The following is a 72,089-nucleotide window of genomic DNA, read 5'->3' as shown; positions in this document are numbered from 1 at the left end:
TCAAATGATTGGACTACAAATCCAAAAGCTTCACATTTCTTATGTGAAGTCACTAGTCTTCGATTGCACCCTTTAATTTTTGGCCAATCATTTCCTTTATCTGTATCATGACAGATTTAAACCAAGATTATCATCATAATATCGAGCGCTATATCATATACGTCGTCGACGATCTTTTGGATCAGTTCCATAGACATAATTTGTTATATCCCGTATTTTGTACGCCGACAATCCGGAAGCAACCACGCATAAGTTACATGCATTATTCCAGTGAATCAAGTTTTGTAAGTTCAACTGTCGATGGGTAAAGTCAAGTTACGTTAATTAGGCAAAAAGTAGAAGTGGATGAAAATTCAGAAATCATACTTGAACTTAACTCATTACATTTAACATATACGTAGATTTAGAACACTACCAGAGCATAACAGCTGAAGGAATGGCATGCCTCATATATGTCCATTTATCACGGAATGCCTCTTTCGAAAATCCAGTCCAAGTGCTTTTGCAGGAAGGCGATATTCTGACATATGTAGCTAGCAACAAGAGATTAATCCAGTAGGATATTGCATTAGCCAGAGCAGCACCTTTGTTGCCTAAACCAGATTTAAAGACGAGAATGCAGCAAGTGAATATATGCAGCAAAGTAGTGATTCCGGCGCTGAACATCATGGGGACCACATTGTTTTGGGCTTGTAGAAATCTAATATGACACTGGAGAAGCGCATAGGCGAAAATAGTCGGAATCATATAGCGAGAATAACTTCCTGCTTCGGCTGCTATTTCCGGATCTTGTCCCAATAATATAAGACTATGTCCTGCATTAGCCCAAATGCAGGCCAAAGGAACACTGGATAGTAGAAGAACAAGCATTGCCCTTTGCATATGGATACCGAGCATATGAAATTGCTTTGCTCCATATGATTGCCCACATAAAGTGTCCAATGCACTTCCCATTCCCATCTGCTCTAGCAAGATGCAGTTTGAAATTCAGAGAAAATAACTATAAGGGTAAATTTCTATGAACATTATAAGCCAGACAATAACCCATCCAAACTGAACTTGGTTCCATATGTATCAATTACAGATGCTGGTAAAGTATCTAGTAAATGAAAACCTATCTTACATGTCCTCGAGTGGATGGTTGAGGCATAGGAGTAACAACCTGAGTATTTTAGGTTCGAATCTTAGTACTCCAACCTTGATGGTAGGATTACCCGACAAGTGTCTATGGACTGTAACACGCGGTTCGATTGATTGGTCGAGGTACGCACGGGTTCAGCCAATGTTGTCAAAGGCAAAGAGCGTTAAAAAACACTCCAGGACAGCCAGAGAGCTTTAAGCGCAAAAAACAATAAAAGTGTGGGCTTTAGTAAAAAAAGAAAAAAAAAAGGCTCAACGAAGAAACAAATAAGAATCTTTATATATGTGTGTAATGCAAGATAAAAGTAACAACTTCATTCATAATGATTTCCTCAACAATTAATATTTACTTGGCACATTTATTGTTTAATTCTGTTCTATTCAAGATAGAACTTATGGCCAATGAGACGCACTGCCTACACTGAAGCGCAGCCTAAGTGCCGCAAATTGCCAACCCTAAGCTTCTCTGAGCTTCAGCGCGCCTCGTATGAGCCTTTGGCAACACTAACCAGGCAACAGCCGTCAATAAGCAAAAAAGGGGCATCTTTTACTTGCACCTCCTAGCATTTTGATCTACATCAAATGCTCGGTCACCATTTTTGACATGGTAAAAGTCCATTTAACGTTTATCAATACAACAAATCACATTTAGTAACATGAGCTATAGATAGTAGAACAAACAATTATTCAAGCACCAGCAGTGCATTTTCCCTCTAACAAGCACGGGAAAACAAACATTTTGACCATTTCTTGACCTTTGTTTTTTCTTTTCCTAATACAACACAATACAATACGATACATGCATTATGAAACAATATGTAACAGCCATCCAAACAAGCTATAAAGGGGGGAAAGAAAGGAACTAACCAACAAGCTGAGACCAGTTACAGAGGCAAAGGAAGTAGCCATAGAAGCACCAGAAAGAGATAACTCTCCAAGATGACCAACAAACATTATAGATATCACCTGTAAGCAATAAAGTAAAAAATTAACTGACATAAGAGGCCCTGCTAATATCAATAGCCTCTTTGCTTCTCCAAAAATCTCATTTTTCTTGTTCTTAGAGTCTTTTTCAGTTTCTCCAATCAATGGACACTCAAGATCTTGATTACTCTCTTGTACATCCATTTTCCTCTAAATAGTATAAAGCTTTAAACAAATATTGAAGTTCATATAGGGGATAAAGAATAGGCAGAGTGTAATGGTACCCCAGTTCCAAGAAACTAAATAAATATATCTATATGGGTGTCTTGGAACATAAAATATTTAAAGGCTTAATGCATATGCAACCCTCTAAATTTTTTTTTTTTTTTTTTTTTTTTTCCCATTTTGACACCTTAATCTATTAGACCCTCTAAATCTGATTTTTATTAGAAGCAAAAATTAAATTGTGGTAATGAAGATGAAGTAATATTTTAGAAGTGTGGTAAGCTATTCTTTAGGTCATGGATGTATCGGTTTCTGCTGGCTCTGCTCTTCCACTGTCAGCGTAATTAAGAGCTTGCTTTTTTTCTTTCCCTCTCAATTGTTGCTAATCCTAGCTAAAAGATGACATAATTAAATTAGAATATATATTATCATGTTGTTACATTGAAGATAGAATACTATGTAAGTTAAATTATGTTTGATAGGAGTTAAATTGTGTTTGATAGACACACTTGAGGATGAGTTCAGAGGTTCAATTGGAACAACACTTAATTAAGCTGTCAAAATAAAAAAAAAAAAACAGGACAAGTTCAGGGGGCTGCATACGCATTAAGACATATTTAAATGAAACAACCCAACTAAGTTATCTTTGTGTGACCTATAAGTCGAATTCGAGTCGTGAAATAAATCAGGATTATCACTGAAGGGTTCGAAAAATAAAAATGTAGTGTCTAGAATTTGAATTTGGAACTTCATGATGAATTTTGAACCCCTAAACCAACATCTTCTCTTGTGTTCGGGGTATTCAAAATTTATATATGTAAATAAAAAAAATAAAAAAATATCTTATGGTATAATTTTTTGCCAAGGATGTTAGGGTGAACACCCTTCTCGGGCCCTAGATCCGCCCCTGACATCACATTCCCTTGGGATATTGCCCTTACCTGGACCTGCGTAAACGGAGGATGTTCTATATATGCACAGGCTTGCCTTTTTTTAACTTACATACACTAACTCAAGGATAATTTTAGTGTAATTTAACTTGTTGTATCATGTTATTTGTCTTATTTTTCTAGGTAAATAGTTATCTTCTAGGTGGCTAGATTCTGAAAATGTTCCTCTAAACTGTCAGTGTGTTGAAGTTAAACAAATTTTTTCGTTGGTACTATTTGTTCGAGTTTAACTTCTCTTTCACTGACAAATGTAAATAAACTTTTAAACTATCAGATCACCTGAACACTAGTATAAGTATGATCTGAACACTAGTATAAGTAAAGTAACTGCCATATGAACCCCTTCGCCGGAAAATTACACTACATACGTATGGTCAAAATTATTTTTTAAATATATATGAATTAGTAAATCATCATATTATACTAAAAGTAGAAAGGTCCTAAGCGTAAAGTTGAATTACGAAAATGCCCCTGAAAAATTAACAGACCGTTTTGCCCTTCCCTAAACTAGACCGGATACATGGTTAGAGCTTACCATTTCCACCTTTTAATGAGCTTTAATTGTTGGTCCTTTTAGCTTCTACCATTAAAATCATCCGTTCACAACCAAAAAAAAAAAAAAACTTTTTATATACAGTTTGTTCTTCTATATATTGGATGAGAAAATGTCAGTTCACTACTCTTTCATTTCATCTCTTTTCTTTCTTTACGTATTTTTTTATTAATTGGTTCATTCTTGTTTCTAATTAATGTATTGCTTTGTTTAGCTTTTCTCATTAGGTCTGATATAATGGCAGGTATAATTGATGCCAGTTATATTGACACTACATTTTAATACTTTTAATCGCCGTTTGATTTTATATTGAATTGTGCAATATTATATTTTACTAGTATACCTGTCGCGGATTTGAAAATAAATTCAATAGTTAAGCATCAATGTCATAATTTGATTCATCACCAATTTTAATTGTTTCATGATTCGTCTAACATTCTATAAAGTTCTTAGAAAGAATTTGTTAGAAGTATTTCACTTTTGTTAGAAACTTGTCAATTTAATATGAGAGAAGTCATTTAAAACAGAAAGCAAAAAATTAAAAAGAATTATGAAAAAGAAAAAATGTTAAAATTAAATTATGAGGATGCATTTGGTCAGATTTTTCCTTTCCTCTAAAAATATTTTTTAGTATTTTGTTTCTTAAAATGTAAGTTGTTTTATAATTCTGTTTCATAATATTATTAATTTCATTATTTAGAACACTTAAAATGAGCGATATAAATAGAAAAAAGAAATGCAAAGCAAAAAATCGAACTCGTCATTGATGGGATCAAATTCCCTAGTATCTACTACTTGTCTTTTTCTTTTTGTATTTTCCTTAAATTTATTTTCTTTAGTATATATTAATTCTATTTTTCTACTTAAATTTAAAATAATAATGTTTCATTATTATGTCTTACTATCTTCTTTCTTTTCTGCAAATGAATGTTCCAATCCATTAAAGTATACCATGCTAATTTCCTATAAATTGAATATAAACCAGCATCCAACACTAATAGAGTACATGGAGTAATTTTTTTAGCCAATAATCATTGATCTGAAAGTAGTTTTTTTGTTTTTCTTTTAAAACAATGCAAAAGTAGGTTTTGGGAAATTATGTCAACATCTTTTAGTTGGTTAAAAACGTAATTGCTTTGCTCACTCTCCTAATAGTCACCACAAGTTGAACACCACGTATATGTACATTATTATTTTTTATTCATATATAATCGAAGAAAATGTAGTTTGTATTCACTTTTAGGCCGATTAGAAACACCTTTAAGGTGGAGATAAAAATTGACAAAAATAAGACAACGTAACTCACGGGTTGATAAAGGTTGTTCACAAAGATAGCTTTCCTTAGTCTTTTCTGTCTGTTTTGTCTTTCAACTATGTTGAAAGTTTTACTTCATGGATTGTGATTAATGGGAGGAAAAATAGCGAGAAGGGAAAGAGGCGTAACCATAATTTTTTTTCCCACAAAAGAGGTGTGATGTGAGGATTAGTTGTAATAGGGAAGGGTTAAATACAAACTGAAAGAAAATTAAATAGTCATGACTTTTGAGATTTTAATTTTTTTTTTTGTTAAATAAGAGGTTTGTTTAAGATTGTCCGGTTTTGAAGCATGTCACGTCACCGTGATATATATATATAGATTATGTAGAATGGAAGCAAAATTGAATAAAAATCTAAGAGAAAAATAAAGAGGACAAAGACGGTTGAAGCTAAATTTGAAAAATTAAAAAGGAGAAAAAGAATGGAGACAAGTGGCGGACATCATGATGCCTAAATGATAAATTTCTTCACCACAACAGTGAATGCGGGAAGTTACGCACTGAACATATTTCCGACCAGAAAAAAACACTCTACCAATTTTTTTTGGACTCAGTTATTTTGTTTGGGTTTTTTTTCTACACCTATAAATATTCCATAAGCCATACTCTGGACAACTGAATTGGAAATTTTAGACATGAGAGAGCCTTGGTGACATTTAACTTGTTTTGATATTTTTATATGATTAAATTTTTTCTCCATGTCTATGTGGAGCTAACTTATGGGTTTTGGCTCAAACATAAAAGTTGACGTTTGATTATCGTTTATATCTATTGATTTTCCATCTTTGGGTTATTTATTTATTCTTGATCTTAATTGTTTGATTATTTGACAAAATAGTTAGACACTATCTGTGGCGTGTAAATTGAACTAGGGATAGGAAATTTGCATGCGTAATAAGAATAAAGAGAGTTTGTTCAATTAATCGTTATCGTTATAGTAGCCGAACAAATCGAAAATACTCATAAAGATCAAGATAGTAACCCATAGGTAGCCGATTTGAAGACTAATCGATTGTTAGTGGTCATAGCTCCTAGATCTATCTCTTCTCCAAGAAAAATCCGCTCTTTCTGGTTGAAGTTCATTATTTGTTTTATTTTATTTTTAGTTATTTAATAATTATATCTTGAGATTTTACTATTGTGTAGATAATTAGTATCGCTTAATTTAGTAAATAGTTAATCATAGTGGTAGTTTTATATTACTTATACGACCGTAAGTTTATTTTCATGTGCATCGGCTTGCTGTTTCAAAGGTTTCCTCTTTAATTTCATTCTTTAATTCAATTAATTTTACTTTTCTTTTCATAATTTCCTTTTAAGTTTTCACTTCTGATAAATTAATAGAACATGTATTGGAATTGCTGGATGGAGGTTCTTTTTTTGCACTCTCCAATTATTGAGGCATATATATTTTACACCTTAAGTTAAAAATTGATTTATCAAAATATCCTTGTTACCTAATTTGTCCTTGCTGTTAAATGTTTGTTTGACCTGTTGCTGCGTGAACGTGTGGATTAGGATATGAAGTTGGCAATTTAATTTGGATCCATTAAATGATAAATTTTGGCAACCTAAGCCCTTAAACCTGCGTGTGAATTGGAAATGGAGTTGGACAAATTGGTATCATACTAAATGCTAACTTATGGCTAAAGTGAATGTGTGTTTGGTAAACTTTTGATGATTCAGCCGTTTTAAAAATCATCTTATCTGCCGAAGAAAATGATCAAGATTAGCAACAATTCTAATTATTTTGAGCCTATAAAAAGATCTATAAATCAGTAAAATGCATAATCATCACGTTTAGAAGCAACAGTAAAGAAAAGTGGTAGTTTCACCAGGTAAGTTTATTTTTCTTTGTTACGTACTACGAGTATTCATGAAACTAAATCTTGTTTATGCTTAATTTTATGATATGAAGCAAAACTCTCTACCTTATCGGGTTATCGTGTTATATTATTTCGTTATACAATTATACTTATATAGGAGTATATGATTTAACTAATATTCTTTTGCCAAACTTACAAATGGAAGGATTCATATTTTCGGATCAGACAAAAGGTTCCAGGACATGCAACTATGATATCAATAAAAGTTTTGATGTACCTGTAATAATTAAGTATCTCTATCACAAATAACTACTAAATACTTTTTTGTCGCTTTACATCATGAAATTGACAACGATATACTAAACCATCCATAGGAAGACATATGTAGAACACATGCATGTAACACTACTCCCTTTATGAACAAAATCCGGATTTATACTCAATCCATGTTTCAATACGTGTAGATATATGATACTTTGTGTTAAGACTATCACAATTCACAATATGGAATCAATTTCATCTATTAAACTTGTAAATGTTTTCACTAATTCTGAATGTTGTCAATAGCATTCAGAATAATTCAGAACTATGAGCATCTTGCCATATAATTTGGAAGAAAAAAACTGTCTCCTACATTTCAAGTGTCATTCTGCATTTCCTTCTATGCTAGTTAGCTCTGGAGTCACCCTATCAGCTGCCTTCTTTGCCTACAAAATTCGGAAATTCAAATTAAGGAGAAATCAAACACCAGTGATCTATGTTGCGACTTAATAAAATTAAGTAACTAAATGATCAGTTCTCTTTAACAGTTTAAACTTTTAGATGAGTTGGTAACATAGAGTTCAAGTGGAAATTATGAACGGATTAGATTATGACGAGTCATATAAGGGTTAAAAACATGAGCCATTTACCTCTTTTTCCCAATTTGTCTGCAGAGTAACTATTAAAAGAAGTAGTGCTTGTGCAAAGATGGCAAGAGTGATTCCCAACCATAGTACCTGAAAATCATATCATCATAAATTTTTTCCATACTTCCGAAGACGGAAATGCCAAGAAAATGAGAAGCTTGAAGGAGTACGCAAGGGCGGAGCTACCCTTGCCCGAGGGGTGTCAGCGCCCCTTCGCTGGAAAATTACATTGTATAGATAGGTAAAATTTTGGTTCTATAGGTATGTATACCAGTGTTGACACCCCTTGACACAAGTTGAAGACTTAGCGTAGTAGTTAAGGGGTTGCAAAAAGTCCCTAAGGTCACGGGTTCAAACGTAGGTCACGAATGTTATCTATATATTTTGACACTTCTTAATATTAATCCTCACTCCGCCACTGGGAGTACGTACCTTTCCACCAGAATGGTAGACAAAAGCTAATATAACACCTGCAGGTATTCCGAAAAGGTAATAAGCTCCCAAGTGTATGACTGCCCCTATCTTTTGCCAACCACACCCTCTCCCAATGGTTGTGAAATCGCTTGATATAAACAAAAATTCATTTATACCTCATGAAAATGATGGAATATTTTAGTGCACCAGGTGCATGTATATATCTTGCTAATGGTATGATTATGAAATAACTTGTTATATTAATGTATAGGCAAAATATAACTCCTACACAAATAAAATGTGAAGGAAATCAAATATTGATATGAATTTTGTTTATTCTAATAGATATTGTCAAGATTTTGTTGTCTATACAAAATGCAGTGATATTTGTATGATCTACATGAAGTTTGTACGATCTCGATCAATTATTTATTTACAAGTGTATGTCTTCCATATTATGTTATTCGATAAGATAGTTAATAATTACCACTCGGCAAGTCACTCAAAAAATTTTAGTGACTATGGGAAGAGGAGAATGTATGGTTAATATCAATAACTCAACACATTTAGGAAGAAGTGTGGTCTCTTCTTGAAGACAAAGATTCTAACAATATTGAAAGCTAAGGCGGATGGAGACAGAACAAACACATTTCACCAAAATTCTTTTTCACACATGATCTTCAACAAAATGGTGAAATTGATGTTCAACAAATTCGGTGAAAGTGATAATTTGGCGGATTTATTTACTAAGGGGGTTGCCAACATCAATATTCAAGAAATTGATCCGCATGATTGGAATAGGCCCTCACCGAGATACAAAATAATGCTCCTATTAGGAAGAGTAAAATACTTGCTACACTCTATTTTCCTTAACCAAGATTTTGTCCCACTGGGTTTTCCTGATAAGGTTTTTAATGAGGCAGCAAGCAATGCATATTAGGAATAACTTGTATATTTTTTCTTCACTAAAATTTTATCTTGTACATGGACATCTTAGGGGGAGTGTTATGAATAAATTAAGTGGATGACCATGTGGTCCACTACTACTACTGTAGCAAGTTTGCCTTTGCAAGTCACTATATTTTAAGACTTTATATATAGCCATGTATAATTGATGGAATATACACAATTCAGAATAGAAAGAAACGCAGCACTAATACACTTGCTTCTTATGCTCTCTCTCTTCGTTTTGAAACTTCATTTTCATTACTCTCCTTTTGTTTTATAACATAGCTTTATTTCTTGGAAATAGAAATAGCCAATCAACTTCAGCCTTAGCATAACTGATGACATCATCACTAAAGAAAGAGAAGTCCAAGATGCTTTGAGAAGAGTCCGGAACTAAAATGCCCCAAAAAAATTATTTTCTCCAACCAAAATACCCCATAAAAAAAAATATTACAAAACTACCCTTAGTTGCGGATTTTATTTCGCTCTCACCTATAAAAAAATTCCATCTAACAATCATTTTGAACCAAAATACCCGTTAAGTGCTTTAGTGCAATAAAATACGTACGCGCTATGCTTTAGAATATTCTCTCTCATATAAACGATTTTCTTGCGCCTATAGCGCTCCACTTTAAACCCATCGGGTTCCACCACTGGTCCCTCCAGTGGCCAAAAAAAAAAAAAATGAAAACGCCATTGGAGGCGAATCCGAGGTGGTCCCCACATCCAAAAACGTCATTTTCTATTAAATTTCGTCCGGAAAGTTTAGATTCTCGGTATATTCAAGTCAAGGAGCAAGATTCTAAGTTCGAATTTTGGGAAAAAGCGGCGTACAACTCGATTAAAATAACTTTACAAAAAATCTTCGATTAAGGTTTTCTACTATGAACTTTTGTTATTATTTTGTTATATACATTATATTCTAAGCATGCTTAACATTTAATCCTTGCCCTTTTCCAAAAAAAAAAAAAATCATTTTTTTTGTTCTTGTTCGGATCGGTGGCTTTTGCCCTAAGCACGTTCGATTTTTATTTTTGTTTAATTCATTATTTGTTAAATATTTATGAATTGTTAATTTGTTAAATGTTTATGAATTGTTAATTTGTTATATGTTTATGAGTTGTTAATTTGTTAATTATTTATGAATTGTTAATGAATTATTATTTTGTTAATTGATTATTTGTTAAATATTGATTATGAATTTATTAGTTGTTAAATATTGTTTATGAATTGAAAGAAGTTGATTGGTAATGAATTATTATGTTGTTAACACATTGTTTGGATGATTGTTATGTATTATTTTGACATTTATTGTATTGTGTTGTATTGTATAGGACCAAATCAGTGGTTACATAAAATAGGACCTTTCGTCGTTACATAACAATAAAATTAAAGTAACAATCAAAGCAAACATTGTATTTAAACTAACAACATAATATAATACAATAGGTAACAATAACATCCAAACAAGTTACAAATGATTATGAATTGTTAATCTATATAATTTTAAAAGCGTAAATATATATGTTAAATAAAAAAAGATTATCTTAAAAAGAATAGTTAAAGTTCTTCTTTTCATAAATACATAAGCTAACGAAAAAAATGTAAAGTTTGTAGGAAAATATGTGGTTGACGAATATACTCTTTTAGTTTAATTTTATCGTAGTTGTGTTAGCTATTTGGTCAACTAAAAATATATCACATATTCAAAATAGAGTTCTAAACAAATATTACTGCTAAATTTCGATTCCCAAACTAATTAACTTAACAAGTCTTTGCCATCACATAATTCAAATGTAATTAACTTAAAAATCTTTGCCATCGCATATGTGTCCTTACTATCACATATTAAATTTACTGCATATCCCATGTTAATTATTCACAAGATATAATACTACATAATTTACATATTCCCTACAAATTATTAATTAGTTAATATAATTTATCTTTCATTTCAAGAATAATGACTAATTTAGTTTGTACAGACCGGACTCTTTCATGGATCTGAATGTTACCCTTGGGCTCGATGTTCCCCCGGCACCCGATGCTCACCCAGGGCTCGATGATCACCCGGGGCCCGCTGTTCACCCAAGGCCTCGATAGATCGGTATTGTCTTTGCAAGACAATCATAGGTCGAGTTATTATGGGCCAGGAGTACTATAGGGATATCTACTAGGCTCCGTCCCCGCAGGCCGGCAGAGAGCGTGGACTCTTTTACGCGAGCACCCCCACACCTCGTGTGTTGGAGATATTGTTTCGGGCAAAGCATCTACCGTTGCGTGTCCGTTGATCGGGTACAAGATGATTGGGCGCTCATCACGGCCATGGTTGAGCGGTGGAGGCCGGAGACACATACCTTCCATCTTCGCACCGGGTGAGGCCACGATTACCCGGGATGTGAGGTCCTCTTTGGATTGCGGGTAGATGGAGAGCCACTATACACTCGGTACGAGCCTCCTCCTAGTCAGACGTGGGCGACAGAGTTGACTAGGCTCATCCACTTCATGCCTGATGTCGAGGGCTAAATTTCAGGACAGAGTCGGGTTAAGATTAGTGCACTCTGTACTTATTTGGAGGGTCTGAATCCGTTTGATGACGACACCCGCAGACGATGTGGATCGTCATGCCCGTTTGTACCTCGCTTATTATTCGGGGGCATGCTTGTTCCCGAACTCATTGGGTGCCTTTGTCGGCTTACGTTATTTGATTTTCTTGGAGCATCCGGACCGCACGAGGAGACTACGAGTGGGGTAGTCTTTGTTTTGGCGTATCTTTACATATGCCTGTGCCGAACGTCTATTGGTGTTGTCAGAGATGTGTGTGAATTTTTTTCTCTTCTCCAGGTAATATTTTAAGTGTGTCTTCCTTTAATGTAGAAAAACCTCTTGAAATGGCAACTTAAAAATTATATTTTCTAATATCGCTTACGATTATGGGCGTGGGGAGAGGATGTCGCCTTTTCGGCCGTGCCTAGGCATCACCTCGAGATTGACATGCCTTATGCGAGGAGGTGGACAGCGGGTTTTGACCGGGATGTGGATACGCACCATAGTATTCTTCCATTCTGGGACCAGCTTGATCACATAACGGACGATGCGGTAAATCTATTTAAATTTACATTAATAATTTAATTAAACATCTTTTCTACTTGGTGATCAACGATTTGTATTTATATGTTATGCAGCTATTTATATATATGGATGTCGTACGGCTCGCTATATTAGATGGTTTGCGGCCTTCCGTAGGGAGAGGTCGGGGGGGGTTTGGAGGTGGCGGTATCCATTGATACACCCAGGACATCGTAAGGATCACGTGAGCGTGTGCTCGGCGCTTTGGGCATACACGTAGTATACCCCCGACGTCCGTCATGAAGCTTCGACACTTTGCCGGCGGACGATCGGGTGCGTCATCGATGATGATTTTCGCTTTCATGGATGTCCGGCTCCACCGTTGGGAGAACGAGTTTGGGCACTTTAGCGGTGGTCGGCCATTTGACTCCCGTGAGCATTACGTACGGCGGTATCATCGAGATCACACGCCGATTGATCGGCAACCCGGCTTTGCGTCCCCGGGATGTAGGATACTCAGCACTCGCGGGGCAGTACGAGGCATTGGTAAGTTTATCGTATTTAGATTTATTTAATTGCATTAATTGTTATGTTTTAAAAAATAGCTTTTTTTTCTGTTGAACACAAATACAGCTAGTGGTCGTACAGCGTTTACGCATCTTGGGGTTAAAGCATATACCTTACCACGGCTTGCAGGGCTTGCGGTGGAGATGGTATGGATATCGGAGGATGGTATCCGGCAGACAGGCGAGATTAGGGGCAGGGAGGAGCCTTTTTCGGAGGCTGAGTATCAGGCAGCGCTAGGAAGAGGAAGAGATCGTGTTGAGGACGCCGCGCGCGTGAGGCCGCGGTCTTTGCGTGACCAGTGGTGGAGGATACCATCTGGTAGATGAGGACGATCCCATTCCAGAGGGCGTTCACGGTCTAGTCCATCCGCAACCGTTCCAGGCCAGTGGGTCCACAGGAGCAACCCATTCAGGAGCATTCTCATCAGCCTACCAAGGCAGAGGTGTCTTCTCATGAGACTACTGAGGCGCATGTAAGATTTTTACTTGAAATTAATTTTATTCAATATAAGGTAAATATTTATTTAATTTTTATAATCTTTACTTGGACGTCGGACAACATCTCGTCCATGAGACTACCTTATATTCACCACCACACCCATCTGTGAGCCTACCACGCCCGTCGACACACACGTGGTTTGATTAAATAAATAACGTTAATGTATTCAATATAAATAAGAAATGGTACTAATTATTATATACTTTTCGTGTTCATCCTTTCGGCCGAGGGTGGCGACTCCGACGAGGAAGAGGTCGAGTTTCCGCACCTAACTCAAATGAGGTTCCGAGCGTGCTAGCGGGACTAGATCCCAAGAAGAAGCACGTTCTAGTTAAGGGCGGGGGGCTAGGGGAAGAGAGATGATCATGACTTGGAGCGCCCTGCTATTAAGAGAAAAAAGGGCGATGGAGACGATGGCGAGGGCGGTGGGGATAGTATGAGCCTTAGGCCTAGGGATAGTCTCCGCATACTACACGTGGGACCCATCCTCGATAGTGTATATACATTAGTGTTGTACAATTTATTGTAAATATTATATATTTTTTGCATATTTATACATATTATTTTAGTCTTTATTATTGTTTATAGCTTCACATCCTAAATTGATAATTAAAAAAAAAAACGTGACACATTCGAAATAAAGTTAAGCATTAATTTAAAAATAAGACGAAACCCTAAAAGATAAATAACGTAAAGCTAATGATTACAAATCTTGAAATAAAAAAAGGACTTCGAATACTTTTCAAACCACTAAAACGACAATCCAAAGTATTGCGTATTCTTGATGTATTGAGCCTATTTTATTAGTTGTACAAATATAAGTAGGGTTCTATATAAAATATTGAAGTTCTGGAGTCTCAAAGCATGATTAATATACGGCTAAATTACGTAAAAAGGAGTGAAAATGTAATAAGAGGCTGGTTTTGGAAAATAACGGCATAGCGCAAGAAAATAATGCGCTATAGATGAGAGACAAATTCCTATAGCGCAGTATTTTACTGTGCTAAAGCACTCAACGGGCCCATTAGAGTTAAGTGCTAAATACTGCGCTAAAGCACTTAACGGTTCCGTTACGGTTAAGTGTTTTAATGCAGTAAAATACTGCGCTAAAGGTAGTTTTGTAATATTTTTTTTTTGTCGGGGTATTTTGATTCAAAATGATTTTTTTGGGGCATTTTGGTTCCGGACTCCTTTGAAAATGAATTTATAAACAAAATTCATAATTCCTGTCTTCTTAGACCTTGGAGGAAGACTGTTGTGTCACGGATGAAAAATTCGCCAATCCGAACCCCTTCCATCCACTTCGCTCCGCCCCTAGACGAACCCGCGACTTTTGTAGGACAAAAAAAAAAAAGTTGAACCAAATTAATATAAAAAAAAAAAAAACATAAATAGGATTCACGCACTAATTTAGTGCGTGAAAGGACCAAACTGCAAAAATAACAGTTTGGTCTTTCACTCACAAAATTTGTACATGAATGAGGCCTGCATTTTGTCAGACTTCTTTGCTCTCTTTCCTTGCACCATCTTCAACCATTCTCTTCATTTTCTTCTTCTTATTAATTACTTTTCCTCCTCTTTTTTTTTTTTAATTTTTTTTTTTTATGGTGAACAAATAAATGGGTCCTTTTTTTTTTTTTTTAAGTTGAGAATCAAAGAATATTGAGAACACATATAGATTTTTTGACGGTGCATCTTTTATTCTTTTTAATTCTTCTTTTTGTTTTCTCAAGTATTATTTTGCTAGGATCTTGGTCTATCTATCATTTTGATTTATCTTTCTCTGTTTCCTTGTGTATAGTTCATTTTGGGGGTCCTAATCAAAATGACTCAATAAAAATCAAGTGAACTAAAATATCCCAACAAAAAAAAGTTACGGAGACGGAGCCAGTTAAGCTTTAGCGCAAGATTTTACTACGCTAAAGTTTTTTTTTTTTTTGTATAGCGCAATATTTTTCTTGCGCTATAGCTAGTAATCGAAGAAAAAATTTGGTAAACTTTTTTTTTTTTTGAAAAAAACTTAGTGTTTTTTCCATACTTTGACCAACGATTAGTCGTGTGTCAAGACTCCGAAACGTTAATATTTTATATAGAACACGATATTTTTTACGCATACAATAATGTAGGCCCAATACATCAAGGATACATAGACGTTCGGATAGTCATTTTACGGGTTGAAAAGGTGCCCGAAGTAAGTTTTGTTTGAAAAAAACTTAGTGTTTTTTTCATACTTTGACCAACGATTAGTCGTGTGTCAAGACTCAAACGTCAATATTTTATATAGAACTCGATATTTTTTACGCGTACAATAATGTAGGCCCAATACATCAAGGATACATAGACGTTCGGTTAGTCATTTTACGGGTTGAAAAGGTGCCGAAGTAAGTTTTGTTTGAAAAAACTTAGTGTTTTTTCCATACTTTGACCAAGCGCAAAGTTATGACCATCTAAAGTTTGACCACTTTACAACTAGTTTTTCACCTTATATTTTTTAGAATTAGATTTATATTCAAAATAAAGTTATGTCTTGATTAAAAAATAACACGCTTAAATCAAAACCTTAAAAAATAAAATACTTAAACCTTAAACAAAACTTACTTCGGGCACCTTTTCAACCCCTACAATGACTATCCGAACGTCTATGTATCCTTGATGTATTGGGCCTACATTATTGTACGAGAAAAAAATATCAAGTTCTATATAAAATATTGACGTTTTGGAGTCTTGACACACGACTAATCGTTGGTCAAAGTATGGAAAAACACTAAGTTTTTCAACAAAACTTACTTCGGGCACCTTTTCAACCCTAAAATGATCGTCCGAACGTCTATGTATCCTTGATGTATTGGGCCTACATTATTGTACGCGAAAAAATATCGGGTTCTATATAAAATATTGACGTTTCGAGTCTTGATACGAGACTAATTGTTGGTCAAAGTATGAAAAAAACACTAAGTTTTTTCAAATAAAACTTACTTCGGCACCTTTTCAACCCTAAAATGACTATCCGAACGTTTATGTATCCTTGATGTATTGGGCCTACATTATTGTACGCGAAAAAAATATCAGGTTCTATATAAAATATTAACGTTTCGAAGTCTTGACACACGACTAATCATTGGTCAAAGTATGAAAAAAACACTAAGTTTTTTCAAAAAAAAAAAAAGTTTACCAAATTTTTTTCTTCAAAGCTATAGCCTTGAAAAATCTCGCGCTATGCAAAAAAAATTCTTTAGCGTAGTAAAATATCAAGCGCTAAAGCGGATAACGGCTCCATCTCCGTAACTTTTTTTTGTTAGTATTTTAGTTCACTTAATTTTTTATTGAGTCATTTTGGTTCGGACCCCAAAATGAACTATACATAGTGAAACAGAAAGATAAATCAAACGTATTAGATAGACCAAGATCACAGCGGAATAATAACAGAAAACAAAAAGAAGAATTAAAAGGAATAAAAGGTGCACCCGTCAAAAAATCTATATGTGTTCTCAATATTCTTTGATTCTCAACTTAAAAAAAGACCCATTTATTTGTTCACCATAAAAAATAAAAAAAAAATAAAAGAGGAGGAAAAGTAATTAATAAGAAGAAGAAAATGAAGGGAATGGTTGAAGATGGTGCTAAGGAAAGAGAGCAAAGAAGTTTGACAAAATGCAGGCATCATTCACGCACAAATTTTGTGCGTGAAAGGCCAAATTGTTACTTTTGCAGTTTGGTCCTTTCACGCACTAAATTAGTGCGTGAATCCTATTTATGTTATTTACTTTTTTTGTATTAGTTTGGTTCATTTTTTTTTTTGTCCTACAAAAGTCGCGAGTTCCCCCTGGACCCCACGCCTTCTTTTGCGCTACCTACTTCCATCAATCTCCCTCTATATAAAGAACTGAAAAATCCCATTGTAAAATCACCAAAAACCACACTATTCTCTTCTGTTTTTACCACTTTCTTCTGGTTACAATGGTTGGAGGAGCCATAAATATTAAGTTAACTATAGAAGGAAAAGTTCCAGCACAAAAGAAGATCAATGTTTCTATAGGGGTCACTGAGACTTATAAGGCTGGGTTTGTTTTGGGGAGCAGTGGACGTGCAGGTTATAAAGGGGACGCTACTTATAAATCTACTCGCAAAGTGAATGGCAAGGTTCATTCTGGTGAAATACAAAAGAGCTCAAGTACTTATAAGTACTCTGGTGGTTCTTCTAGCAGGGTCACTGAGACTTATGAGGTTAGGTTTGTCGATGGGCGCAGTAGACGTGAAGAGTATAGAGAGGAAACTCATTATAAGTCTACTCACAAAGTGAATGGCAAGGCTCATTCTGGTGACATACAAAAGAGCTCAAGAACTTCTAAATACAAGGCTGTTGATCGGCGCAGCGGACGTGAAGAGTGTAGAGAGGAAGCTAATTATAAGTTTTCTTACAAGGTGAATGGAAAGGGTCATGGTGTTACTACTGAGGTTAAGACTAGTGTCAAGTGCAAGAAGACTACTACTTATGATAATTCCAACAAGTACAAGCGCATTACTAATTATTAGGGTCAGTATTTTATTTTTGATAATTGTGATGTCTGAATCAGCTTGTGTGGACCTCGATTAATGTTTTTTATGTTATTATTGGGTGAATGTTTTTATGTTTATGTTGGTTTTAAGTCTTTGGAGTGATCACTTCGGTATTTCAAGAATATGATTGTGCAATTTGATTTCACTATGGCTTTAATTTTATGATGGTTGGATATGTTATTTTTGGATTTGCTTACCTAAAATTACGAAAAAATTATGATAAAAATGGTCTCTTCTTTTGGAACTCACATTTGGAGGTCCAGTTATTGTTATTATTTTTTTTTTTTGTCTATTTTGGTGTCTGTGTAGATTTTTGAGGTGTAGATATTGCTATTTTTTTGTCTACTTCTAGTGTCTGGTGCAAATTTTAGTGTTGTGATTCCTGGGATGTGATGGGACTTTTTTTTGATGTTTCTGATTAAATCTTTTCATTTTTGGTGTCTGGTACAATTTTTAGTATTATTGCTCCTAAAATTTGGTGGGACTTTTCTGGCGTTTCTGGTTAGATCATCTTCTTCTTTTTTCACAGTTCTTGCTAAATCTAAGAGTGAATGTTTCTATAGTAGAAATATAGACTATGTTTCACCAAAAGAAAATGATTTTGGTCAAATGCAAAAGGAGAAAATAAGATATTTTGGCCTCTTACAATTTGAATAGAAGAAAATAAATTTTTCAGATCTCTTATGTGATTTTTTCAGATTTTTTACATGTAAAAATAAAAATCTCTTATAAAAAGGTGATTAAACTAAAAAAAAAATTGTAATAATGACTTGGTTCTTCTAGCATGATCACTGAGACTTACAAGGCCGGTTGATTTTGTCGTTAGGCGCAGTGGAAGCTAATATAAATCTACTTACAAAATGAATGATAAAGCTCATGGTGTTATTACGGAGTTTGAGACTAGTGTCAAGTGCAAAAATACTACTATGATAATTTTAACAAATCCAACTACAAGAAGGTTAATTATTATTAATTAGTTTTATTTTTTCTATGTTATTGTTAAATATATATTTAAGTAGACTGTGGTTTGAGTTTTTTTTTTTTCTTAGTCTTCCATTTGGTATCTTGAATAATGCTCACATGTACTTTTTATTTTTTTTCACAGATTATTTTTTTACAATGTCTGTGCAAACCTCACTTCTCTCTTAAACACTTCTGTGGTTGGTGTCATTTACAAATGAGCCGAAGTGATCTATTTATAGTAGTTGAATATTACTCCCTCCGTTTTCTTTTACTTGACCCTTATACTAAATCTAATTTTTTTACTTGTTCATTTTAATATATCAAGATAATTTTATTATTTTGTTTTTTTTTACTAACCTTGTCATTAAATAACTACATAAAGTATTAATAGTCAAATTTAAATTTTCAAAACATAATTAATAAGGTTAATTTAGTAAAAATAAACTCCTAATAAATACGTTCTTAAGGAGAATGTCAAGTTAATATGAACCAGGAAAAATGAAACGGAGGGAGTACTATTGATGTCATCATCACTAAAGAAAAAGATGTCCAAGTTGCTAGAATGGACTTATTGGCCGGTTTGCCAATATCTTTGATAAATAAAAGATCTTCGTTTGTTAACTATTTCGTAAACACTTAGGAAAGTTCGTATTTGGAAAAATATTGACTGTAATATACTCCATAATCCATATTCTGTGGAAAAAATGGAAAGAAAAGGCATAAAAGTCAATCTTTGGAAAGTTCGTATTGGGCTCCTCTTCATTTCCACTCTCTTCATTTTTTCTAAGTTCCTATTTGAATGAAAGACACATGTCATAGTTAATAATTAATGGTTGAGATCTAATTGTCTAAATCAAGGCCCTAACCATAATTAGAATAACAAATATTTTTTTTATTTACTCTAAAAAAATTTGACAATCTCAAAATTTTAACTAAAACATTATCTCACCTATAAATTAATCCTATTTTTTTTTTCTTTTCCTATTTATTACGTGCTCTTCCTTCTTCTTCTTTTTTCTCTTTTTTTCCTTCTTTTGAACAATTTTTTTTTTGTACAGTTCTTCTTAATTTTCTCCCCTACGTCCATCTGGATATGTTCCCCTTTTTTTTTTTGGTATACTTCGTGCTTTAATTTTAATTCAAGAAAAGTAAATTTATAAGTCATTTATATGACACGTAATAAATAGGAAAGAAAGAAAATTATAGGATTAATTTATAGGCGAGATAATGTTTTAGCTAAAATTTTGGGATTGTCAAATCTTTTTAGAGTAAATAAAGAAAATATTTGTTATTCTAATTATGGTTAGGACCTTGATTTGGGCAATTAGATCTCAACCATTAATTATTAACTATGATATGTGTCTTTCATTCAAATAGGAATTTGGGGAAATGGAGAGAGTGAAAATGGAGGGGAGCCCCATCCGAAAAAGTTTGCAGTGTCAGCAAGTAGTTCGGACTTGGTCTCCTCCATTTTGGAAACAATCTAACTTTAAACGTTACATTTGCATGACATATTTTTGTAGCCATAGAAATCTCATGGCATGTTTAAGAACACAAATAAGTCTCTTTTTAAAAAATAAACTTTGTGCCCACTGTCACATAAATTGAAATGGACGGAGTAGAATCCTTTTTGAAGGAGTAGAATCCTTTTTGATTTCCTTCACATTTTATTTGTGTAGGAGTTATATTTTGCCTATACATTAATAAAATAAGTTATTTCATAATCATACCATTAGCAAGATATATACATGCACACAGTGCACTAAAATATTCCATCATTTTCATGAGGTATAAATGAATTTTTGTTTATATCAAGCGATTTCACAATCATTGGGGTATTCAATGGAATCATTATTTTCTATGTGTAACTTGACTGATAGACAAATTTTCTATTTGTCAAATGATCAATTTATAGGCCTAGGAAAATTGTCTTTCTGAAGCCATTCATCTTAAATCATTCAGCAGATTATCTACTGTTTTTGGAAACTCTTAAGAGTACCAAATAATATTCCAGTCATACACAATAATTATAGCAACTTTAGATCCATGCCTCTTTATAGAAACATAAGAGCGAATTGGGTCGCTTTTGTACCCTTCTTGCAATACATACTCGCGAAGGCGATTATACCACATGTACCCTGATTTTCTCAATCCTTATAAGAACTTACGAAGCTTTACCAAACTAGTTTTGCGAGAACTATTCTATGCTTCAGGCACTTTGAATTCTTCAGGAATTTTCATAAAGATTTTCTTGTTTAGCTAGCAATGTTAATAGTAACAACAATTCATCATACACATATCGAGTTTTCACGTATTGTCAGACTAATAAAATCTATGAAAGTGATTGCATCCACCATAGGAGAATGTGTCTCCATATAACCAATGCCAGGATTTTGCGAAAAGAAAACCTTAGTGCCATAAGTCGTGATTTATATCTAATGACTTTTTTGTTTTAATCATTTCTTTTTCGCAGCATAGATAATGTACCCCCTGGCTTTTCACTTTCAAATGATTGGACTACAAATCCAAAAGCTTCACATTTCTGATGTGAAGTCACTAATCTTCTATTGCACCCTTTAATTTTTGGCCAATCATTTCCTTTATCTGTATCAAGACAGACTTAAACCAAGATTATCATCATAATATCGAGCGCTATATCATATACGTCATCGACGATCTTTTGGATCAGGTCCATAGACATAATTTATCAAGATCTCTTCATATTCATTAATTTCAGGTACCTGAACTTTTTCCAAGGTTTGATGAAATGTTATGTCTTAGGGCTCTTTTAGAGCTCTTGCCTCCTTATTATGACCACCATAATAATTTGCTCCTCTTTTTTCAAGGCTTTTTATCTTTGGAACCGATCAGTCTACCACGCTTAAGGCGTGCCGTAACCTCTGTCCTTCAGGGACTTTAATTCTAAATGGAGCATTTGTAGCCTGAATATAATATTCTTTGGGTTAGTGAAATGCCTCTGACATTTGACTTGAAGTATCCTTTTGAATGATGATTATGCTAATGATAATTTATTCCACATAATATATCTTACAACTACTTATCATTTCTCCCCCTGATGCTAGTAAGACTAACATATATCCCCAACCTTCTTTGGGGATCCATCTTTGTGCGTTATGGTGGTGCAATTGAATTTATTACCGCACATTCAAAAGTTTCTAGATAGAAATTATTTGGTTCCTGACCCTGAATCAATCGTGACGGGGGATTTTATTATTACTTGTTTGGCTTGGTATACAAGTGCTGCTACACGCTAAATAGCATATCACATACCAAATTGGAAGTTTTATTCTCATACTCAATGGTTCAGCTATCACTGGAGGCATACAATTTCTACTAAACCAACTATGGATATAAACCAGCGTTATTAACATAATTGTATTGTTTGGAACCATGCTCTTAATTTATCAATTTGAACAAACTACCTTGCAAAAACTAAATTGCAAGTAGATACCAAATGCACATGTGATCAAATCATAGATGCATCTATTAAAATCATGGTCAAACCCATCGACAAACACCTGTGCTCGTCCATTTCTTTCACTTGAGCACCTAAAGTGGCCCTTGTTCCATTTAGACACTTCAGGTGGGCCATTCCTATTCACTTACACTTTTGCAATCGGAGCAAAACCAACACCAGTCGTCTCCTACGTGGATTAAGTGGCCAATCAATTTAAATTGTACCAACTCAATTAAATTGTACAACTCATTTTAATTGTAAATTCACTAATTTGTAAATTCGTGGAGTTTTGACCATTAAAAATTGGGGGTTTTGGGTGGTTGGATGTGCAATGAGGTGGCGCCCCTTTGGTGTTGGTTTTGCTCCTATAACGGTGCAAAAAGTGTCTAAGTGAAATAGGAATGACCCACCTGAAGTGTTTAAATGGAACAAGGGTCACTTTAGGTGCTCAAGTGAAAGAAGTGGACGACCACAGGTGTTTGTCGATGGGTTTGGCCTAAAATCATATAATAGTAATTGGTCCACATGGCAGGTGACTGAGCTCATGTATATATATCACCTTTTATACATTCCAAATCTATGGGGATCCTGATCCCAACCTTAGCTGGTCTACTAATAGATTTATGATCATAAGCAGCACACAAGAATTTTTTGAAACAATCTTTTATTTCTTCTATATAGAACCACATGAATTCTCAATTATTTTTGCATTATATTTGAACCGGGATGGCCAACCGGTCATGCCAACTGATGTTTCCTTCAATAAACTTATAGTTTATAATCGTATGTGATTCTATCATCATGCTCATATTTGTGTAGTACAAAGAGGAGGAAAGCAGGATAACCTTTCACATTTATATTTCGTACCTACTATGATTGTAGTAATATGAAGATATTAAATCTTTTCAACATTTATAGTCTCACTATGAATGCCCATTTTAGCGAATACCTTTGAAACTCAATAAGTTTCTTTGAGACTTACTACAGTATAATGGTTTATTGAATCAATGTTATTCCTCCAAAATAGTAATAAATTAGTTCTTTCGGAGCTACCAATTAATTGTGTACTACCACATATTTCATAACACCATTCATATTATGAACCTCCCCTTTAAAGGAGAAAATTATAGCATTTTGGGCATGATCAAAGTTATTATAGGCAAGAACTGTTTCTTGCTTTAACCTTTTCCCTTCAATAATCATCATTAACAAGATGGTCAATGAACACTTATACCACAATAAGGATTTCTCTTAAACCTCCCCTAGAGGTGAGTTGTGGTATTTATCTAACCATAGATGAGCACATTTTTATCCATAACTTTTATCTCGTCTTGACACTTTCACTTTCAAAAATGGGTGGGCATTCACAACGCTTATCATAAGTCACATTCTCTTCAAGGAATGGACTAATCACTGTACGTGTGCTTCATAAATTTTATTATAAACTCATTGTCATGCCTTAACATTTATCATGTTTATATGATCCACCTCAACATCATTTTGAAAGATCAAGTGCGTCTCCACTTTGTATTCCTTTCTTTTGATGGAGGATTAATAAAATTTATTAAATTAGGTCGCAAAACAACCGCTTGCTCAATGACCTTTCATATCACATTGATGACAAAAATTATCTTAATCCATTGAAGGATCATTGTGAAGACACATAGTGTTTTTCCTTTTATAATTACCATAATGATGATCATTATTATTTTGTCCTTTATCGCACCCACGTTCATTCATATAGCCACAACAATTATTTTATCATCTTTCAGACTTATCATACACTGCTACCACATTCACTTTAGAAAATGTAGCAAAATCAGTGGGACGGGCTTCACAATTTTATCAAAAGCATATTATTTTGCTCAGTCATCATCATATCATCAATATAGTGCGTTGAGACTCAAACCAACAGCTTAATACCATGATGCAAAGGGACTCTAACCTGATATCTTACCATTTTGGTGGATGAGATTTGAATCCATCGTTTTACCCTCAACCAATGACATAATAGGCCAAAGTGCAATGAAACTCACCCTTGAGACTTTAAAAATATTCCCACTTTGTGATTGCTTGCATAAGTGAATTAATCTTCAACAGGACATAAACTATAGTCATTTTGTGGTCGAACATTTTTTTTTTTTTTTAACTCTTAAGAGTTCAAGTGGATCATAAATTAGTGTCACAACAATAAAATGCATGTATTAGTATCAAGATCTTGTAGCAAATTAAACTGAATTAAATAGTTCAGCTAAAAATAAATATTTTTTAATATGAATGCCTTTGCTGCGCTACCTGTCAATATAATGCAAGTCCAATAACAATTTAGCCGGACATCAGATATGTTACCAGATGTTATACCAAGGATGTATCAAGGGAACACCCAAAACCCCACTTACCGAACTGTCCCAGTGGCAGTAACGCTGCAACAAACAGGATAAGACTCCCAATATATGTGATGAGGTTAACAGGATAGGTGTCTTCCTCTTAAGAAATGTGGATATATCAATTTTAAATAATCACATATAAAACCCCTATAGCCAAGTCCAAATATAACACAGACAATGCCAAATAATCCGGACCTTGAATGTGAGCAAAGGAGAATTACTTATTCAAACCTTTTCATGAAATAATTTTATGCATAGTATTTTTATTTTTAATCTACGAGTTTCATGCTGATAACGTATTATAAAATAAAAAGAGTGTAATGAAAATAAAGTTTCAAAACGAAGAGAGAGATCATAAGAAGCAAGTGTATTAGTACTGCTTTTCTTTCTATTCGGAATTATGTATATTCCATCAATTATACATGACTATATATAAATAAAGCCTTAAAATATAGTGACTTGCAAAGGCAAGCTTGCTACAGTAATAATGATGGCCGACATGATCATCCACTTTATTCATTCCTAACAAGCTAGAACTACTGCCCACAGCTCTAGATGAGCTGGTAGCATTAAAAAAAACAAAAACTAGAACTACTACCACAATAAGTTTCTTGAAAGTCTTTTAACTTTTTCCCTCACAGTTAAAGGAAACAGTCAGCATTGAAAGCTATGTCTTCTACCATCACAAAGCCTTAATAGAGAAGCAAGCGATACCAGATTTTTTGATATTATGCTATTTTGCAAAAGTTAAAACATCTAGGGTGTGTTGGGTGAAGGAAAACATTTTTTAATGTTCTCATATTTGTTTGGTTAAAAATTTTAAAAAATATTTATTTAAATATAATTTTTTTCATAAAAGTAGAGAAAATAAATCCGTAAATGCATTTCACCAACCACCAAACCCCAATCACTCCCACCACCCCCACCTCACCCCTGCGCCCACCCCAAAAAAATAATTAATTTTATTTTGAAATAAAAGTTTTGATTTTTTTTTATTTTTTGCACCACCACCCCCATCCCGCAACTATCAAACCCCAACCACTTTCGCAACCATGCACCACTCCCCCCATGCCTCACCCTACCCCAACATTTTTATTTTTTTTTTTAAAAAAAATTCTTTTGGGTTTCTACACCACCACATCCCTCCCCCCTCCCCCCTCCACCACCCCCACTCAACCCACCCCCTAACCACTCCCCCCACTCCCCCCCACCCCCCACGCCCACTACCCCCACTCCCAAATTTGTTTTTCTTTTTTCTTAAAAAAAGTTTTAAAAATTTCTTTTTTCATTTTTTCACCCCACCACCCCCTCCAAATTTTTTTAAAAAGTTTTGAAAAGTTTTCTTTTTTTTATTCTCTACACACACCCCCTCATGAATTTTCTACTTCCTATTTAATTTAACCTTTATTAAAAAAAAATCATAAAAATTGAAAGTTTGTGTGGTTATTGGAGGGGGTGGTGTAAAAATCTGAAAAAAATAACTTTTAAAACATTTTTCAAGAATTTTTTTTTGGGGGGGAGCGGGGGGGGAGGGGATGTAGTGATTTAGAAAATCCAGAAAAAAATTAAAAACTTCAAAAAAAAAAAAAAAAAAAAAAAAAAAAATGGGGTGGGGGGGTTGGTGTAGTATGGGTCCACGCGGTTTGGGGGGGGAGGGAGGAGGATGTGGTGGTTTAGCAAATTCAAAAAAAAAAAAAATAGTTAAAAACTCCCAAAAAAAAAAAATGGGGGTGGCAGGGTTGGTGTGGTATGGGGTGGAGTTGTAGGGTTTGGGAGGGTATTTTTCTGAAAATGCTTTCAACCAACCAAACAAACACGAGAAAATAAATAAGAAATTCACTTATTTTTCGCTATCTAAATGAACATGAGAAAATAAGTACAATTCACTTATTTTTCAAGAACACATTTTTCAAAAAACTTTTTCCTCACACCCCTAAGCTATTCTATTTTTCCTTAGAATAGAATGAACCGTTTTAAAAGACAAAAGAAAGATAGAGGAAAACTGTCCGAGAGCACGAACACTCATAAAAAGTTGACTCGAAAGCAGAATTTTCACCACCAAGAAAAATTTCAACTGAAATTCATCTTTAAAATTAAAAGATAAGATTAAGCAACAACTCCATTCAATTCAATCAAGATTTCCTCGAAATAATTAACTACAAGAACGTAATTTTCAAGAAATCAATTTATACTCACTTTTTTAAAGGAAAGATCAAATTCACTAATAAAACTCTTCAGTTCAATTGAGATTTTATATAAGGAATAGTTGATTTTCATGCAGATATGTTTATTAGAATCAGTATTTCCCTGAAAGAGTTCAACTTAGCTAAATCTTCAAGAAAAATATCGACTCAAATTCACCCTATAAAAGAAAACAATATATATAGCGACTGCAGTGGCGGAGCCACATGTAGTTGAGACCGACACCCTTCATCGGAAAATTACACTGTGTAACTAGGTAAATTTTTTATATATATATATATATATATTACATATGTCACCTTGCTTTTTCTCGCGAATTTACTTTTTATATTTTCGACACCCCAAATGAAAATTAAGCCCGCTTAGCGAGTAATATGGAATAGTTCTTCTCAAGACTCCTTGCGAAGAAAAGAAGGCTAACCACGTGATATTGGAAAAAAACAGCGCAACCCCAAAGCCGAGACCAATTTTACTAAAGAAAGCAAAACAACAACTAAGTCGCTTGACACAAGATATGTCAACTGATATGCATAAACACAGTTACAAAGTCAAGAATCATACGCAATCCACTCATAAGAATTTATTGTTATTCAAAGGCCTATTGTATTGCAATAATTTAGATCCTGAATCAACCAATTAAGCACCCTAGACAAGGCAGCAGCAATTTTGAGTTAATCAATTTAGAATAATCAACTGCTTGAAACTATCTATTGTTGTCACATGATTGAACAGCAATAGTAAAATTGATGCCTATAGTTGGACTGCTGAAAAGCTCTTATATGCTGGGAGGATCCAGTTAGTTCAGACTGTTATTTTTTGTATTCAATCTTATTGGGCACAATTATTCATACTACCAGTTAAGGTAATCAAAGTTATTGATGCCTATTGTAGAAGCTACGTGTGGTCTGGTGATAATGTAATTACCAAAAAGGCTTTTGTAGCCTGGGAGAGGGTTTGCGATCCTAAGTCTAGTGGTGGAATGAATCTAACAAATCGTCAGTTATGGAACAAAGCAGCTATAGCAAAGCATTGTTGGGATGTAATGCTAACCAACAAGACAAATTATGGATCCGTATGCTCTACATTAAAGATTCAGCAATTTTTTTACTGTTCAAGTCCTAAACAAGCAAGCTGGATGATTAAAAAATCCTGGATGCAAAGAATTTAGTGAGCTCAGATCAAATGCAATTCAAAGAAGATCAAAGCATTATTAGGCAGTTGTACTTTTAACTTCTGGGAAATCAACCGAAGGTCATTTTGAAGTGTGTGATGTTCAACAATGAAGCGAGATTCACTCTATGGTTGTTGATGCAGGGGAAATTACTTACTGCTGATAGATTAAGGAAATGGGGCATGAATGTGGTGCCAAAATGAGCATTGTATCAAAATGAGGATGAATCAAGAGAACATTTATTTGCCCAAAATGCGAGTTCACTAAGATTTGGTCTAGACTGTTACAATGGATGCAAAAGGCTACTGTCTTGAATATTGATTGGGAACGTAACATTAGATGCAATACATCATCAGTGCAGCCAAGGGGAAGTCACAACATGCTCAACTATTCAAAGTGGTGTACACAGAGTTCATTTACTCCATCTGGATTGAGGACTATGTTAATGCAACTTAAGTTATGGTTTCATTGGTGATCAATAATAGAGTTAGTTACCAAAAAAAGAAGCGCCAACTGTATTACAAAAAAAAGAAGCGCCAACTGTAAGAGTGTAAGCTTCAGAACTTAAGTGTGACTCAAATAAGCCTTTCAAAACATTGACGCAAACAACTGTTACTAAGAAGAACGGGGCAACTTTTACGAGCACCTTCTAGTCTTTAGTGCATTTTGAAGGATCTCCATCATAGGTGCATCCAAGATTTAAATTCTATGGGTTCAACCTTTAAGGTCTTTATCATTACATCGATTGTATTTTTATAGTTATCAATTCATATCCACTATTTGTCGTAATTTTAATGAATTTTTAGATATAAATTTATGTTTCGTGTCGAAAGTATTGGATTCAGATGAACCCGACGCTCAGTGACCATGTTCTACATGGTAAAAGTCCATTTAACATTTATCAATACAACGGTTTTAATAAGCAACAAATCACCTTAGTAACATGAGTTTTAACTAATGGAACAGACAATTGTTCGACCACCAAGAGCACAGTAAGAAATGACAATAAGGAAAAAAGGACTAGTCAACAAGCTAAGGCCAGTTACAGAGGCAAAAGAAGTAGCCATAGAAGCACCACAAAGAGATAACTCTCCAAGATGACCAACAAACATTATAGATATAACCGTAAGCAATACAATAAAGAGTTGACAGACATAATAGGCCCTGCTAATATCAATAGCCTCTTCACTTCTACCAAAATCTCATTTTTCTTGTTTTTATAACACTTTTTTTTTTTTTCAGTTTCTGCAATCAATGGACACTCAAGATCTTGTTCCCTCTCTTGTATATCCATTTTCCTTTAAATAGTATAAAGCTTTCCCTCTTAAAAATAAAGGTTGAAGTTCATAATAGGAGATAAAGAGCATGGATACAGTGTAATGAATAAAGTCAATATTTTTATCCTGCGACTAGTCAAAGACATCATATTGTGGCATGAGATAATAGAAAGGTGTGTACGAAATAGTTATCCAATGAAGATCTTTATTATCTGTCATATTCTTTTTTTTTTTTTTTATGTTGGTGGAGACCGGAGAGAGTAGTTGTTATCTCTGGGGGGTTTAGAAAGCAAATCGACAAATTGTACCAAATCGATAATTCGAATCAAATTGAAAAAAAAATCCGACTAGTGATTTAGTTTGATTTGGTTTGATTTTAAAAAGAAAAATCCGATCATTATTCATTTGGTTTGGTTTTAACTAAATAAAATCAAATCAAACCAAACCAAGCCGACATTACACGTATAAGATTTCAAAAATATTTTGTACATAAAAATGTTTATTTATAATGTAATTTATATATATTTCTAAAGCTTTTTCATATTTTTTTATCTTTTAACATATTATTTCAAGTTTGGATTTAGAATTTTGAATGGTTCAATAAATTTTATAGTGCATATATGTTAGTAACTCAAATAAAACCCAACAAAAATCAAATCAATACTAATGCTAACAAAAGAAATTCAATTCTAACATTAGGAGTGACAATAATGTTGGATATTTATTCTTTAGTTTTATATTGATTTAGACAATGAAAATACATAACTTAATTTTATTAGTCGTACTTATTTTAGCATGACTTAATATTTTTAAATTATGGTCATTTTATTTTATGCAATTTCATTACTTTTTTGTTGTTGAATGTTTTAGTACAATGTCATCTCTTATCTCACATTTTGTGTTATTTTCTTAAAAAATATCTTAATTAGATAGTCATATCTTACTAGGACTAAATAAAATATTTGAAATACAAGTTATATGTTTTGTATAAAGTCTTTACCCAAAAAAAATCCGAGCAACCCGAAAAAACCGAGAAAACCCGAGGTTGAAAAATCCGACTTTTGTTGGTTTAGTTTGATTTATAGATTTAAAAACCCAATGCAATTGGTTTGATTTGATATTTGAAAAATCTGAACCAACGCGGTCCATGTACACCCGTAGTTATCTCATTATAAGATCTCAACAAGCCTAACATCATAAGCTACTTTTGAAATTAAGTTAATCCAAAATTCATTTCTTAACGTAAAAAATCATTAAAGTCTCATATGGTTGATGATATCTTTCAAACAATGTAATTAGAAAATTACATAAGCTTCAAATCAAAAGGAAAATTACAGAAGGAATAAAAGGTTAAAGGTAAGACTCTGCAAACATATGGCCCATTAGCTCAGTTGGTTAGAGCGTCGTGCTAATAACGCGAAGGTCGCAGGTTCGAGACCTGCATGGGCCAATTCCTTTTTTTACTTTTTGAGTTTGCAAATGATCTATAAGATAAAGATGCCATAAAAAGTATTTTTAGAGTAAAATGTTCTCCTTTGCACCAACCTCACCCTTGATATCAATTGATCTTAGAATTTAAAAAAAACCTTAAAGGTCCAATCCATCAAATTTAACTCCATGATCGCCTCTGTTACTTGGTTTTGTAGCAGAAAAAAATAGAGAAAATTAAAAAAATGGTCCTTTATGTTTGGTGGTAGGTTCAAATTAGTCGCTAAAGTATGCTCTGGACAGTTTGATCCTTCGTGCTAATAACGCGAAGGTCGTATGTTCGGTTTCCAAATGATCTATAAGACAAAACCACCGTAAAAAGTATTTTTAGCGTAAAATGTTCTCCTTTGTACCAAACACCACCCTCACGATCAATTGATCAAAGAATTGTAAAATGAGTTCAATGTTAAACACCTTAAAGGTCGAATCCATCAAGTTTAAATCCTTGGATTCGCCTCTGTTACAAAAAGAAAGATATGCCTGTAACACTACTCCTTTTATGAACAAAATCTGGATTTATATCCAATCCATTTTTCAATACTGTGTTAGACTATCACAATTCACAATATAGAATCAATTTCATCTATTAAACCTGCATATGTTTACACTAATTCTGAAAGTTGCCACTAGCATTCAGAATAATTTAGAACTATGAGCATCTTGCCATATAATTTGGATGAAAAAAAATTTCTCCTACATTTCAAGTGTCATTCTGCATTTTCTTCTCTGCTTGCTAGCTCTGGAGTCACCCTATCAGCTGCCTTCTTTGCCTATAAAACTCGGACATTCAAAGAAGGAATCAAACATCAGTGAACTGTGTTGCGACTTAATATAATTAAGTAACTGAAATTGAGTTCTCCCAACAGTTTAAACTTTAAGATGATCAGTTGGTAACGCAATTCAATAAGGCCGAATTACTAAAGAGTTCAAGCGGAAATTATGAGAGGATTAGATTGAAACGAGTCGTATGAGGGTTGAGAACTTGAATTTACCTCTTTTTCCCAATTTGTCCGCAGCGTAACTATTAAAAGAAGTAGTGCTTGTGCAAAGATGGCAAGAGTGATTCCCAACCATAGTCCCTGAAAATCATATCATCATAAGTTTTTTCCATACTTTCGAAGACGGAAATGCCAAGAAAATAGAAGCTTGAAGGAGTACATACCTTTCCACCAAAATGGTAGACAAAAGCTAATATAACACCAGCAGGTATTCCGAAAAGGTAATAAGCTCCCAAGTTTATGACTGACCCTATCTTTTGCCAGCCACACCCTCTCACAGTACCTGGATTTTGTCAGCTGATAAGGCCATCTCGTCATTTAACACTTCTTCAAAAAGATTTTACTCCCTTCATTTCAATTTATGTGGCGGCGTTTGACTGGACACGAAGTTCAAGAAAGAAAAAAAAAAAAGGAAGAAAAAAAACTTTCGGAACTTGTGTTCTTAAAGATGGCATGAGATTTCTACGGCTACAAAAGCATGTCATTAGGGGGAAAATGAGATGTTTAAAGTTAGATTGTTTCCAAATGCAGAAAGGTGTCATTCTTTTATAACGACTAATAAAAAATAGTGTCGCATAAAATGGAACAGAGGGACTGAGGGAGTCATATCTTAGACAACTATTGAAGAAACCTAGCAATGAGAAACTTATGTTCCAAAATTTGGACCAACCTGAAAGTACAGACTGAATACCATCTAAGAAGTGGGATCCTGCTATCAAGACTAGCATTTTTGCTACATATCCCACTACTTCTTCCTCAGTGCTATAACAGTAGCCCCAGAGTTTACGAACCGAAATCAAAACTATTGCTGCAACAATGCCTTCTGTAGCCACCAAGAATACTGCTGTGCAAGCTGCTAAACGAGCTGCTTGAGGTCGTGCCGCACCTAGTTCATTTGAAACTCTTACGCTGAGGAAAAAGACAGAGCATACAAATAAGTGAAGACGCATATATATATAAAGGAAAATGTAACTGAAGGGGTTTTAAAGATGTTAGAAACTCGCCTCGTGGCGCCACTTAGTCCTAGAGGTATCATATACACCATCCAACACGTATTAAGGCTGAAATATTTTCAAAATTATCAACTTTTTCATGAAATAAGATGTCCACGTTGATATTACTAATTATTAGCAAGTTTGGGAAGTCTAACCTGATTGAAAGAACTGAGGTCTCGAGCTTCGGATTTGGAAGAAGCCCGGACAACAGAACCATTGTTTCGTAAGACCAAATCTCTAAGCTGTGTTAATAAAAGCAAAATGGTTTAGTTCATTTGTTCATTATGTAAGGATAAAAGTTAGAAACAAATCGAGGATTTAAATTTGATGAGGTCAATCTTTATGTTTTCAGCATTGAACCCAAGTACTTCTTGCAATTATGGGTTCATATTTCAGCATTCGTTGAAATTTTATTGATTTTTCATATACATATCTACGCTCATGTAAAACTACTGAGTTCAGTTGAACCCGTTGATTAGACATGACATTCGCCTCTAATGAATGTGTATACAAAGACTAGCCGCCAAAGGTGTGACATAGTGGTCAATGAAGGAGATTGAGAACCATGAGGTCTCACGTTCAAATCTCAGCGGAGACAAACATACTAGGTGATTTCTTTCCATCTGATTAAGCCTTGGCGGACAAAATTACCTGGTACCTGTGCTGGTGGGAGGTAGCAAGTACCCCGTGGAATTAGTCAAGGTGCACACAAGCTGGCCTGGACACCACGGTTATCAAAATAAAAGTATGTGTGTTGCGAGACTATGAACACTACCAGAACATAGCAGCTGAGGGAATGGCAAGTTTTAGATATTTCCAAGTATCACAAAACGCCTCTTTTGAAAATCCGGTCCAAGTGCTTTTGCAGGAAGGCGATATTCTGACATATGCTGCTAGCAACAAGAAATTGATCCAGTAGGATATAGCGTTAGCCAGAGCAGCACCTTTGTTGCCTATGCCAGATTTAAAGACCAGAATCCAACAAGTGAATATATGCAGCAAAGTAGTGATTCCGGCACTGAACATCATCGGTAGCACAATGTTTTGGGCTTGTAGAAATCTAATATGACACTGGAGAAACCCGTACGCGTAGATAGATGGAATCATATAGCGCGCGTAACTTCCTGCTTCAGCTGCTATTTCTGGATCTTGTCCCAATATTACAAGAATTTGTCCTGCATTAGCCCAAATGAAGACAAGAGGAAAACTGACAAGTAGAAGAACAAACATTGCCCTTTGCATATGGATACTGACCGTATGATACTGCTTTGCACCGTATGATTGCCCACATAAAGTGTCCAGTGCATTTGCCAATCCCATCTGCCAAGCAAGAGACGGTTCGAAATGTAGAGTTGATGAAACACCCTTTAAGTTTATATCAAAATCTAAAGAAGTAACTTTTATGAACTCCGATTAGAAATCAAAACCTATCTAAATGAACCTGGTTACATATATGTCAGGTACCACTGTGGCTAAAGTATCTAGTAAATCAAAATCTATCCTACACGTCCCCAAGGGGATGTCTCAGTGGCTGAGAAGTAGGAGTGACAACCTGGAGATTCCAAGTTCGAATCCTAGCCACAACACTCGGTTGTGGATCGTAGCCTAAGTTGCACGGACTCCTCACTTTCGATGCCGCACCCACGTCAGATTCTTCAAAAATACGCTATTTTTGGAGTATCCGACACGCACCCGTTGACATTTTTGAAGAGTCCGAGCAACATAGATCGTAGCAGGCTGATCTTGGTTATTAGTTGAGGTGCGTGCGAATCAGCCCGGACACATTCTTAAAAGGAAAAAAAAAAAAAAAGGCATTTAGTACAAGCATGTTCAATATTTTGAAGGATTTACATAGTACTCTCACTGACCGTGTTCGACATGGTGGATTAAGGTAAATGAACGGTCCATGTAGCATTTATCAAACAACCATTTAATAACATATCACCTAGTAACACGAGCTTTAACTAGTGAAACAAGTATTTCTTCAAGAACCAGAAGTGAATTTTCACTACGGAACTATTGCAGATATTCATTTGAGTACACAAAAGGGTTTAACTTCTATACTTAAAAACATTTTTATACTGTCAGACCACATTTAAGGTAAGGGCGGATGTAGTTAGGGACTTACGGGTTCCAGCGAATCTAGTAACTTTGGCTCAAACTCTTTATATTTGTTGGAAAACCGGTAAAAGTAAGTAGGGAAAAGGGTCGAAAATACCCCTCTACTTTGTCAAAAGGGCTAAAAATGTCCTCCGAATTTATTTTGGGTCAAAAATACCCCTTCCATCCTTAAAGTTTTCAAATATACCCCTGTCTTGACGGAAATTATCCCCCAAAATAATCCGAAATCATTTTTTAAACCCAACCCCACTAAATAATAACCCATAAGATCCCCTTATTCCCCTAATACGTAGGTTTGAAGTTTGAGAGAATTGGGGGAATAAGGGGATCCTAGGGGTTATTATTTAGTTGGGCCGGGTTTAAATGATGGAGCAGGTTTAAAAAATGATTTCAAGTTATTTTGGGGGATAATTTCCTTCAAGATAGGGATATATTTGAAAACTTTAAGGATGAGAGGGGTATTTTTGACCCAAAATAAGTTCGGAGGTTATTTTTAGCCTTTTTTCCGAAGTAGAGGGGTATTTTTGACCCTTTTGTATAAGAAAATTCAAACCCAGTAAATCAAAAGGGTTGCGGTAGAAAGGGTGTGGCCTAGTTGTCAATGAAGCGGGATTAGAACCATGAGGTCTCAACCTCAAACGAGTAGAGGCAAAATCACTAGGTGATTTCTTCCCATCTGTCTAAGCCTTGATAGACAGAGTTACAAAGTTACTTGATACCTGTACTGTTGGGAGATAGCAGATACCTAATGGAATTAGTCAATGAGCGCACAACCTAATCCGGACACCACATTTACAAAAAAAAAAAAATGTTCCGAACTTGAACTCTAATGTTCAAATAGGTACTCATAAAATTAGTCGAGTTGCGCAGCAGCTGCCTGAACACCACGATTATAAAAATAAAAAAAAAAATTCCCAAACTTGAACCCATAATGTTCAAATCCTAGATCCACCTCTGAATTTAATAATAACTATACATAACCAATGGAATTAATGACATAAAGCAATACACCAAGTAAGAAACTTGCCAACATAAATGGCAAAAAAAAAAAGAACTAACCAACAAGCTGAGACCAATTACAGAAGCAAAAGAAGTAGCCATAGAAGCACCAGAAAGAGCTAACTCTCCAAGATGACCAACAAACATAACAGACATAACCTGTAAGGCAAATAGTGAAAAATTCACTGACATAAGTGGCCCTGCTAATACCAATAACTTCTTCACTTCTGCTAAAATCTCATCACATATTCCACTGTTTTTACAGTCTTCTTTTTCAGTTTCTACAATCAATGGGCACTCAATATTTTGAGTATCCATTTTCCTCTCTCAAAAAAAGCAATTACTGGCTGTTAAATTTCATAAGAGAGAATATGTGCACAGTGTAATGGTACTCATGGTCCAAGAAACATACTAATCGTACGTGCCAATTCAAGTGTCTTAGTGGACATAAAGTTTAGAAAGTAAAAAAGAAAGTTTTGAATGTTATGATCTTAAATTAAAGATGTGTTTAATGTACTAAAATATTCTTTAAATCTTATGGTTATCAATTAGGATGTTTGAATTGTCGGCTTACTAACATAGAAAAAAACACTTTTTTTGAATAGATCAAAAAGGAAAAATAAGATACTTAGTAGGCGTTTGGCCATAGAAACCGAAAAACACTTTTTCACTTTTTTTAGAATTTTGGAGTTGGAGTTATGTTTTGGCCATAATTTTTGCAAATAGTATTTTGTTGTTGAAATGTACTTTTTTAACAAGGATTTGGTTGTAAAAAAGGCAAAAAATAAGGCTTTGGTTATTTTTAAAATTCCAAATACAAATTTTCATGACCAAACACTAATTTTTGAAAAAAATAAAAAAAATTCGTCGAAAAAAGTGAATAATTCTTATGGCCAAATGGGTCCTTAAATTGAAACGGAGGGAGTATCATTGTTTTAGTCCATGCTAAGCCAGAATTAAAATATTTTAGTAATACAAAATGGGAAGGGTTGTCAAAAAGCAAAAGAATATCTTGTCCATTCTACATGTCTTGTAATATGAAGGTTTTAAAACAAATTAAATGAAACAAGTAGGATTAGCCTTAATTCACCCAATTTTTTATTGGATTATACTTGATACACTAACAATGGAAAGAGGGCACAAAACATAGTGGAGGTGGGGAAATATCCTCCATTTTTTACCATGGGTTTGGGGTTGGAGCTCAGAAAATAAAATTATTGTTGGTAGAGAGCATTTTAAAAGAAATTGCACGGTTTTCCCTTCAAGTGAGCTCGTCTTTAATTTTTGCTCTTCAAATGGGCTGGTCTTTAATTTTTGGCCTTCAAAGTCAAACTTATGCTCAGCGGGACATAAGCTCTCCAACGGCGCTAAGCATAACTTCTGAGATATTATGATGCAAAAATATAAACTTATGTCCCGCGAAAAAAGTTATTTGCATTAAGGGCCAAAAATTAAAGACCAACACAAAATAGGGGACAAAAGTGCAAATTGACCCCCCCCCCCCCAAACGATTTTACCCTAAGCAAGATATCTGATCGGAATTCTAATAAGTCGTGAGCCCCAAAGCAAGTACCGGACATCGGGTGGGAAGTTAAAAAAAGACAATAGAAAGTATTATTCCATTCATTTAATTTATATGACATAGTGACTGGATATGAAGTTTAAGAAAGAAATAATTTTTTAAATGGAAAGTATTATTCCATTCTTAATTATGACACAACATTTGTGAAACTTGTAATCATGAATATGACATAATATTTGTGTAGTTATAAAAGCTTGTCGTTAAAAGGAAATTGGTAAGTTCAAGATAAATAAATGTTTCCAACTTTAGAAGGTCTCATCCTTTCTTGAACAGAATAATAAGAAAATAATATCATTCTTTTTAAATAGACAAAGTATTGCAAATTTGCAACATATTCTTCTTTTTAATCAAATATTAAAATAGATTGGGGAAATTTTTAAATTGCATTGTATTCCATGTGGATTCCACAACTGGAAAGGCACACTCGTTAATCTATCCAAAGATTTGGAAGACATATTCTTATATCAACTTGAACCTTGTGAATGTAGATAAAATAGAGCACATTTAAAGTTATGGAATCAAATATCTTTAACCAAAAAAGGTTTAGGTAGTGCGCTTACACCTTATTTAAAAAAAAAATATATATATATATATATATATATATATATATATTTTAAAAATAAACACTTTTTATTTAAAATAATAATAATTAAATTTTTTTCTGCTAAAGGCTTAAAAAAATCGCTCAAAATTTTGTCTATGAAATGTGTATATCTCGCTCAAAGCTCAAAAAGTTCTCTTAGAATTTTGAGTATGAAAAATGTATGAAATGTGTATATCTAGTTGAAGGCTTAAAGCTTTCACTCATTTTGTGTATAAAAACAGTATGAATTATGTATAACTCGCTCAAGGCTTAGAATTTCGCTCACATTTTTTGTATATAACGATCATGTTAGGTTTCTGAAAAATTAATACAACTACAACAACATCGTATACAAAATTCATAAAATATTTAAGGCTTAAAAAAATCACTCAAAATTTTGTGTATAAAATGTGTATATCTCACTCAAGGCTTAAAAAGTTCGCTCAAATTTGTGTATGAAAATTGTATTAAAAATTTCGCACACATATACACATTTCATACATGTTTCATACAGTTTTTATACACAGAAAATTGACTGAATTTCTTAAGCATTGAGCCCATTTTTAAAAAAATATATATATTTTTTTTTAATAAAAAATATATTTTTTATGAAAAATGAAGATCCGTTATATTTTGTAAATAAGGAAAAGTAACGTTATGTTTTGTAATAAAGAGTCTTAAGTAAGTAGCCTATGCCATTTATCGTTATGTTTTGTAATAAAAAGTCTTAAGTAGGTACCCTATGTCATTTTCCCTTAAAAGAAGGAAACTGCACGGTTTGCCCTTCAAATGGACCGGTCTTTAGTTTTTAGTTGTTTTAAAAAAAATGACATATATTTTAAAAAAAAAAACAAATAAGTAACTTTCAATAGAATGACATATTTTATTTTTAAAACAAATAAATTTTAAACTTTCCGTTGTACACTTAAAGACATGATTTTATAGCAACAAAAATATCGTGACATGTTTAATACCGCAAGCTTAAAAAAGTCATCTTTTTCTCTTTTTCAAACTCTGCTAGTTGATTAAATAGAGGTAATATTAGTTAATGGAATGCTAAGGTAGTTGTGTTTCAAGTTTGTAATGGCCTTAATTAATAACCTAATGAAATACCAGCTCTCTAAAGAAAGGGGGTAAAAAAAGAGCAAGTGAAAAGAAGTAGCGGTAAGTAAAACACTGTACACAAAGGGGGCAGCCTGGTACACTAAGCTCCCGCTATGCGCGGAATCCGGAAAAGGGCCGGGCCACAAGGTTCTATTGGACACACTCGAACCCGTGACCTCCTGGTTACATGGAGGCAACTTTAACAGTTACACCAAAGATCCCTTCAACACTGTCATCTCACTCAATGCCCAATTAATCTTCCATTTTCTTACCAAACCACCAAGCAAGGCCTTCTAAAAACAAATTTTCCTCTCGTTCACTGCACTATTAGATTGAGAATGCAAAGCAGACATAACTTAGAATCGACATTTAAAGGAGTTTACGACATTATTTCACCTTAACTGAGAATACCAATAACAACATATACCCAGTGTAATCCCACAAGTGAGGTTTGGGGTGAGTAGGATGTACGGAGACCTTACCCTACCTTTGTGTGGCTGAGAGCATCAATAAGAGGAAAAGATGCATATTTTGGTATTTACAAAAGCATAGAGCTACTTGAACCCTCAAAGACAATGGCACTAGATTCAAATCACAGAGATCAAGAAAGCTAGAACCGCCGAACGATACCTCAGGTAACAGTAAGTTAGTTACACCAGTCAACAACAACATACCCAGTGTCATCTAACAAATGGGGAGGATAGAGTGTACGCAGACCTTACCCCTACCTTGGGAGGTAGAGAGGCTGTTTCCGATAAGTTAGTTACACATCAGTCATACATCTATATCACTGCATCAAAAAAGGATTAGAAAAACATGAAACAGGTTCCATTACTTCTTTTGCATTCCAACAAGATAAAAACTAAAACTGTTCTGGGAATAAATAAAAACTTCATGCTAAGCAGTACAAATAATAAACTACAAATTTTAGGCCGCTCGGGTGCCTTACAGGAAACCTAAGCACCACTGAGCTCTTACTTCCAGTCCTGCATGTGGAGCAGCCACAAGACCTCATCTTCAGAATTGGCAGCATCAGAGAAATCCATCTCAATTCCAAAAATGTCAATTGCTGCCTCGTTGCTATGGTCTATGAAAAGCAAAGATATCCATGCTTGAATACCAGATTTAAATAAACAAAGAGGAGAGGAGAAGTCAAGATATACATCAAATTCTAAAGTCTGATATATTGTTCGATATACATGATCAGAAATGGATTTGTTGATTATGCAAGACACTTTCTTTGTATCTTTGTTCAACAAACACCGAGAAACTAACCATATGGCACAAGGGGATCGTGAATCTAGGTTCCACAGGTAGAATCAGCCTTTATTCAGGCCCTTCTAAGTGAAACCTAAGCACCTCACACATTTCCGGAGGTGGAATCTTCTGAAAAACAGGCCCTGGCACAACATCTGAGAATATTATTTTCTCTTCAACCCAAATGTCAATGTAGAGCTCCAAGTCATTGAACAGTCCATTCATATTGGAAAAATTTATAGTAGTTTAAAGTGGGAGGCGATTGCCGCTTGCAAATTGATGGCCATAGTTTAGAACAAAGACATTTCCAAAGGTAAGCATCTTGAGCAGCATCTCGCCACTGTTTGCACACTAACATACAATTAGCCAGTTCGGTACCCTTCAGCAACGGGAAAACATCCTTCAGAATTTCTTCACAAATCATTTTGTGCAACGAGAACTAGCAAGAACTTAATGCACCAAGCAGCCTCTACAACACTCACTAATTGATCAAGCCCTTTAAATACCAGTGTTGGGCATAGATTCTGCTACAATATCATCACAACAAAAATAATTGCATATGAAACAGTCCGAGGCAGGGCGAGCGACCGGCTGACACAAAAGAAGAATGTAGTGACTGGTGCCCCACAGTGAGAACGCAAAGTAGACATAACTTAGAATTGACATTTAAAGGAGTGACCGACCATATTTCGGCTTAAATGAGAATAACAATAAGAGGAAAAGATACATATTTGGTATTTACTGAGGGTAGAGATATTTTGAATCCTCAAGGACAATGGCACTAGATTCAAATCACAAAGATCAAGAAAGCTAGAACCGTTGAGCGATGAACAGATTCCGTTGCAGTGGTTATATAGGATTGGTACATGAAGCGTGAAGAGTTGCCTTATTTTGCATTCCAACAAAAGATTTAAAAAAAAAAAAAAAAAAAACTAAATCTCTTTTGGCAATAAATAAAAACTTCATTAAGAATGAATGATGTGCATATTTGAACGGTAGTCGGGAACAACTGTAATGCTAAGCAATATAAATAATATTCAAGTTTTAGTCCAAGAAGGGGCCTTACAGAAACCTAAGCACCACTGAGCTCTTACTTCCAGTCCAACATGTCGAGCAGCAACAGGACCTTATCTTCAGAATCGGCAGCACCTAGGATAATTATCTCAATTGCAAAAATGTCAACTGCCGCCTCATTGCTATGGTCCATGGAATACAAAGATATACATAGTTGCTTACGAGATAAAACTAAACGAACAGGAGAGGGTATGTCAAGATATTTAGAAAATGAAGTCAGATATAATGGTTGATCTACATATGCAAAAAAGGCTTCGTCGTTTATGCAAGAAACTTTTCTTGTATCTTTGCGTCCAACAAACAGAGAGACCCTGACTGACTGAAACAAAGGAATCGTTAATCTAGGTTCAAAGGATAGAATCAGCTTTTAATCAGGGTCTTCTAACTGGAACCTAAGCTCGTCACAAGTCCCAGGAGGTGGAATCCAGGCCCTGCCACCACATATGAGAATATTATTTTCTCTTCAACCCAAATATCAATGTAGAACTCCAAGTCATTAAATGTCAATTTCGGAGGGGGAACAGTCCTATGATATTGTCTTTTATAAAAGGTTTGGAAAAGTTTATAGAAGGTAAAGTGGGAGGAGATTGCCGCTTGCAAAATGATGGCCATAGTTTAGAACAAAGACATTTCCAGAGGTAATCACCTTGAGCAACATCTCGCCACTGTTTGCACACTAACATACTATTAGCCAGTCCGGTACACTTCAGCAACGGGAAAACATGCTTCAGAATTTGTTCACAAACCATTTTGTGCAACGAGAATTAGCTGGGAAAACAAAATTTCCTTTGTTGCTATTTATTCCATACTGATTCTAAAGCAATTGACTTCAATTCGTCCAAATGATGCAAGCATATCCAACTTCAGAGAAAGGATGGCTCTATCTAGGCCTGCACATGTCGCTGTTAAGACATATTTCACTATGCAACAAAGAGGAATGAAAAATGAAGATAGGCTAATGCGTACGAAAGGAGTAAAATAAGGTGAGATGACGATAACATAATAAGATTATCACGAATGACGGACAACAATAGGAAGGCAGCAGAATTAAGAATCATCTGGAAAAAACTACTAGTCCAATTGCGATGAGCACGGATGAAGTCATTACTATTGCCAAACATCTCAAAATCCATCCTCAGTTGACACGGGTTTCTTGAAAAGCAGCAACAGAAATGGTGGTAAGGATTCATATAATAGCTCGCGATTGAAGCATAGTTGTTGTTGTTGAATAAGGAATACAATCCAACAAGCTCAAAGAGAAACAGTCATCTCTTTGAGTATGAGATAGAACTAAAAAGACGTTGTGAAGCTCCGAAAGAAAAGAAAGCGGGGACACACAAACGAGTAAACTATCAAATATTATTTAGTTATGCCTTAATCACAAAAAATTTAAGTCTCTTCTTTTCAGCTATTTCACCATGGTTGTGTTCCACCATTCGTTACACACAGTTCATCCCCATACATCTTATAAATTGATTAAAAAACAACAACAACAATAACATAACCAGTGTAATCACACTAGTGGGGTCTGGGGAGTGTAGGATGTATTCAGACCTTACCCCCACTTCATAGAGGTAGAGATGTTGTTTCCGAAAGACCCTCGGCTCAAGTAACTCATACAAAGAAATTTTTAACAATGAATTTTAATCAAATCATGCATGATTTTATACAACAACATACTCAGTGTAATCCCATACGTGAGGTACGGGGAGGGTAGAGCGTACGCAGACTTACCCCTACCGCAAGGTAGGGAAGTTGTTTCCGATAGACCGTCGGCCCAAGAAAAAGTAGGTGAGGAAAGGAAATAACGGAAGTGAAAAAAAAATACGGCAAGACAATACGGAAAACATGACAAAGCATTCTGGAACAAAAGAACAGTAACTTCAACAAAACAGTACGATAAGCGTCAAGTAAAAAGAAACAGCAACTAATAACATAAACCGAAAGACAAGAAACTACAACCTTCTATTAAAAATTGATTAAAAACAAAACCCATAATCAAAGTTCAAAAGTAAAGCTTGAGAAAAGCAAGTTGAGACCAGATTAAACAATTCGAAAAATTTAACAATGACCTTCCAAGAGAGATTAAATTGTAATGTAAATAAAGTATAAAATGGTGACAGTTTTAGAGAGCAAGAAAAAGTAGCATCCTTGAGCAGGCACAACTGTTCTATTATTCGGAGAAAACTACGTATGTGTAACCTAGTAAAAGTGAAACACTAATACATCATCCTTATGTAACAGCAACTCATTGTAACAGATAGCAACTAATTGTAACAGCTAGTTAGGAGTGTTCACGGTTTGGTTAAAAACCGATCCAAACTGAAAACTGAAAAAAAACAAAATATTTATTTGGATTGGATTTGGTTTGATTTTAAATTTTAAAAAACCGATAATATTTTATTTACCTTTGATATTACTAAAATCAAACCGAAGAAAGAACGAACCAAACCAACCAATTTTATACATAATATATATATATATATACACGCGCATATACACGCGCACACACACACAATAGATTGATTTTTATAAATACTTCTGTATACTTTTTCAGCAAACTTTTATTTATCTCTAATAGGCTAATTAACTTTAAACTTTAAGCCCATTTCTTAAAAGAAATTCATGAATTCAAACTCATATATTCAAAACGTGCATGAGATTTACCTAGATTTTTTTTTATATTTCTTATAAATTTTATTCACTTAATTAAAACTTATAAATCCTAAGACATTTTCTCCATAGTCCAAGAAAAATATAGCTACCAAAAAACAATAAAAAACCGAATTATAAGTTATGGAAAATGATAGAAAACTATGTCCTAATTGTATGGGGGAAAAAACATGAAAGAGAGAAATACCATTAGTTCCCTTAAAACCGAAAAATCGACCCAAACAGAACCAAACCGACTACGACCAAACCGATGGATATGTATTATGTTTGGTTCGATTTGATTTTAATAATTTTAGAAACCGACTAGATTGGTTTAGTTTTGGTTTTAACTAAAATCGACCCAACCGACCCATGAACACCCCTAGTATCAGCCAAGTTTTACTCGATTTTTCATGTTATATTTTAACTCTCTATAACAGCTTTTCACCTATAACAGCAACAATCAACTTTTGTAACAATACATTCTTTGTAAAATTACACCTCTATAACAGCTATCTTGCAAATATAATAATTAATCATCTTTATAGAAATAGAATCTCTAAGATTACCAATAATACATCTACAGATTTTGACCAAATATTTTGATACTTTGATTCTTATTTAATAAAGTATGCATATTTATGTGATTTAAAATTTAAATAATTTTGTTAATTTTTATAACATTAAAAAATAAAAACTTAGATTTTGTGCATCTTTTTTCTTATAACAGCCAAATATTATTTAGATGTCAAATGCCGTTATAGGTGTATATATGATCGCTAAAGCAGCTAAAAAAGTCAAACCCATAATAATGTTATAGAAAGATTTGACTGTATAACGAGATATTTCCCCCAAAAAAGGAAAACCATGTCAGACGCACTAGTATATATAGAAGCATTTAAGATAATTAATGATAAATAAAATGGAATTAATTAATTCGCTATAAACACATAGTAACAAATCATTGAATTTCCTTTCAATTGCAAGAGGTGATAATCTCAAACAATTTCTTGAAATTTTGTGTGGAGCTCCCACTTGGTCCAACAGCCTTGACAGCAAGCTCTTTGTACATTCCAAATTTCCAATTTGTTTCTTTAAATCTTCTCTATTTTTGGACAAAACCAAGTCAAGTGTCACCATTGTTCCACTTTAAGTTTAAAAAAAAAAAAAAAAAACCACCTTCAATTTTCATACCAATTCTCCAAACTTACTCAACTATCCAAGAATTCAAATGATGATCTCCAAAAAAAAAACTGGCCTACAAATTATAGGCTCACCAAAAGCTATGCTCTCCAGAACATAATTTCATCTGCAATGATTTATAAGAACCCCAATTGAACTATGTTCAAGAACTTGTACTTGTGGCGACCATTGCACAATTTTTATTTTACCATAATCACTTGTATTGTCTTCAAGGCCCCTTTCGGGTAACGTGACATAAAGTTGTCTTTAATTGACCAAACGAAAGGGATTTTGCTTCTAAATATATAGAAGGTGATAACGTTTTGCGATATATTAAACAAGAAAGTGTGTAATATAAATTGAAAAAAAAAAAATAGGTCAGAATTATTGTTGTACAACCAAGAAGTCAAGAGGTCCAATTTTTAATCACTGATATAATAAGACATCTCCCAAAAGGAAGAAAGACAATGTTACATGGACAAGAATTGACGATCCATTCAAGATAACTAATGATAAACTAAAATGGAATTAAGTTCTTACAAACCCATACTAATAAATCATTGAGTTCCCTTTCAAAGGGGATCATAATTTTCACTTGGAAGATGTGATAATCTCAACCAATTTCTTGAAATTTTGTGTTGAACTCCCACTTGGTCCAACAGCTTTGAGAGCAAGATCTTTGTACATTCCAATTTGTTCCTTCAATTCTTCCCTATTTTTGGACAAAACCAAGTCAAGTGCAACCATAGTATTACTCTTAGTAAAAACCCCACCTTCAATTTTCACTCCAATTCTCCAAACTTTCTCAACCATCCAAGAATTCAAATGATGATCTCCAAAAAATGGCCTACAAATTATAGGCACGCCAGACGCTATGCTCTCCAAAACAGAATTACATCCGCCGTGATTTATAAAAACCCCAGTTGAACTATGTTCAAGAACTTGTACTTGTGGTGCCCATGGCACAATTTTACCATACTCACTTGTGTTTTCCAAAAACCCTTTTGGAAAGTGTGACATAAAATTCTCTTTAATTGACCAAAGAAAAGGAATCTTGATTTCTTCAAGTGCTTCAGCCATAGCTTTTAACTCATTAGGTGGTGGTGTTGCAACAGTGCCAAATCCTATATAAACCACAGAGTTTGGTTCTTGATTATCTAGCCACTCAATACAACCATTTTTGTCTATATTATTTGCTGAGAGTGGTGGTGAGGTTAAATTAAAAGGGCCAACATTGAGGAAATGGTTGAATTTGGACTTGAGATCTTGGACAATTGGAGGGTCTAATTCTTCAAAAGAATTTACTGGTATGGCAGTGCCATTTCCTATTGTTTTGCCCATTTTGTGAAGCATGACCGAAAATGGCGATTGTAGGTCTCCCGAGACAACTCCACCAGGCAAATCACCAAGCCTTAACTCAGAAAATCCAGGAATAAATTTCAAAATTTCATCTTCACGTCCATCAATTCCTGCGGATTTTTTTTTTTTTTTGGTTACAATAATACGTAAATGCAACGATTAATAAATAAACGAAGTAAAGGAACAAAAAAGAAGATTGGTTATACTTTAGAAAACAATTTCTATACAAATCTTCACTTACAGTCTTACCACTGATCCAAAGTTTAGTCGAGAACACGAAAAGATTCAACTTGCATCAGTAACGTGTTTCAATATATGTTTTTTGTATCTTATCAACGTAAAAAATAAAATGTAAGATGTTCACCGTTCTTCACTCAAATACGTTGAAAGAACAAGAATTAGTAAAATTGCATGATAATGTTTAGAGAATGGAGAAAATAAATATTTAATAAATCTTTACGTACAATCTTAAATTACTATTGATCCAAAGTTTAGTAGTGAACATGAAAAGATTCGAGTTGATTAATAACATGCATGAAACAGTCTCTACCTCACAGAGGTAAGGGTAAGGTCTGCGTACATTTTACCCTCCCCAGACTCCACTTGTGGGATCACACTAGGTATGTTGTTGTTGTTGTAATAACATGCATGTTCCTATATTTTCTCGATTATTTATATATTGGCATATTTTTTTTAAAAAAAGTTTTGTACCTTCGATCCCAACATTTTCTCTAATAAGATCAGTGTAAAAATGAACAGAGAGTGATCCAGCCGCAGAAGTCCATACAGGAATCCAACTAACGTTCAATTCCTCAGCAATCTCACCAGAAAACCACATAAATGCATCTGCCATCACACATGTAATCTTTTTTCCTGAGTCATCCTCAGCAGCTGCTATTGCATTTCGAAGATTTTTGCCTGCGGATTTAAAGAACAACCCGATAAGCTCCTCGATACCTCCTCCTCCAAGCACGTAACCCTCTGGGACACCATCGGAGACGTTAAAGGGCTTAATATTGGTGTTACAATTTTGAGTATTAGTGAAAATTAATGAATTTGATTTGGAAGTGCTCAAGAATGTGAATGTCACATTAGGTAATGAATTTGCTACCCTTTGGACAAGTCCAAGTAAAAGGCCAGCATGTGTTGCAAAAGGGAATGCTAGAACAGCAACATGGTGATTGCACATTTTTTTTTTTTGGGAGAAGATTACATGTAGACATGTAGTGAGTGAAGATTTAGTTGTGGTTTTATAATTTGGTTCAAAAGGAAGTAATTTGTTTTTCAGTTATAAATAACATGTGGAAAAAATCTTAGCCGAGTAAACGAATAAAAAAATCTTAGCCTAGTAGTTTGTCGGTCGGCTATCTCAACGACCTCTTTTATTGTTTTTTGTTTTGTTTTGTTTTGTTTTAAGACAGCTGTGGGTTGTTGGTTTGATTTATTATCAATAAATACCCACTAGGTCTTTTTAGTGGTTGATAAAAAAAAATTGATTAAAGATTTTCAGCAAAAAAAAAAAAAAAAATTGATTAAACATGCTTCAAACTAGGAGCCTTTCTCATTTTTTTAGTGGTTACAATTTTGCCTTAAGATGTTTAAGTGTATATATATTTGAAAACTTTCTTCCTTACTATCATTCTCTCTCCTAACTTTTAGGAGTTCGGCACACCAAATGAAAATTTAAAAAATTCGGATTCAGATCTCTGTTTCTAATTTTATTTATTTATTCAATAATTTGGCATTTAAACTCACCGGTTAGATCGCGCTGCATAGACCTTACTTGAGGGGAAGGCGTTTCCATTTAGGGATTTCTTCGTTAGAACAACTTAAGACCTCTTGTTAAGGGTGAAGCGATAGGGGTTCGGTCGATCCAAATCATGTATTTATCTTATGAAATCCGTTGAATATGTACAAATTATTAATTTAGAACCCAGTAACTTAGAAAAACTAAAATTCAAAACTCATAAACTTCATATCCTGGCTCCGCCTCTGAATTCCCTCCGATCCCACCACATCTCATGGTTAAAAGTCCATCGCTTAACTGGTCAATAAATTATTGAAAATTATGTATAGTAATAGAAGGGAGAATCATCTTATCAAGTTGAATAGTGAAAGTGAAAAGAACTCTTATTTTTTATTTTAAAATAAAAAGAAATTATCCCATCAAGGGCTAACTCACTCACCGAGAAAGAAGTTATCTTAATATCCTTCACAGAGATAACATTTACTCCGTATCTTTCATAATTATGGATTACTCGTTCTCCTATTTTTCTTTTTGGGATTTTAAATTCACTATAAGGTGTGTGTTCTTTTGAATTATTATATTTCCCGCAAGCAATATTATACTAAGTGAGAAAAAAATTATACATCACTTAGAAGTTTAACATCAAGTGAGTTCAATCATATATGAATTGAATTTCATGCCAAAAAAATTTGAATCTCATTCATATATTGCTTGAAGACTGAACATCAGGCAAAAATTGAGGCGGTTTGCTTCCATATATGACTTTCTATATTTAGTAAGTTTGATTGCTAAAGAGACAAAATTGAAAACCAACCTATTTGAAAGGGAAAAAATTTGAATAAATTTCTAATTCAAGAAATATCAAGTGCAAATCAAGATTAATTACTTAAGTTCAATATGGTCTTGAATTAAAGACCGACTTCGTTTATTGGACAGTCCATTTAGTTGGATTCCAAATGATGGACCCATTTCACTAAGCCCAAGGTCCAAATAACTATTAGCTCATCTTAAAGCTCTATTCATGCCACGTGTTAAATGACACGGTCATGGGTGGAGTTAGGGGAGCAAGACGTTCATCCATATTTCCTTCACTAAAAATTACACTGGTACATAATTAAAATTATTATTATATATATATATATATATATATATATATAATAGATGTTAAATCCTCCCAATTTTTTTGTGTGTTGATTATCCATGTTTTGACTTACGGTGAAAAGCTTGATTCCATCATTAGACTCAGCATGCCAAATCAAATGCATGAGTCAATCAGATTATGTCGTGTGCCAAGAGACGTAACATGACAAGTCAAATCAAACATCCAATAAAGCATGTCATGTGTGTAAATAACATCTGACTAGTCAAGTTAGAGCTTGTCACTGAATTAATGTGACTGATCGGTAATTTAGATGGACCGATCAAATTGACGGAATGAGTCCATCTACCTATGACTACTTCACTCCTCACAATTATAAGTAAAGGTCTTCCTAAAGAGCCGTTTGGACATGATTTGAAATTATGTTTAGACATACAATTTAAATATCTTAAGTTGTAATTTTTCTTATAGATATAAAAATCTCACAAGTTGTGAAAACCTTTCAAATATTCTCAATTCTTATACAATCTTACCAAATGAGCAAGTCATAGTTCATAACAAAATTAATACGTTCTTTAAAGGCCTTTCTAAAAAATACGACGTCAATTGATCAAACTTTAGTTCAATAAAAATGAAAATTTAACATGAATAGTAATGAGGTGGGTAGACATAAATAACGGTTGGTGGGAGTAATTATTAAAAACATCTACCAACTTATGGGTCTTTTTTTACAAAATATAAACTTATGGGTCAAATATTATATTTAAATTTTTTGAAACCCCAAATCATGCCTTTTTGGATGATTTTGGGTTTTAAACCACGAATGAAATCGTATCACGACGATTGGTTTCATCTCATATTTAAATGATTTCAAACGCATGTCCCGCCTAAAGGCTGGAAGGGAGGAAGGCATTTGCTAGCTACAAGATAAAGCTTTGAAGAATAACAAATAATATTTCTCTAGAAGCACTTGAGGATTCAAGATAAAGATCAATGATAAAACAAATTAAGATTTAGGATGTGTTCTATATGTTCGGTTGGTTAAAAAATTTTGGAAAAGCATTTTTATATTATTTATCTAAAGCATATAATCTAATCTTTTAGAATAATATGTTTTTACTTTACGTCTGAAAATAAAAAATAAGTTAAAAACCCCGCTTGTTTTCAAGAAAAAAAAATTCAAAAAACAATTAAGATTTAGGATGTGTTCTGATATGTTAAAGAAAATTTTGTCTGAGCCACCCTCCAGTTCGTACATGAAACCTTATAGATGATTAAAAGACACCTCATTTCATTGAAGTTTCCTTCAAAAAGGTCGGACCATACAGATGATAGAACTGAATCAACTGATGAATATCTGTTTGCCATAATTTTTTACCATACCATTATTCCTACAGATACATTCCCTTGTCAGTCTGTGACCACCTCCTATAGTATTTGTCTAGCTTATATATGTATAATGGAATTTGATTTAAAATTTTCAGGATAATATTATAATTATTTATAAGAATATATATTATTGATTTTAGTTAATTTTTCAACCAAATATGCGAAATCTAATTTCAAAATTTACAAAAAAATAAGTTAAAAACCCCACTTATTTTTCTAGAAAAAAAACATTCCAAGAAAACATTTTCCTTCATACCAAACACACCCTTAAAGCACGATCAAGCTGAAGAATTCATGTTAAAGAAAATTTTGTCTAAGCATACTTGTACAGTTCGTATATGAAACCTTACAGATGATTAAAAAAAAGCTTATTATAGTCACTATCATTAAGCTTATAATATTGTGCAGTGCAGTCGAAAAAGGTCGGACCATACAGATGATAGAACTGAATCAACTGATGAATATCTGTTTGCACATAATTTTTTACAAGTGAATTTGTCGGATATACAGGCATTATTCCTATTATATACATTCCATGATTTAAGGTCTTGTCAGTCTGTGACATGTATTTCAATAGCACGGGATGTGGATACTGGATAACACTTTCTTATTACCCTTTAGATAAAATCTCGTTTTCTTGTAGGATTAGGTGCTTGTTAGGAACTTTTCATTTTTCATACGTACGATACTAATGGATCGTTTGATTTAAAATGAATATTCAGGATTATAATTATGATGATTATGGGATTATAAGAATATATAGTATTGATTTTAGTTAATTTTTCCAACCAAATATGGGATAAATCTAATTTCAAAATTTATATCGAAATAAACTCACCTAATCCGTTGAATCAAATGACTCTTACTTATTTAGTACTTCTAATAATACAAAGGCGGTAAAGAAATAAACCCTCCCAATTTATGTAAAAGATGTGGTTATGCATTTTAAATTTAATTGCAAGACCATTTCTTTTTTAGCTACGCGTTCTTTTTGTAATGCTAAAAAGAATTAGAATGTCACATGGAAAATAACCTATATTAGAAATAATTTTAATACATTATGGAATGATTTACAACCACACATTTATATAAGATTTTATGCATTTTGGAAGATGTTAAAGATATTTTAGAAAATAATGTCTTTTCTTTTTATTTCTTAAACTAGCTAAGTTTTAAGAGTATAAACATAAACCGATTGTCAAGTGGCTATTTTTGAAATGATAATCAAATTTAAGTATATTTTTTCACATATATTGGAGCGGAGGCTGATACTAAAAAGGAAAATGTTTTACTAAGAGTAAGTAATTCTCTTCCTTATTTTCTGATGTTTGGTAAGTAATTAAAAAATTGCGTCTCAACAACATTTATATATAATTTAGACAAACAGAAGTGAAGTGCGGATAAGGTGGTGAGATGGGGTATGGTGGGTCGGGTGGGTGTCGTGGGTGGAGGGGGCGAGTGTGTGGTGGGGTGGTGGTGAGGATATGATGAGATTGAGGAGAAGGCGTGCGAGATTACTTCTGATGGGAAAAAGACAATCAACATGAAAAACCATTAATGGAACTTGTTTTCTGTTTTTGTAAATGTTTGTGGTCATTGATCAATAAAAAAAAATTCTTCACCAAATAAAAAAAAAAAAAAAATATAAAAAAAAATATAATATATATTAAGTTATACTTATTTAGTTTTATGTTTATCCATATTTATAGTAATATATTATATATATATAAGTATATGATCTTATCATTGTACCAAATATATATATATTATCTTTAGAATATATTATGTACCTTCATAATATATTAAGCTATATAGCCCATATAGGCATATATGTAATATATAACAATATATTAAGTCAATATATAGCATATATATAAGTATATATAGTATATAATCATATATTAAGTTATACATATATATATATAAGTATATGTAACGTATATGTTTAACTTATATATATATAGTATATATATTAAGTTATACGATATTTAATCCTATATATTAAGATTATAGTTATATAGTTATATTATATAGTATATATATTAACCTATATATAGTATTTATAATATATTAAGTTATCCACGTATTTAGTACGTATATATGTGATATTAAGTTATACATTATATTTAGTATATATATTAAGTTATACTTTATAGTAATATATTACTTATCTATATGTAGTATATAAGTATATATACTCAAATAATGTGTAATAATATTTGGTAAGAAATATATTATGTATAAAAATAAAATAAAAAATATTTATAGTAATAATCATTAATGTCATGCACATAGCAAGTGACAACAAGTTCAACTTCGACAAGCAATTACCACTCTCGTAGAAGCATGAAATGATGTTAAGAACTCTTAGTATTCTCCATTGTTAGAGAAATAATGGAATTCTCCCTACAGATGATAACCCCAATGTTAATAGTGAAACTTTAGAACAATTGAGGAAGTTGATAGTGTGTCATCACTTATAGCCCAATCTCATCTCATAACACCAATCAAGCAATGGATGCTACCATTTATATGAAGTTTGATGCAACACTTCCAATCCTTGAAACTAACATTGATGAAAAGATTATTGCACAAGTGATTGGAGTGGAAGAACAAGAGACAGCGGATGCAGAAGGTGACAACAATAGTGTTGATGTTAGAGAACTACTGGAATCTACCTACAGATGAGAGATAGGAGAAGTTGATAGTGTGTCATCACTTAGACAACCTGCTACCATTTATATGAATTATGCAACAGCTTTTCCTTGAAACTCATTGATGAAAGTTTGGACAAAATTCTTCAAGAATTTAAGCGTTATCTTATCACTAAGATACTGGAATTTACAAAACAACCTACAATCGTAGAATTCTTATGTCAAACTTGAAATATTTAAATTCTCAATTAATTTTAAATTCATATGTTACTTAGATTTAAATTATTTATCGGTATGGTACAACTAGTTATGGATTTATTAATAATTTATTAGTCTTTTCAATTTTTAATTAACGAGATATGAAAATCAATTGAGACTTTAAAATTAACAAGTATATTATTTTCGTTTATAACATAAAAAGTCAGAAAAATAATTGTTTGCGTACTTTATTTATAACAGCTAAATGAGATCTAAACATCAAATGCCAATATAAATACATTATTGGACAAACGTTGACATTATAGAGAGGTTTGACCGTAGTTATTTCAGAATTAAATCCTGTCTTACTGTTCAAGATTTTATGAGTAAAGCATGAAATTTAGTCAAAAATGTATTGAGAGAAAGCATACAATAAAGTCCCGTAAAATCAGTTCCCGTTAATTGAGGTCGCATTCACCTGCGTTAATTTCGGCACTATATCTTTTGATTAGGTACCTCAAAGGGTTTAACTTAATTTCATAATTATTCCCTTCAAGTATATTGGAGTTTGGACATTGTACTCCACTAAACAGATTTATCTTGAACAATAAAGTGAGTATAGTGGGAAGATTCTTACTCACACCATCGTTTACATCAAATTAGACTAATTTACTATGTATACTTAAGAGCATAGCAGAGCAGAGTTAAGGGCAAAGGGTTTATCTGAACTTTTTTCGCTGAGAAACTATATTGTCTATATATGATTAAATTATTTTTATGCGTATATAATAGATATTGAACCCTTTTATTTTTTCGTATGTATGCTTTTTAATATTTTTAATCATCTAGTGAGAATTTTAGATCCGGCTAGTACGAGGTGAGAAGTGTACTATGTAAAAGACACATTATTATGTATTTACTTATTTGATGTAACCACTGAATATAAGTAACTTCTTCCGTATATTTTTGGTTCGATGCGCAGGCGGAAATAGGCTTTAAGATATGATTTGGCAAAACTAAATAGTTTTGGTCCATACCCTTATATATGTCTTAAATAAGAAATTTCATAAAACATGTGAGAAAAATTAAGTTCAAAACTGAATTGTTAATACTTGAGATCGTTGTCCTAGCACTTCATAAACGAAATTGTTCAGACAAACAATTTTTTTATAACGAAGGTAAAATTCTAAAGAAAAGTGATGATTAATGGATCGAAAGAATAACGATAGTTATTTTCTCTATCAAATCTTTGTTCGAATGTGTACAAAAGGTGAAGTGCAATTTTGTGTGTTTTGAAATTCTACAGTATTATGTATAACCTTTTTAGAAATTCTAAAGGTGAAAAATGAAAATTTCTACACTTATGCACTATAACCTAGACAAGTTCAACGCCAAGAAAATTTAGTTTAACTTTAAATTGCTGATATTTTCTTCACTTTTAAAATTTCAAGTAGTGAAGAGCATGTTACAGAAAATATTCCTTAAAACCAAAAAAGTCAAATAAGTTATACATTTGAAGAATTCGACAAAACTCATATCAGCAACTAATTCTAACAATTCTATCCTTTTGTTATTATTTCATCCGTCTCAATTATGTCTCATTCTTGCTCCTTTAATCTGTCTAAAAAAATGTGGTAATTTCTTATTTATAAATAATTTAACTTAAAATTTTTGGTTTTATACTTAACGAGGTGATTCGGAGCCACGCAAATGTCTTTAGATTGTGTTTAGATCACAAGATTTAAAAATCTTTTTTCTTTCTTAAACTTCTGGACTAATCAAACAGTGCCACTTAAATTGGCACTCTACACAAAAAAAAAAAAAAAAAAAAGAATTGGCGATGAAAAGCATCTGTCATTAAACAACAAATTACCGTCCCTAATCCTATTTCACAACAAATTAGCGATGGTTTGTCAAAACTTTTTGTTAGTTATAGAATATTTAGCGATAGATTAACGATGAAATTTGTGGGTAACGGAGGGAGTACTTATAAGTCATAATATCTACCCAAAACCAAAAAATTATTCTTACATATATATAGTCAAAGGGGAATAGATTTCTTTAAGATAAATTCTTTCTTTTTTCAATCTACAAAAACAAGTGTGGTAATCATTATCGAACATGGGTGCCACCAAATAAGTTGACACTTTAATCCACCAACTCTCTTTCTTTCATATAAATACCACATACCCCTCAAACCCAAAGTATGTGGCACATAACCAAAAGTACTTAACCAAAAAGAAAAAAGAAAAAAACTCCCACATGAGTCCTTACTATTTTTTGGTCCCTCTTTTGGTACTCTGCATTATTTCATCAACCACCAATGGCCTCACTCAACAACAACAATACTATGCAAACTATATGAAAAAAGCCACTAACAACAACATTCAACAATTCTTGGCACCTCAAAATGCAGCCCGTTCAGCACTTAGGCTAAAACCATTGGTGTGGGACAAAAAATTGGAGAATTATGCAAAATGGTATGCAAATCAAAGAAGAAATGATTGTGAATTAAGGCATTCAAATGGACCTTATGGTGAAAATATTTTTTGGGGAAGTGGGAACGGTTGAGTCATCAGCGCATGAGCAAATCAACTGGGTGGCGAAACGTCGTTCGTACAACTATTGGTACAATAGTTGCAACGGAGCACAAGAATGTGGACATTATACACAAATTGTGTGGAGAGAAACTAGAAGAATTGGTTGTGCAAAAGTTCAATGTTATAATGGATTGGGAGTTTTCATGACTTGCAACTATGATCCTCCTGGTAATTACATTGGTGAAAGGCCTTACTAAACCTTTTTTTTATTTTTCCAAATTTTTGTTTTGAACAAATGCATTGAATTGGTTTTTGTACTTCTTTCTTGAAATTTTTTTCTTTTTTTTTCTTTTTGTATTTTAAAGGCATATGTGAGATTGAGAAAGGAATATTTTCTCACTACTTTGATTAATTTGTATCAATAACAACAAGTGTAATATGAATGATGTGAAAGTTAACCATATATGGCTTATGACTTTATGAGTTATGTGAATGTAGAAGATTTTTACTGTTCATTGTATGCCATTGTTGAAGGGTTGTAGGTTTGTTTATTGTCTGTCATGTTTTTGTAACGAGGTTTCCATTTCTCGAGAAGATAAGCCATTTTGGAGGTAAACGAAAAAATTACTCCATATCATTAGAGGAGATTCAGAATTTGAACTTCATACTTTTGAGTAGTGCGAAATTTTATCACAATTCATTTGGCGTACTTATTTAGTGAATGTTTATGCATTAACACGATTTGAGCCAGAGCTACTATGGTTGGATGAACATGTATCTTGTATATACTACATTCATCCCTGTCCCTTGAGTCCTTAATTATATGTGTCCAACAAGGTGAAAGTTCAGGTAAGCTACTAGATCCCTATATATTTAATACTAATTGATAAAAAATATTTGATTAAATTATTTTTTATCTCTTAAATGCATAAGTAATGACTTTATGCATTCTGGGAGCGGTAAGGGTGGAATTAAAAATAATAATTCACGTCTTCTTAGTTTTTTAAAAATGACAAATATTATGGACCAATAGATAAGAAGGACCGGAGGGAGTAACAAATTCAGGGCGGAGCAACAATAGAAGTTACAAGTTAAAACTCATGAAACTTTCACTAAATTTTATATTTACGATTAAGAAAATCACCTAATATATATAAATAATTTATTCAGAACTCATTAAACAAGAAAAGCAATAATCCAAGATTAAACAAGAAAAGCAATAATTCAAGATGCATAAACGTGAAATTCTGAATCCGTCTCTGAACAAATTTCACGATTTAACTAAGGGAAAAAGAAAGAAAAGGACAGCTCAATTATTATTTTAGTATTATTAGGCTCCTTTATTTTCACATCCTTTATATTTTTTTTCTTCTATCCTTCTATTTCTTTTTTGTTGTTTTCCCTTTCTATGTTTTGGAATGTGGGAATAAGACAATAAGTCAGAGAAACAGCTGGCAATTTAGAAAACTGAGGAATATAGGGGCTCAATTGGCAGAATCATAACGTAGTCATAGATTTTACAAAAGAATATTTGCTTATAAAAATCTAAAGTAGAACATTAATTATTATACATCAGTTTAAAATAAGTCTAAGACAACTTTGTTTAATATTGCTATCTAAAACACAATAATCTGACAATAAACCGACCAAATGCCAGCCTGATTAAGAGCAGACTTCTTGAAGGCTATGCTCCTTTCTTGATATAATAATTATATACATTTGGTTTTCCCACTTTTGAGCTTAAAAGCACATTTTAAATCAATAATGTGCTTCTCTTGATCTCTTTGTCTTTAACTAAATGTTTCGGGCTTGAACCCTATTCGAAATGTCAGATTCGAGTCCTAAAAATAAAATAAAAACCCCTTATATAGAGCCTTTTTCCTTGTAATTGACCATATACAATGCGAATCTGAATTAGTTGATCAAAGGAAACCGAACACTAGATGACTAAACAAAAAAGTTCTTTTCTTTTGCTTTTTTTTATCAGTTGTCGTTTTATTTTCATGATTCTGCTCCAATTTGAGGCCTAAAAATGGACAAAGTTTTGGAACGAAACGTTTTTCATGTGATGAGATTTAAAGGATGCGAATTTGAATTAGTCGAGTTGGTGAACACGAGATATCATATGGTTATATAAAAAATATAAAAAAAAATTCTCTCTTTTTTTATTTTATTTTATTTTAATTGATTGTCATTTCATTTTCATGATTATGCTGTAGACCTAAAAGGACAAAGTGGAACTTGTTTTTGTGGTAGAAATAACTCCACTTCTTGATTTCTGTTTGCCCACCTATCTTTCATTTATATCTCTCTTTCAAACCTTTTATCTTCTCTCCGCCGTCCACATATAATTCCCTCTCTGGCTCTCTCATGCATCCTGCAAAATTAATTCAATCAGAAGATGATGTTTTCAATTTCTAAAGTTGTTGAAAATATATTTATGCGTGCACCTTAATTATTCCATTTGGTATCTACTGTTCTTCAGCATGGACGGAGTTAGGATATCGCAAGGGGTTCATCCGAATATTTTTCGTCAAATAATTACACTATATATACAAGATTAAAATTACTTTTTATGTGTATGCAGTGGATGTTTTGAATCCTTTTTGATTTCTTCCTGTATTTATTTTGTAATATTTTGAATCTCCTTAGTGAACTTTTTGGTTTCGATACTAATTTACATGACATAAATTGGAAGATAACATATCGGCTGTCAAATATTAATTGGTCATATGGACGGATGTCCTACACCAAGAACTCCAATTATTGGTGGTTTGCATTGTTTATGCAACTGACATTTATGTTGTTCGACAAACCTCACCAAACCGATAAACCGAGTCAAACCGAGAAAAAAAATTCTTTAAAGATATTATCACAAAATATTTTATACATAAAAATATTTATTTCCATAAATACAAATTTTTTAAGCTTTTTTTAATAAATCTGATCGACATGCACCCATTTACATTTTAAAGAGTTTCAAGCAGTGTAATTGGGGATATCTACAGGCAAACGGATGATTGTTAATAGTGAAGTTTTGCACATAGAAAGGTCAGTTAGAAGTTAGGTTGATGTTATCCCTATGTCTAACTTTTGAGAATCATATCTCAAGTGCACATGCTACAATGCTATAATTTGGTAAGAAGAATAATCATTTTCCATAATTGGGTACCTGAAACATAATTAGTTTTTGTGAGAACAATTTAAGGGATGGATAATTATATAGTCCTTGATGCAATGCATCGTCAAATTGTTTTAAAGCCATAATTACTTGTTACATACATAGAAAGGTCAGTTAAGTTAGTATGTTATCCAGAATTATTGAACCTCAAATGTTCATTTTCGGTAGATGGTTATTGTGAGAAAACAATTTTATGGATTAATTATATAGTCCTTGTGCACTCAAATTGGCCATAATTACTTGTTACATACATTGTAACTAGTAATTATTGAACCCCAAATGTTGTGGTAGAAGGTAAGGATTCTTTCTTCCATTATTAGAGATTTTGAGTTCGTATTTGAAAATGATGTCGTCTTTGAAAGGAAGCATTTCTTCCCACTAATAAAATTTTACAATGCGAATTCAAATTAATTGACACCAAAACGAGTACCGAATATGGAATGAATTTTAAAAAAAAAAAAAAAGAATTGAGCATACAACATCCAATGGTCTTCTCGAAGCATTTAAGTTGTCGACTCACACACGCTTATGGGCTATGGTAAGAGCTGAAGATTGACTTACCTGCAAAGTAGGCCAGTCTGATTAGAATCGGCCCACTAATAATTGGGCCTCCAATTCGGCCTGTAAACTTCATGGGCCGTCTATACATTTATAGACTTGGATAACCTACACAAACAGCTATAGTTTTTAGATTTCTAACCAACCGTAGCTACTGTTTTTGTAATTACAGTTCGTAGTTATGTTTTACTCGTTTTGCGTGTATTCGAGTGTATTCAAATACATAGCTCCAAAAATACAGTCAGTCAAACAACATATACAGTCAAGTACTCTACTTTGACAAAATATAGTCAGCCAAATACATAAGTCAAATACATCTAGTATGCCTAAAAATACAATCAACCAAATATATTTACCTTTATAGCTACGAGTTGTAAATACAAATACCTTATAGCTACGTTTGTAATAAATTAAAGTATAGGTATTATACTTAAATACCTCTTATTTACTAGCTACACCATGTAAAAATTCCTTTAAACTTCGTGGGCCGTCTTGTCTCAAGAAGCAAGTCTATGCGAAAAGGAAAGAAAAAACGCAAGGCACGATCGAGCAGCTGAGTATAGTGCAGTGGCGAAATCGAAACTTTTACGAAGAGGATTCAAAATTATATAATAATAAATAAATACAGAAAGAAGTTAAGAAACTTCAACAACAATTATATATACATAAAAAAAATAACTTTAACTTATATATATAATATAAATTTTAGGCGAAAAAAATTCGAATGAACCCCTTGCGTCTCATAGATCCGTTTCTGGAATATAGTATTATCAGACTTTTGTGCATGTCCCTTTCCTAACAGGGGAACATGAGGTGAGAAAATCGAAAACTCTAGTAACTAAAAGGAAAACAGCACCAGGCCATAATTATTTTATTGGTTTAAGAAAAATGTGCTACTTTTCATATGTGTTCCAATAGCTATGAAACTGGCAGAATCAGGTTTTCTATTAGGGAGGTTCAAAAATATAAAGAATATGCACACGAAGAAGCTAAGAGGATTTAATATCTATTATATATACATAAAAAATAATTTTAACTTTATATATGCAGTGTAATTTTTTCGCCGAAAAAGTTTCGGATGAACACTCTCGGTCCAACCTAGCTTCGCCCCTGATGAAACATGTCAATTTCCTAGTAGTGCCATGTAGAAAATTTTCAATGGACCTTTGATGCCAAGTTGTCTCTATCGGATAGAGCAACAAAAGGTAGTTCACGGGCTCAACATATAACATGATGCCATAGCTCACGAGCAAGGCCTTGACAATTATTAATCAATGCCATGACAAAAAAAAAGGCATAAATTGTCAAAATGCCACCAGTCTTTGCTATCTTTACAACCATAGAATATAACCAAATGATTAGTATGATCGACCCACATAACATGCATTTTTTCGATTTAAGGAACATTAATTCAAAATATATATGTGATAGCATCACGTATTATTGTGGAGAGAGTATATCATATTATTCTCTCCCAACGGCAAATCAGAAATTTCGCTATAGGTATTCAAGATTTATATATAAAAAAGTAATTCTGACTTCTATACGCAGTATTTCTTTCGATATACACAGTAATTTTTTTTGACGAACTATGTTCAACAGACCACAATCAATCTATGTAGCTATGTCGTCACTATCTCTGTCTCATTTCATGCTAAAAAATTCGGAGTTTGAGGTTAAAACACTTAATTTTCGACTTCCATTTTGTATAGATTTTTCAATTGCTTTTATATAAAATTTGTATATTCGGAAACTACATAAAAAGTACTATAAGTCAACATATTCAAAAAGAGTTTGAGAAAATCGTAATGAAAGAGAATTGATTAGTTAACTCTCGATATAGTAATAGTACCACATAATATGCACATAGCGAGTGTACAACTTTGATGTTCCTTTAGTTCTTTGATATTGTTACCTTTTGAAACTATGCCTTTTTGTATACCTCTAAGAATGTAAAACAGTTTTATTTGAGGCCTTAACCTTGAATTTGCAAAGCAAGAAACAAATAGCAAAATGTGTGATGATTTTAAGATAAAACTAAATTTTAATTTGGTCTCACAGGAGACGGAAACAAAATATACTCCACCAATCAATTAAAAGCAGGATAATGATAAAGAGATACCTAAAGTCCAAAAGAGAAAAAGAAAAAAGTAAAGCAAATGCTTAATATTTCCCATCACGAAAGTCATTTGTAGGGAATATGTTTTCGATCAAAAAGTAAATTTACGATGTTTGATTATCAATTTTTTTTAATACAAAGATCAAAAAACGGAGAAAATTGACTTCCTTTACTTATGGGCGGAAGTCATTTTTCTTACAACCATTTTAATTATTAACTTCATATCACTTGCTCTAGACAATACTTACATTACATATTTTAATCAAATATTTGATACTCAAAAATTTCATCAGAAAAATACCTGATTTCTCAATATTATTATTAACAAAGGAAAAAAAAAATCACTCACCAACAAAACACCAAAGAAATTCATAAAAAATGACTTCAATAGTACAAACACACTGATCAATATCATCCCATGTAAAACAAATATTCCTGAAACTCTTATATAATAAAGGCATCAGCCATATTATTCAGTAATATTCCCCTTCCCAAAGAAATAAAACAATCAATCTGTCTCTCTATAACCAAAAAACTATGAGGCTTCTTCTCTTCCTCTTTCTATTTTTCCTTTCATTAATCACCTCAAGCCACACACTCAATATCCCCTCAAAATCATTATTACCACTTGACCAAACAAGCCTAAAAAACCTTAACAATGACACAATCTACAAAATATCAAAACAACTATGTTGGAATTGCTTAGGTGAAGCCATTCAATTCTTGTTTCATCACAATCTTGTAAGAGCAACAAAAATGGAACTACCCTTAACATGGGATTCAAATCTTGAAAATTATGCAAAATGGTGGGCAAGTCAAAGAAGACAAGATTGTAAGCTTGTGCATTCATTTCCAGAAGGTTATTTTAAATTAGGTGAAAATATTTATTGGGGTAGCGGAAATACTTGGACTCCAACAGATGCTGTTAATGCTTGGGCTGATGAACAAAAGTATTATGATTATGCATCAAATTCTTGTGCTGAAGGGCAATTATGTGGGCATTATACACAAATTGTGTGGAAGAGTACAAGGAAAATTGGATGTGCAAGAGTTGTTTGTGATAGTGGTGATGTTTTTATGACTTGTAATTATTTTCCTCCTGGGAATTATGTTGGTGAAAAGCCATATTGAGGGTGGATGGATAATGTTTAGTAGTTATACATTATACTTGATTCAAATTGATAATATGTAATGACTTTTCCTTTGTGATATGGGTGATTAATATATATATTAAGTACAAGTATCGAGTCACATGATATATATGATGCACTTTTTTTCCTACAAACATCTGGTATCTGGAATCCACTAACTCAACTATAGTTTGAATTCTTTTCGTAAAAAACCCATTAGGGGTGTTCTAGCTCTCTTTACCAAGCAGAGTTCTATTCCTAGAGCTCGAGACCGAGACACCTAGTTAATGGTAAATGAACCTTTACCATTCCTTTTTTTATTTTTTTTTATTTTATATATATATATATAATCATCTGGTTATCGAAACCCGTAACTGATTCATCAATATTCATGCCACATAAGCTCATTAAAGGGGGAACCGATCCCACTAATTAAGAGAGTTTTCCATTCTTAGAGCTCGAACACGAAACTTTTGATAAAGGAGGGAGGGTCTCATCCATCCCATCATATTCTTTGATATTCTTTACCATTCAATTCTTGTTTCATCACAATCTAATTAGGGTGACAAAAGTGGAGCAACCCTTAACATGGGATTCAAATCTTGAAAATTATGCAAAATGGTGGGCAAGTCAAAGAAGAGAAGGTTGTAGGCTAATGCATTCATTTCCAGAAGGTGATTTTAAATTAGGAGAAAATATTTATTGGGGGAGGGGAAATACTTGGACTCCAAAGATGCTGTTAATACTTGGGCTGATGAGCAAAAATATTATGATTATGCATCAAATTCTTGTGTTGAAGGCAACTATATGGGCATTATACTCAAATTGTGTGGAAGAGTACGAGGAGACTTGGATGTGCTAGAGTTATTTGTGATAGTGGTGATGTTTCCATGACTTGTAGTTATTTTACTCCTGGGAATTATATTAGTGAAAAGCCATATTTATGTTTTTGGTGATACCTTCTATGATGATACTTAATTGTGATGTTATTAAGTACAAGTGTCTAGTCACACGGTACAATACCTATTTTAAGTATTTGGTGTTCGGAATCTACTAGTCCACGAAGTTGGACTCGTGCCATAAAAAAACTCACTATGGGGCATTTTAACGCTTTCTATCAAAAAATACTCAGCCTCAGGGCTTGAACCGAGACCTGTGGTAATGTATTATAACTACGCATCAAGTTCTTGTGTTGAAGGGCAACTTGTGGTCATTATACTCAAGTTGTTTGTAGCAGTACAAGAAAAGTTAGATGTACTAGAGTTGTTTGTGATAGTGGTGATGTATTCATTCATGACTTGTAATTATTTTCCTCATATTGCTGAAAAACCTTATTGATGTTGGATTGGATTTTTATGGTGACATATATTGGATCCAAATTGATAATATTTAATGATTCTGATTATGACTAGTGGGCATTTGGCTTAATGATTCTTATTATGATAGTTTTGTTAAGATTAAAAGTTAAATTTATAATTACTTTTTAGTTTTTTTCCCTCTTCCTTGTGTCATTAAGTTATTAAAACATTAGTTTGATTTTTTCTGCAAACTCTAGCACGGGTCCAAAATCAAGATTAAAAGTTACAATTGTAATTTTTATTTTTTATTTTGTCCCCACCTCTTTATGACGTTAAATTATTGAAAGATTAATTCGATATTTTTTGCAAACTCTTACAAATTAAAAGATTCCTATATATTTAAATTGCATAAAATATTTGAAAATTGAACAAAAAATCTTTTGTGTCCTTACTTTTGACCCTATTTTTTTTTTTTTTTTTTTTAATTATTTTTTACCTTCAAACAAATACATAAAGTCTCTTAATTTTTAACAACATATATTCAATGTAACATTTTCTTTCAAATAATTAGGTAACAATATCTAATCCAAATTAAGATCAATTTTATCTATTAAATTTTCAAAGTTTCACACTAAACAATTAAAGAGCTGTTAATTAGAGAAATTTCAATTTTTTTGTGCAATACATGTTTTAATTAAGGTAACTGCAAATGTGGTGTATTCTCTCATTCAAATTATGCATAGTGATGTGTTTTTTTTTTAATTGACATCATCACAGTTCACAATTTCTTAAGCGTTTTAAGAGGACCTTAAAATTTTCTAAATTTACCAAAATTGGGTGAGAAACCTTAAATAATAAAGAAATAAAGTAGGAGTAAAAATAAGTCATATGAAGAAGCTACAGTACATGTCATCACCTTCAAAAAGTTAGTCTAAGAGATTTTCTATTATAAAAAAAGGCTTAGAAGTGTCTTAATATTTCTAAAATACCCCATAGTAGAGGAAACAATAAACGACAAATATAGGGATAAATTTGGAAGAGAAAACATATAGTTGGCAACCTTAGTTGTAATGTAACCAAGGACTCTAACTAAGTACAACAAAAAAATTAGATTGCCTCTTATTATATATAATAATATTGTTAAGTACAAGTAATCGAGTCACATGGTACAATACTTATTTTTTTAGGCATTTGTTGTCCGAAATTTATGTCCCCGGGCTCTCTCGAATCTACAATTGCATGAAGACTTCTGAATGTAACCTAGATCTCTTTCGATTTTGTTTCATTTTCTCCAAACACCATATCAGAAGCCAAATGATTTGTTATTAATTATGCAGAACACCACATTGTTAATGGGATAGTTTTATAATTCAAACCCTTGTTAATTACTTCAGCAAAATTCTATGTCGAAATTATTCTTTCAAGCGACCAACCAAATGACCTCTAATTAAAATAACTTCACGTTGGCTGCATGTAGACATACTTTGATTAGTCAATGATCAGTTCTAGTGGCATGCCTACATAAAAAAATTAGTTTAAAAGAGAAAAAAATGTCAAATAACAATAGTAAAATAAAAGTAAAGTGAAGAATAGGCACTGTATATCGAGACACGAGTTGCAATTTAATGATTACAATTACACTATACATCAAGCACGTCTCAATATTATCAGAAGTTTGCTGGTCTTTTTCTTCTTTTTTTCATTTAAATCCACCCACCAAAAAAAAAAACCATTTGAGGAACCAAATTTGGTAATAAATTTCTCGTTGGCTTACAATTTAATGATATCAACGATTAGATTAGTATACAAAATAAAAATATTATTATATATAATATAAATTGACATCGATATTATCAATAAAATCAGCTAGTAGGCATCTGCCTATTAGCATATTAAATTAAAATCATCCATCATCACTAAAGTGTAATGAAAAGAGAAAAAAGACAATAAAGGAAATAAACTCCATAATTTGTCACAAACATAATCCTTACAAATTAGTCCATAATGTTCTTTTTAAAAAGGCAATTAACTCCATTTGATTTATCACAATCATAGTCCATACAAATTATCCAATGTAATGATTATCCTTTTCAAAAAAAAACCAATAAACTCCATTTAATTTCTCACAAACATAATCCTTACAAATTAGTTTATCTTTTTAAAAAAGGCAATAAACTCCATTTAATTTATCTCAATCATAAATCCATACAAATTATCCACTTTAATATTTTTTTTTTTAAAATGGCAATAAACTCCATTTAATTTATCTCAATCATAAATCCATACAAATTATCCACTTTAATAATTTTTTTTTAAAATGGCAATAAACTCCATTTAATTTATCTCAATCATAAATCCATACAAATTATCCACTTTAATAATTTTTTTTAAAATGGCAATAAACTCCATTTAATTTCTCACAAACACAATCCTTACAAACCAGTCCAATAAAAATCATCCTTTTTCACTTAGGCCCTCCTTTTTCCCTTCAACTGCCATAATTGCTCTTCACCATCAAATTCTCTAAATAAAAATGTTCCTTTTTATTTCTCAATCAATAATTCAACACCTTGACTTGTTAAAATCCTCATAATTTTTGCTACAAAATCCATATTTTCACACTTTTAATCCAAAAAGTACCATTTCTTGATGCCCATTTATTTATTTTTCTTAATCTTTCACTTATGATCACCAAAATTAAGCAACCCTTTAAGCCCAAGATCCCAATAATTTCAATCCCACAATTTTCTAACTCATTTTTGAAGTTTTCTATAAAGTCAAAATCAAGATTTGACCAAAAGAGTGGCAATAATTGTAGGTTATTGTGGGTTGATGAAAGTGGAAAAATGGAATTATTGAGAAAATTAAACAGAGGGTGTTTTAGGAATAGTTTAAAAAAAGGTCAGAAGGTTGAAATTGAGTCAGTTAATGATGGTGAAGATGTGTTTGATGCTGCTTCTGCTAAAGCAAAATTGCAGCCTGAACATCTTGTTGTTATGGTCAATGGTCTTATTGGGAGGTAAAAAGATTGAATTTTTATTTTCATTTACTATCAGTTTGATGTCTTTGAGGATATGTTTGTGTTTGTTAATGTTGTAATACTATGTGGTTGTTATAGGAGTTTGTTAAATTGTGAAATAGTACTCGCTCCGTGCCTGTGAATGTGTTTGACTGAGCACATAGTTTAAGAAAGTAAGAGTTTTGGCTCTTGTGGTTTTAAGTTAAAGATATGTATAATGTACGAAAATGCCCTTTAATCTTGTGGTTATAAACATGCCACGTGGGATGTTAAAATTAAAGAGTTTCCAAATGAGGAAAGACGCACTCTTTTTGAAACAGACTAAAAAGGAAAGTGGGAAAATCAATTAAAGAGTTGCCAAATTAGGAAACAGGCACTCTTTTTAAACAGACTAAAAAGGAAAGTGGGAAAATCAAGAGTTGCTAGTTTTCTGGCTCAGTTTTGAGTTTCTCCTTAAAGTCAAAATCAAGATTTGACCAAAAGGGTGGCAATAATTGTAGGTTGTTGTGGGTTGATGAAAGTGGAAAAATGGAATTATTGAGAAAATTAAGCAGAGGGTGTTTTAGGAATAGTTTAAAAAAGGGTCAAAAGGTTGAAATTGAGTCAGTTAATGATGGTGAAGATGTGTTTGATGCTGCTTCTGCTAGCCTGAACATCTTGTTGTTATGGTCAATGGTCTCATTGGGAGGTAAAAAGATTGAATTTTTATTTTCATATACTCTCAATTTGATGTCTTTGAGGTTATGTTTGTGTTTGTTAATGTTTATTAATGTAGTAATACTCTGTGGTTGTTATAGGAATTTGTTAACTTGTGATATAGTCTCTCAGTTTCAATTTGTTTGTCTTAGTTTGACTCGGCACGGAATTTAAGAAAGTATGGAAGACTTTTGAATCTTGTCGTCCTAAGCTAAAGATATGTATAGTGTACGGAAATGGCATTTAATCTTGTGGTTATAAACATGCCATGTGGGATGTTGAAATTAAAGAGTTGTCAAATTAGGAAAGATGCATGCTTTTTTAAAACAGACTAAAAAGGAAAGTAAGATAAAGTCAAGATTTGACAATTAGGGTGTCAATAATTGTAGGCTATTGTGGGTTGATGAAAGTGGAAAAATGGAATTGTTGAGAAAATTAAGCAGAGAGTGTTTTAGGAATAGTTTAAAAAAAGGTCAAAAAGTTGAAATTGAGTCAGTTAATTATGGTGAAGATGTGTTTGATGCTGCTTCTGCTAAAGCAAAATTGCAGCCTGAACATCTTGTTGTTATGGTCAATGGTCTCATTGGGAGGTAAAAAGATTGAATTTTTATTTTCATTTACTATCAGTCTGATGTCTTTGAGGATATGTTTGTGTTTATTAATGTTGTCATACTATGTGGTTGTTATTTTTGTTAAATTGTGCAATAGTATGATTTTGACTAGGGGTGTAAAATGGGCGGGTTGTGTTGAATTTGGGCGGGTCAAAATGGGATGAGTTGATAGATGGGCGGGTCAATGACCAGCCCAAAAATTACTTGAGCTGAAACGGGTTGGGCTAAAATGGGCTAAAAAGCGGGTCATAACCCAACTCACTCGATTCTTGTTTTCATGGTCAATGATCTCATTGCGAGGTAAAAAGGTTGAATTTTTTTCATGTTCTCTCAATTTATGAAGTGGGATTAGGAAGCATGTTGATGTCTTTGAGGACATGTTTGTGTTTATTAATGTAGTAATACAGGAATTTGCTAAATTGCGAAATACTCCATCCATTTGTTTGTCTTAGTTTGACTCGGCATGGAGTTTTAGAAAATGAAGAAGACTTTTGAATCTTGGGGTCTTAAATATGCCAATTAGGATATTGAGTGTAAAAAGTTGCTAAATATAGAAAGTGACATTCTTTTTGAAACAGACTAAAAAGGAAAGTAAGACAACAAATTGAAACTGAGGGAGTAGTATGATTTTGACATATGTGATTTTCTTGATTCTTTTGTTTTGGTATCATTGTTTGCATTTGTATGAAGGATTTTAGTGAAAATGATGGTTGGCTGGAACTAAAGTTTCTATCTTTGCCACCATTTTTTGTTTCTCTTTGGTACTTAATAACATGTTGTAGTGCCATTATTGCTCTAGGGAGCATGTTGCTGTCTATATGGATATGTTTGTTTTTATTAATGTAGTAATACTATGTGGTTATTATAGGAGACTTCGTTAAATTGTGATTTTGGCATAGGTGATTTTCTTGAATCCTTTGTGTTGGCATCATTTAGCCTTTGTATTAAGGATTTTAGAGGCAATGATGGTTAGCTGGAACTATAGTTTCTTTCTTTTTCCTCTTTTTTTGTTTCTCTTTGGCACTTAAATACATATTTTAGTGCCATTTGTGCTGAAGTGTATCTTTTCTATTACAAAAATAAAAAGAGGATTGTATTCATTGGGAGGTAAAAAGAAGTGGGATTGGGAGCATGTTGATATCTTTGTAGATATGTTTGTGATTATTAATGCAGTAATACTATGTGGTTGTTATCGGAATTTGTTAACTTGTGAAATATGATTTTGACATAAGTGATTGAATCTTTTGTTTTGGCATAATTGTTTTCAGTTCTTTTAAGGATTTTAGTGACAATGATAGTTAGGTGGAACTAAAGTTTCTTTCTTTTTTCCCAATTTTGTTTCTCTTTGATACTTAAATGCATGTTCTAGTGATACATGTTGAAGTGTATCTTTTTTATCAAAAAAAAATTGTGGTGATAATGACGGGCTCATTTGGGTTTGGTAAGCTCTGAATGGTGGTTGATATAGAGAGATAAGAAATGGTTGTACTGAAACATCATTAAGAAGCATATTTTTGGATCAGAAATTGAAGGACATGACACATGCATTTGAACTTTGTAGTGGTAGATATCATATCTGAGAAGGAGGATTTGATATTTAGCTTTCTGGAAGAAAGTGTTGGTTCATAACAGTGATACCTTATACTTACGTTTTTTTTAATGACGTAAGAGGATTTCATCAGAAGGCATCAAGAAGATGCATAACAAAAAAGGATACAAACAAAAGAGCGAGTCTGCTCATGTACAAAAAACTTTGTTAAAACTAAAGAGCAGACACAATCCAAAAATTGATCACAACTAGTTACAGGGGTCTAATTGAACCAAGTAAAAACATTAAGTAAACACTTAGCCTTAAGGGCATGATTTGGAGTAGATGTCCCGTCAAAGCTCTTATTGTAAATGCCATTTCATTACCATGCTCTTATTGTATAATCTGTCCCAAAAGAAAATTCTGCATTTGCCAGGAAGCTAGTTTTTTCTCAAATTTCTCTACCAGTCTACCGCACAAGTCCATATTTCTGCAGACTTGAATCTTGCCCGCAATGGTAGACCCAGATATGTTGCGGAAAAGATCCCACGCTATATCCCATTAGCTCTGCGAGCTCCTTCAAGTTAGAGACTGCAACTGGATATATAATACTCTTGAACCTGTTCATATACAGTCCAGAAATAGCTTCAAAGATCAAGAGTGTCATGTTGAGATATAGGACTTGAGTTTTTTTAGCTTCACATATAAGGGTGCCTACCCCACAAAGGTAGGGGTAAGGTCTGTGTACACCGCACCCTCCCCAGACCCCACTTGTGGGACTATAATCGGTATTTTGTTGTTTTGTACCGAAGATAAGGGTATCATCTGCCTTAGGCAGATGACAGATATATATTGAGTTTCCAATTGTGTTTCCCACTTTAAAACCCTCCAACCAGTGCAGTTGGTTGGCTTTATCAAGCATTTGGATGAGGCCTTCCATATCCAAAATAAATAGAAAGGGGGAGAGGGGATCTCCGTGCCTTAGTCCTTTTTATGGGGAAAATAAACCAGCAGGGCCACCGTTAATCAAAATTGAGAGGGGCGAGGAGCATATTTCTGTATAATTAAAGCTTAAAAAGAAGTAATGGTGTGAAATATGATGTATTGATGGCTTTTGCAACAATATCTTTGGACTTCCATACAGAGAGTCCATGTTATAATATATAACTGCAAAAATTTCAGAAGACGATAAGAAATGGAATAAACAAGCAAAAAAGACCAACCAAAGTTGTAAATGTAACTTAGAAAATTTAGAAAAAAACATCAGTTTTTTAATTTGAATTTGAGGGATAATGTTGATTTTAATTGACACTTAGTTGTCATGCCATTTCTTACAAGCGCTGAAATTAGAGTGTAATAGGAAACCAAGAAAATCTTATAAGGACACTTACGCAAATTTTTGAATAGTTTATTTCTGCTGCCTTTGCAGTTCTGCAGATTGGAGATATGCGGCTGAGCAATTTGTCAAAAGGCTCCCTGATAAAATTGTTGTTCACTGTAAGTTCAACTTTAATGATAATCAATTTCATACGCAGTCCATCTGACTGTTATTTAT

General features: G+C 33.1%; 6 protein-coding genes, 1 non-coding gene and 2 pseudogenes across 10 annotated transcripts in view; 4 read left to right on the top strand and 5 right to left on the bottom strand.

Annotated features, from left to right (window-relative positions):
• Window positions 1-411: 411 nt before the first annotated feature.
• LOC132039216 (protein DETOXIFICATION 16-like) lies at window positions 412-2,378 on the bottom strand. Its single transcript, XM_059429750.1, has 2 exons — window positions 2,008-2,378; window positions 412-960 (listed from the first exon to the last, which is right to left on the bottom strand). The coding sequence occupies exons 1-2, from the start codon at window positions 2,266-2,268 to the stop codon at window positions 412-414; spliced, it is 810 nt and encodes a 269-aa protein (XP_059285733.1). The 5' UTR covers window positions 2,269-2,378.
• A 28,371-nt stretch (window positions 2,379-30,749) lies between these two features.
• TRNAI-AAU (transfer RNA isoleucine (anticodon AAU)) lies at window positions 30,750-30,823 on the top strand. The gene has a single exon. It is a non-coding gene; the product is annotated as a tRNA-Ile (tRNA).
• Window positions 30,824-31,330: 507 nt separating this feature from the next.
• Window positions 31,331-36,421, bottom strand: LOC132040681 (protein DETOXIFICATION 16-like). Of its 3 annotated transcripts, XM_059431336.1 has the most exons (8): window positions 36,035-36,417; window positions 33,630-34,174; window positions 33,010-33,096; window positions 32,864-32,920; window positions 32,530-32,768; window positions 32,024-32,142; window positions 31,854-31,940; window positions 31,331-31,631 (listed from the first exon to the last, which is right to left on the bottom strand). In XM_059431336.1, the coding sequence occupies exons 1-8, from the start codon at window positions 36,290-36,292 to the stop codon at window positions 31,569-31,571; spliced, it is 1,455 nt and encodes a 484-aa protein (XP_059287319.1). In that variant the 5' UTR covers window positions 36,293-36,417; the 3' UTR covers window positions 31,331-31,568. The 3 variants fall into 3 exon arrangements, 1 of the variants encoding a protein (XP_059287319.1); XR_009410749.1 differs by lacking the exon at window positions 31,331-31,631 and having other exon boundaries at window positions 31,913-31,940; window positions 32,024-32,236; window positions 36,035-36,421; XR_009410748.1 differs by lacking the exon at window positions 31,331-31,631 and having other exon boundaries at window positions 31,913-31,940; window positions 32,024-32,768; window positions 36,035-36,421.
• Window positions 36,422-40,217: 3,796 nt separating this feature from the next.
• On the bottom strand, window positions 40,218-40,924 carry LOC132039846 (F-box protein At5g39250-like; annotated as a pseudogene).
• A 666-nt stretch (window positions 40,925-41,590) lies between these two features.
• LOC132040715 (F-box protein At5g39250-like) lies at window positions 41,591-42,326 on the bottom strand (annotated as a pseudogene).
• Window positions 42,327-45,814: 3,488 nt separating this feature from the next.
• On the bottom strand, window positions 45,815-47,991 carry LOC132039935 (kaempferol 3-O-beta-D-galactosyltransferase-like). The gene is made up of 2 exons (XM_059430493.1): window positions 47,479-47,991; window positions 45,815-46,877 (listed from the first exon to the last, which is right to left on the bottom strand). The coding sequence occupies exons 1-2, from the start codon at window positions 47,954-47,956 to the stop codon at window positions 46,000-46,002; spliced, it is 1,356 nt and encodes a 451-aa protein (XP_059286476.1). The 5' UTR covers window positions 47,957-47,991; the 3' UTR covers window positions 45,815-45,999.
• Window positions 47,992-56,047: 8,056 nt separating this feature from the next.
• LOC132039565 (pathogenesis-related protein PR-1-like) lies at window positions 56,048-56,881 on the top strand. The gene is given in 2 exon segments (XM_059430044.1): window positions 56,048-56,422; window positions 56,424-56,881. Coding segments are annotated over 2 exon segments (534 nt in total). The 5' UTR covers window positions 56,048-56,116; the 3' UTR covers window positions 56,652-56,881.
• Window positions 56,882-62,724: 5,843 nt separating this feature from the next.
• Window positions 62,725-63,492, top strand: LOC132040619 (pathogenesis-related protein PR-1-like). The gene has a single exon (XM_059431274.1). The coding sequence runs from the start codon at window positions 62,790-62,792 to the stop codon at window positions 63,381-63,383; it is 594 nt and encodes a 197-aa protein (XP_059287257.1). The 5' UTR covers window positions 62,725-62,789; the 3' UTR covers window positions 63,384-63,492.
• Window positions 63,493-67,140: 3,648 nt separating this feature from the next.
• The window catches only part of LOC132039011 (lipid droplet phospholipase 1), a 9,718-nt gene continuing 4,769 nt past the window's right edge, over window positions 67,141-72,089 (top strand). Inside the window, exons 1-2 of one of the 2 annotated variants that reach the window (XM_059429539.1) lie at window positions 67,141-67,699; window positions 71,964-72,031. In XM_059429539.1, the coding sequence (XP_059285522.1) occupies window positions 67,365-67,699; window positions 71,964-72,031 (403 nt within the window). In that variant the 5' untranslated portion in view covers window positions 67,141-67,364. Of the gene's footprint in view, window positions 67,700-68,746; window positions 68,986-71,963; window positions 72,032-72,089 lie in introns of those variants that run through there. The other variant, XM_059429540.1, reaches the window with a different exon arrangement.

Source organism: Lycium ferocissimum, chromosome 12 (genome assembly GCF_029784015.1).
Source record: "Lycium ferocissimum isolate CSIRO_LF1 chromosome 12, AGI_CSIRO_Lferr_CH_V1, whole genome shotgun sequence".
NCBI classification, from domain to species: Eukaryota; Viridiplantae; Streptophyta; class Magnoliopsida; order Solanales; family Solanaceae; genus Lycium; species Lycium ferocissimum.
This window is presented reverse-complemented; position numbering and strand designations above follow the sequence as displayed.

What these genes read in the sequence shown, in the direction of transcription:
- LOC132039216 (XM_059429750.1), bottom strand. Translation starts at nt 2,268, where the DNA reads ATGGATGTACAAGAGAGTAATCAAGATCTTGAGTGTCCATTGATTGGA. An exon ending in TAACTGGTCTCAGCTTGTTG is followed by an intron (nt 961 to 2,007) that starts GTTAGTTCCTTT and finishes TTGCTAGAGCAG; the next exon opens with ATGGGAATGGGAAGTGCATT.
- LOC132039935 (XM_059430493.1), bottom strand. Translation starts at nt 47,956, where the DNA reads ATGTGCAATCACCATGTTGCTGTTCTAGCATTCCCTTTTGCAACACAT. An exon ending in AGAAAATGTTGGGATCGAAG is followed by an intron (nt 46,878 to 47,478) that starts GTACAAAACTTT and finishes AAAAATCCGCAG; the next exon opens with GAATTGATGGACGTGAAGAT.
- LOC132040619 (XM_059431274.1), top strand. Translation starts at nt 62,790, where the DNA reads ATGAGGCTTCTTCTCTTCCTCTTTCTATTTTTCCTTTCATTAATCACC.
- LOC132040681 (XM_059431336.1), bottom strand. Translation starts at nt 36,292, where the DNA reads ATGGATACTCAAAATATTGAGTGCCCATTGATTGTAGAAACTGAAAAA. An exon ending in GGACTAAGTGGCGCCACGAG is followed by an intron (nt 32,769 to 32,863) that starts GCGAGTTTCTAA and finishes CTTTTTCCTCAG; the next exon opens with CGTAAGAGTTTCAAATGAAC. An exon ending in TATTCAGTCTGTACTTTCAG is followed by an intron (nt 32,143 to 32,529) that starts GTTGGTCCAAAT and finishes GACAAAATCCAG; the next exon opens with GTACTGTGAGAGGGTGTGGC.